This window comes from Pterocles gutturalis, unplaced genomic scaffold, assembly GCF_000699245.1.
Source record: "Pterocles gutturalis isolate BGI_N339 unplaced genomic scaffold, ASM69924v1 scaffold7544, whole genome shotgun sequence".
NCBI classification, from domain to species: domain Eukaryota; kingdom Metazoa; phylum Chordata; class Aves; order Pterocliformes; family Pteroclidae; genus Pterocles; species Pterocles gutturalis.
Window position 1 is genome coordinate 33,114 of NW_010128244.1, and position 63,955 is coordinate 97,068.

The 63,955-nt window shown below is 41.2% G+C and overlaps 2 protein-coding genes across 2 annotated transcripts; both read left to right on the plus strand.

The window, feature by feature from the left end:
• Positions 1-4,272: 4,272 nt before the first annotated feature.
• PTPN5 (protein tyrosine phosphatase, non-receptor type 5 (striatum-enriched)) lies at positions 4,273-42,862 on the plus strand. Its single transcript, XM_010079538.1, has 13 exons — positions 4,273-4,453; positions 6,893-7,074; positions 8,010-8,129; positions 10,130-10,213; positions 15,685-15,923; positions 18,442-18,631; positions 21,600-21,684; positions 25,619-25,698; positions 26,189-26,326; positions 29,615-29,725; positions 34,237-34,397; positions 38,270-38,383; positions 42,494-42,862. The coding sequence occupies exons 2-13, from the start codon at positions 6,913-6,915 to the stop codon at positions 42,585-42,587; spliced, it is 1,578 nt and encodes a 525-aa protein (XP_010077840.1). The 5' UTR covers positions 4,273-4,453; positions 6,893-6,912; the 3' UTR covers positions 42,588-42,862.
• Positions 42,863-49,081: 6,219 nt separating this feature from the next.
• IGSF22 (immunoglobulin superfamily, member 22) lies at positions 49,082-54,938 on the plus strand. The gene is given in 6 exon segments (XM_010079540.1): positions 49,082-49,091; positions 50,465-50,749; positions 52,556-52,576; positions 52,579-52,679; positions 53,302-53,387; positions 54,650-54,938. Coding segments are annotated over 6 exon segments (792 nt in total).
• The last annotated feature ends 9,017 nt before the right edge of the window (positions 54,939-63,955 follow it).

Here is a 63,955-nt window from a genome sequence, read left to right on the forward strand (position 1 = left end):
GCAACTATTCTTCTCACACACTCTGGCATCGGGCTCCTGTTCCTTCAGAGGTGAGAATAGGCCATTTACAGATGGAGCTGTGCAGCCCACAAACAGGGAGAAGAGGCTGCATATTCTTTTCAGCAGAATTTTTTTCAAGTCGAGAGGAAAGTTTCTTCTCCAAGTTTGTTAAAAATGTTGCCAGTGAAAAAGGAGAAGTGTTGGACTAGAAATACGTAGACCTCAGTTCACTGCCTGGCTTGCTCACAGATTTTCTGCATGACTTTGCTCCTTGCTTTCTTTTTCTCTTGATGTGTCTTTCCGTTTTGGCAATCAGTATTTGGCTTAAGCAGCAGCCAGGCTCTGCCAGCTGAGCTGGGAAAGTGCAAGTCTCCAGTGCTTTTCTGGACTAGTGGATGACACCTGTTTCCCTCGCTGCACTGGTGTTTCAAGAACTCCACAGAGGACATTTGCCTTTCTCAGAACAAGGCTTCTGGCTTTAAGCATGCTAGCTGCCTCTCATGGACAAAGGAATATTGATTATATTTATGGGTTGTCCTCTGTCACACAAGGGTAAATTAACCTTTTTCTCACTCAGTAATAGGGAGGAGTCATTACAATGTATTTTTAAGCAGTTTTGTAATGATGAAGAAAGTTGTGGTATTTTATGATGACTGTTTCTTTCAGAAGGGAGGACTGAAACAGATTTTTCTCTAAAAACTAAAGACTAAGCAGCAGCAGGTAGATGCTCTATATCAGTGGTTGTACTTACTAAAAGCTCAGTTTTGAAGCTGTAGTGTGCATAGTTGTCACCAAATTTTCCAGACTTGTGTTCCAGAGTTTGATCTTTCAGATGAACTGTTTCCCTTTTGGCTGATGCAGATAACATGCAACAACCCCCCGCCCTGACAGCCCTGCTCTCCTCTGAAACCAAACCAAACCCCTACGTGGGGTGGTATTCTCTTGAATCTTCAGAGAGCCTGAAACAGTGTCACTGAGAGCTCTTGAGCAGCTGCATTCCTCTTGATGGGCATATCAGCCTAGGAATTGGAGTGAATTAAGTACCAATATTCCTGGCACTTCATTTTAGCAAAAACATCCAGCTTTCCCCAATAGAATCCCTGAATGTTATGAATTTCAGTTGTTCCCCACACAACTGTGAATGCCTGTAGCTTGGCCTAGCTAACTCTTGCAGTCTGGGATAGATACACTGAATGCAAACTGAAAGCATTAGGAATTGTAAGCTGAATTTCATCTTAGAACAGGTAACATAGGAGGCTGAGAACCAGGTTGCTGGTATGTAGACAGTCTTGCTGAAGAGTGTTCTGTTCCTCGGTAATGTGTCAGAGATGGTACTTACCGTTGCTTGGACCTCTTACTTGGATTAATGATATGTCAGGCTTATTTCTTGAAGTTTTGTTACACAGAGAAGAATGAAGTCTGCAGTTAGAGTTTGCAGTTCTACAGAGAACCACTGGATGAATCTAACTGGCTTCCAGTTAGATACCAGGGTGATTTTAGAATACTTTGATGCCTTGCAGTGTTTAGTGGTAAGCTTAGTGGGATATGTGGATCTGTCCGGGTTGTTGCTAGTGTTTGGATTAAGCTGTCTGGCATCTCTGTGTGGTTTTGTATTACAAATGCAAGATCCACCAACCACAAGTACTTGGCAGCTAAAACTTGAACTTTTTCCAAGTGGAACTGGAAATATTGAGGCAATTACATTGTTGTAAATCCCTTCTATTTCCAGTCAGACAGTAGTAGGTAGCTGTAGGGTCCATTTGGGAATGTTTTTCTTTGCAGCTCTTAATCTGGATATTTTTAGGGACTAGATGCTCTCCTCCCTTTCAATGTTTTATTCAGCCATTAGGAAAAGGTAAATGTATTGAACTCTTGTAAACAGAAGATCAGGGATCAAGTGAACACTGGGAAGGTCAAAAAAACCAAAATAGTAATGGAGGAGCCAGAGAAAAAGAGATGCAGTCTTAGGATAACAGCAAGTGGAAATAGCATTCCCAGCTTTCAGTACAACTCGTTAGATCTTGAGTGTAATCTTTAACGTAACTTGTCAGATGAGAACTCATCTCCTGTTCTCTAATCAATAGCAGGTCTTCCTTTCCGTTAGATGGAAATGGGAGACAGGGATTTCAGTAGGCGGCTGCATTTTGATATCTGAAGATGTAGAGGTTATACATGGATTTAGGACTCTAGTGTGAAGTGTTGGAAATCTTGATGGATGTGAAGTGTTGCTGGCGTGTTCATGCTTTGCAATGCTTCCACACCGTGGTGCCTTCCTGTAGAGTAAATTCTTTCCGTGCACAGCCACCATGAAGATACAGACAGGTTCAGAGGGATGTGGATCTCCACACATGTAAAACAAATACGGGACAATACAGCTGAGCTGTTGTGGTGTGTTGGCTGCTGCAGTCTGAGAGTTGGCAGAACAGGTGAGGCCTGTTTTTCCTGCTGTCTTGTGTGTCTAGCATGTGGTTCCACAGAACTTGGGGATTACACCACAAATGAAGAAGCCACCTTTAACAAAATTTGTATTTCCCAGTGAAAAGGCAGTACCACCCAATCCTTAAGAAGTGTAATTCCCACAGGCACAGTGTGATGGGTAAGTCTAATAACTGTATGAGCACTATATTTTAATTGCTGGGGTACATTTTATTTCTATTATAAAAATCCTCTTGGTAAGGAACAAGTATTTTTTCATCCCAAAGATACATCCCTCCTGCCAAGAAAGCTTTGTCAATTCCTTCAGCATTAGCACCTGTGCATGAGAGAGGACACAAGTTCCTTTTAAAGTGCTGAGCTTTATCAATTCCTTCAGCATTAGCACCCGTGCATAAGAGAGGACACAAGTTCCTTTTAAAGTGCTAACTTCATTAGGAAATACAGCCAGGATACATGGTCCTGGGGGGTTATTTTATTTTTTGTTTTGTTTTTCTCTGGAGGCTCTAAGTGTGAATCAGTGAGTTACAGGGCTGCTGATGGCTTGCCCACAGCGGGATTCGATCACATCATGGGATGTTTGTTTCTGCAAAGCACTGTTGACTGACTTTCATTACTACAGGGCCTCTCAGAGTTTCAGTTAAGTCTGGTACTCTAAGCGCATGCTTTTCTGAGTGTATATAGAGGTATTCTTGTTTCATTCTTCTGCCTTTTATGTACCCACAGATGAAGTCAGAAAGAGGGAGGCACAGGGGTTTTAAAATGGGTCTTGTCTGAGTTACAGAAGCCAGCTGTTACCTTGTGAGTGGATAAAGATGTTTCTCTGTATAGATTATTTGACAGTAAAGTTGCACTGTTTTTTTTGACAGCTTGTACTGGTGGCTATGTTTAAGGAAAGAATGGATCACTTTTTTGATCCAGAAAGTTCCTTTCCCTGAACAGCAAGGTTGAGGTTAAGTTTATGGCGCTGTTTTGAAATTTCAGGTTGCTTTAAAAAGCCATATGGCTGCTGCAGATGTCAGACCTTTCAATTCTTCTGCCAAATGTGGTGGGTTTTTTTTTTCTAACAAGTATAGCCTTGCATTAAAGCAGAAGTACTTGTGGAACTTGAATCCTAATTTCCATGATGCAGGAATTCAGGAAGATATCACATGGATAGTTAGCTTTCACTGTCAGTCAAATCACTGGCAGAAGGGAGGCTTAATTCACTCCTCCTGGATGTGGTCATCCTTGTCAGCTGTCTCAAGACCTTTGCACTGATCTTAACACAAGAAAACTTTATTGATGTTTCATTAATTAATCTGTGCACTGAAAGAAACCAGGGCCCCTTAGGGCAAATAAGACAGGAATATAGGATTGCAAGATGAAGTGTGAACGGTAGCTGAAGTATTGTTTAAAACTGGCATAGTTAAATCAATACAGAACCCTACATGGACATCACTGTGTTTGTTAAAATCTAATGTTTTGTGATGTGGACTTCAGTTAATTCAAGGCACTTTCTTTGTATACCCAAGACATCAATCTTTATCTATATGTTTTATACGTATGAAATCAGACAGTTTTCCATTATTTTAGTTCTTGACCTGATGCCCCCATTGTCTTTTTCTATATGAGTGAAAATACCTGTTGATAACAGCTGAACTGTATCAATTCAGCAGAGCTGAAATCATGGGCTCCTGGTCCTGTAGACCAGATCTGTAGCTTATGCAGTAAAAATAATGGCAAATAGAAGTAGGCTATTGTCCTTCATCTATGGCAGTCATAAGAAGGAGAATGTGACTTCTACAGTTGTACAGCTGTTGCTAGACAACACTGGAATACTGGGAATCGGGCTTCTGGGCTGTGGAGCGGCATAGATCCCCATGGTTACAGACACAGAGCAGTCCCCTAACTTTGACGTCTTTGTTCCAGAAGGCGTGTGGTTAAGTGGCCTTCACATTGTCATATTAGTCAGGGTTCTGTTTCCAACCTAGACAGAAGTGACCTTGTAAAATCTCAGGCTGTTGCAGAAATTAAACAAGTTCTGTTTACCTGCTGCATAAGGCAGGTGAATGAGCTTTTGGTCAGTTAAAAAAAGGTCTTCTGAAATATGAAATATTGTAGCTTATTAAAAATAGCTGAAAGCTGAGCTTGAAATCTGCATTCCCTGGCTACTTGTTCTGGTTGTCTTCCCAAAGATATTTTAGTTCTGCTCTGTGTGTATTTTACCTTGAGCTTTGGGGAGGGGTATCCAAGAAAGGAAGTCATTAGGATTTGTAAAAACAGTAAGTAGGTTCATTAGCCGTTCTTAGGGACAGAGGTGCATTATTTAATGCAGATAAAGTAAAAGTAGGACTTAAAACATGCTTGGTGAAAATGGAAGGTTAGAGACTTTAGGATGATGTCATAACAAACTGTGTGAATAGATATTTTTGGAGGTTTGTATCTTGGGCACTGGTGCATGTGTTTTTGCATGGATGGCAAAAATAATTTCTGACATCAAGATTGTGTCCCTGATAAATTTCAAATTCCTGTTTGAAAACATAGCGCATAAACATCCTGCAAAAATATCAGAAAAAAAATTAACAAACATTAACAAGGGTTTTCCCCTCAGTTCTTGTCTAAATCCGGTGAGACATAAAGCATTGAAAGTATTTAGGCAGCCTTAACTGTGGCTGCTTAATGTAGCCATGGGGTTGTCTTCCTGGAGAACTTGGGGTCCAGCTCTGTGTAGCATGGTATCAGAAGTCAGGTGTTAAGCATATGGTCAGTGTCCCTGGACACCAAGGACTGTGTCTGGGCTCTCTGTTTCCTGAGAGGGTTTGTTGTGGACTGTAGATAACTTGCTGGGATCTCTTGAGCTATATTCCAAAAACTGTCTGCTTTTCTTTGAAAAGTGCTATTTTCACGTGGTTGTCTTCTAGCATTAAAGACACACAGAAGAAAGCGAAGGAAGTTTTACCACTGGGAGAAATACAGGCTGGGATTGTTGATGCTTCTGGTTTTACCTTTTTAGTTCCATATTTTTCCGTGTTTTATTGACCTGTATTTAATATGAATTTTTGACAGTGTTTATGCAAATTACTGTACTAAATCCTTCCTGGCAAATAGTCAGTTAATTCTAGCACATACCGATGGTATGACATATGTGGGTGTATTTCTGTCTAGATGCACATTCTCTACGCGGGTATTTCTCAGGAAGCATAAAGACAGTGGAAATAGCTACATATAACCAGTTATACCCAGCATACCCTGCTGAGGCCACTACCCGTCATAAACTGGCTGGAGATGCTTTGAAACCTTGTAGAGGAAGCCACCAGCATTTGCCAAGCACCTTGTTCTCTTGCGCAAGGATGGGTGTCCTCAGGTCCGTTTCGGTGTAGGGAGGGAGAACAATCATGGAGTGGGAATAAGCATCTCAGTGTTCCTGTCCACTCTCACATTTTTGTATTTTAGAAATCAGGAAGGGGTATTTTCGTGACTCCTTAATGTGCCAATGGCCACTATGTTTTCTTTGCCTAATTAGAGCTGTGGCTGGTTTATGGATGCTTATCTGACTTAGAGTTAATATCATAAGACATTTAGAGAGATGTCCGAGAGGAATATTTTGTAGAAACTTGACCTCAACAAACTGCGGAAGGGCCGACAATGTGTCCTTTCCCTGAGGCACAGGTGGCTGGCTTAGGCTTAAGGCTCTGGTGTTGTACATAGGGCAGCCTGGGGGCTTTCCTCATGTAGGATGATGTAAATCAGTAGTACTTGCATCAGATGGGTCTGATCTTTCACTCCTTTTAGCTTGTAATTTATATCTACACAGATGGTGTTGAAAGTACAGTTACTGAGGGAGTAGCACTCCAGTGCATATTTTCACTGAACGGAATAGCATTGCAACACTATTAAATAGCTCTTGAGTATGAATTCATCCAAGAAGTTGGTTATTAGAATAAAGTCTATTTTATTAGTGCCTTAGGACACTCGGCCAAAATCCAGAGCCCTTGGGCACTATTCAGGCACGTAACATGAAACAATCTCTACCTCAGAAATTTATAATCAAATTAGACAAAGCAGACAAATAAGGGGACATAGAGAAATTGAGGCAGGGAGGGACAAAATGGGTTCTCTGCCACTGTGTATCTGGGAAGTGTGGAGCTAGGAAATAGCACAGATGTTTCCTTTTAAGAAGTAAAAATGAAAAGGTGCAGTGATGTAGATGCGAATTTGTTAACAACAAAGCCCAGAATCTGCACCTCTGGAAAGAAAGAGAAAATAATTTATCCGCCCACACTCACTTTTTTCTGACGAAGGCAGGTGAATACAGCTGCACTAATACTGTGTGACGCTCACAATCCTGAACCGCGCTTACTGATGCAGAAGTGAGAGGTAACCATCCTCTCGAGGAAAACAATAGCCCTTCCAGACCCCGCGGTGCCTGCAGGGTTACATACTGTTCATTGCCTGCACGTGTCGTTTTCACGTGAAGGTCTTTCCAATCCAGCTGTTATGGAGTCAATGGATGAAGCTGAAGGACGACAGGGACAACTGAACAGGAAGGAGCAGTCCCTGAAGACCTCCCAGAAAACAGCACTGCTTGGCTGGGCTGCCCAATGGAATGGATTAATGCCTGGAGCCAGCATGTACCTGTTTGTCCTCTCGCAGATACTGGTAAGGCAGCTTGTCATAGCTTTAAAATGCTGGGACCCTGCTTTTAAGCTTTGTCTGCTTGGGAGGTTTCTTTCTCATTCATTGTAGATGAAGCAATGGACATAGCTGCAGTCCTCTCATTTCTGCAGCCACCTTACAGCCTTGCTTTGCAAAGCCCCTACCTTTTGATGTCCCAGACTCCCGTCCCATTCCCTGCCCCTTTGTAAATGCCTCCTTGGCCAAACGACCCATCTCCCCGTAAATCCATCTTCTGTAGCTGATATGTATGGGAGTAAGTAACAGTTTTGTTCAAAAGTGGATTGGGAGGTGTATCCTCTAAAGTTGCAGTGTGCCTTTCATGGTTGGGGGCGAGGATATACCACTCTGCCAGGGTGTTAAATATAGCTTCATTACTTTTGTAGTTTTGTGTGAACTGTGGTGTGTGCAGCAACCTTCAGTGGTTTAAATGAAATGTGTCAATGTGTATGTTTGTGGGTATGTGTCTGTTTATAGAGAAACCTATGTGAATATAGCTATTTGTGAGAGCTTTGCGTAGTAATGAGGTAGGCCTTAGAAGTCTTAATAATGTACAAAGTTCATTGAATTGCCAGTTTTGATCTAGAAGTAATGATGCTGAAAATTCAGAAGTCAGAGGAATCTGTTGCTCTTTCGATGTACAGGCTACCGTGGGCAGTCCTTTTGCTCGCGAAGATCACAGGAAGCATGCTTAATTCAGTGATATGCATCTTGTTAATGGTAGCTGAGCATTTAGCCGTCAGTCTTTTTATTCTTCTTAAGCTACAGCCTTACAGTTAAATACCTGACTTCTTAAAGCAAAATGATGATCAACATGAAATCAATGAGAGCTAAATTAGTTAATTATGCAGTCTTGAAATGAAAATGAATGTTTGTATAATGAGAGATGCTCATTATGTATTTTCTGATTGATTGCACAGCTCTTCTGCGTGATGCTGTGGTACAGCACTTACGGGACCATCCCAGCAGCTCAGAATGCCTTTGACCTCCTGGCTTACTTGCTCACCCCATTTAAACAGTTCTTGTCAGATCAAGGGGAGGTAAGTCCCTGTACTCCTCTCAGATTGGCTAGTTGGTGTCAGTAGCCTTGAGTGGTGCTTCTAATACCCCTTCTGATTAAAAGTATAATACATATGTACTTCCTTTAACATAGTGACTGCTGCGTTGTGTGTGTCCTGAAACAGTGAAAAGAGTGTCTGAAACAGATCCGTATTTTATCTTTAAGACACAGGGCTGAATTTTTGGCTATGGTGATAGATCAGTACAGCAGATTTTTCATAATGTGCAAATGATTGCAAATGAAACAAAGCAATAAAAAATCAGCACACTAAGGTTTAGCCCACAGTAAAGGGAGAGCTGGAACTTAATTTATTAGCATGGATAGAAGCTTAAATCTGGAATAATGCATCAACCCACATAAAGGGTGCAAGTGACACGACACTCCATCACAAAATTCTATTTTTGTTGAGTGTTTAGAGCATATCTACGTGCAGTGAAAGTATTTCAGGTGTACTAGGTATACAGGTTCAATTATATCCACAAAGCTATGCCAGTAAAATTTCTTAGCTTCTCACCATGACATAATGACACGTATACCAGTATGATTCATCTGATAAATTACTGGGGTAATTATACCCAGTGCAGATTTCTCTAGTGTGCACAGAACCTTAATTAAATGGTGGGCAGCTACTTTCAAAAATCAGGCAAAGTATATTTGCTAGCAGAACATTTAGATTCATTGTACATAATCTTTGTAGCAGAGGCTATGCAGTACAAATAGGAAATGTGACTCTGTGCCCCTTGTGGCTGAAGTACAGTGGAGACTGTTCTGTGTTTGCTTAATAATGTTCAAGCTCTTTTGTTTATTAAAAGCACTTTTTCTTTGGCCTTTCTCAGTTGGATTTATTATGCACAATCAGAGCTCTTTGTAGAGCATTGCCTGTATCTTGTTTGCAGTAGGTCAATCACTAACAAATTGTTCCTTACAGAGAATCCCAGATTTATGGGATTTTGACTTTAAGTGTTCAGTGTGGAGGAAACCGATTCTTAGAATGCATCACAACAAAACCCCAAGTATGACTCTCTGCAGATTATATTAATGTTTCTTTGAGGACTGTTTATTATAGCACTATTTACAGTGCTAACTTTAGACTTGTAAACAATAAAGGCAAAGAAATCATCTGACATTAAAATAAGCAATCTGCAGATGATATTAATGTGTTTCTTTGAGGACTGTTTATTATAGCACTATTTACGGTGCTAACTTTAGACTTGTAAACAATAAAGGCAAAGAAATCATCTGACATTAAAATAAGCAAATGAAAGCTCCTAACTCTGAATTTCTCTTTAGCTGTACTAGTCAGAAACAGAGTAAAATTCCTTGCCCACTGAAGCCCATTAGAATTGTATTTTGCACCTACTACTGAGAATATGCCAAACTCTAAACTACTTAAATACAACTAACGTATCGGAGTGAATTTCACTGCCAGTGCTGTGAATGAGCTTGATAGTATTTTGCAGAATGTGTAGAAAATATGTAAAAGCCTTCTGTGGCTGGGTTTTGTGTAAAAACATGGCAACAGTACTGTACTTTCTTCAAAGCCCTTTGCCACAGTATAAAATTACACTGACTGGCAATGAAAATTCGGTCCAGGCTGCAAAATTGCATTGTAGATCCAGATCTCAGTTTTGGCAATGCATCAGGGTAGGAAGTAGATTTCCTTTTTGCCTTCAAGGTGAAATCTGATTTTTAGACCTTCTGAGATCTTGGGGCTTAGAGGTAGTTTCAATTTCAATCTTCTCCAAAGCCTGGCATTTTTATTTTCGTTGTGGTGGATTTTCCATGGACGAGGGTGTGGTATGACTAAATCTAGATGGGAAATACAAGAATGAATACGCAGTTTGCCAAGAAGATGCGTGCAGACCCTATACCGTGCCTCTCAGTACTTCGTGAATCATTGTCAATTCTGTTGTTTCATGCAGACCCTATACCGTGCCTCTCAGTTGTTCGTGAATCATTGTCAATTCTGTTGTTTCACAGGACCTGACAAGAATCGGGAGTGTTGTGGTATCATACATCCTGCTGTCTTTAGCTTCTCTAGGACTGTTGGTTGTAGGATCTCTGGTAAGTTATGATACTGTGCTGACTGTATTCATGCACTTTTTCAGTGAGTTTTTGTAAGATGTCTAATTTACCCAAAGTTGCTGATGTTCAGCTTAAGTTGATCGTAAAGCAATGTCTTTGGGGCTATTTCTGTTTAATTATCTGCTCACTTTACATAGCAGAATCATGGCTACACTTATTCTTCCTCAATTTCTTGATGAATTGGGGATTATACTGGTAGGTCAGTGTACTTACGAATGCAATGCCCTTGTAGGTGTAGGCCAAGGCCCCAGCTGCAGAACAATATTGATGGAATGACTACAACTAATCTAGTTAGCTGCCAGCTGTTTGGAAGCAGGAGTGTATTGTGTTTCTCTATTGATTGTGTAACTGGCACTAAGGTGTGTGCTAGATGGGAAAGCCGGGGAGAATTCTTTCTTTTTAGGGAGTGCTAACTGAGCGTGGCTTTTCATACCCCCGTATACCGTTCCTTTAGCGTGGGAATGCAATTACTGAAAATGCAGGTGGCACATCACCTCCTGTCCTTACAGCAGCGCGCCTTCAGGCAGCTGAGGAAGCTGAAGCTGTACTATGTACGTGTCATTTGAGTGACACACAGTATAATGAAGCACATCATAGAGTCACGGGACTGTTGGTGAGAAGGGACCTCTGGAGGTTGCTAGTCTAACATCCTGCTTGAAACAGGGCTGTTACCAGCACTTGGTAAGGACAGCCAGGCATTTTTCTACACAGGTTTTGAAAATCTCCAGGGAAGGAGATGTACCATCTCTCTAGGTACCTGTGCCGTGGCTGCATGGCACTGTTGGGGAAGAATTCTTTCCTAGTGTCTGATCTGAATTTCCCAAAGCTGAATGTCTGAGCTGAATTTCTGCAGCTTGTGGCCATTGTCTCTTGTATCAGCTGACGCTACCAAGCAGGGGCTGGCTGCATCATCTCTGGAGCTGCCCTTCTAGTAGTTGTAGGCTGCTGTTAGATCACCCCAGCCTCCTCTTTGCCAGGCTGAACAAGCACAATTCCTTCCACCTTTTTCAAAAGTCATGTGCTCCAGACCCCTGACCTCCTTTGTTGCCCTCCACTGGGCCCACTACAGTTTGTCCTTAAACTAAAGGGCCTAAAGTTGGACATGGTATTCAAGGTGCAGCTGCACGAGTGCCAAGGAGAGGGGAATAATAACTCCTTTGGTTTTCTGGACATGCTCCCTAGTAGGAAATTTGTCATATTAAATACCATGGTTAAGTTCACTCAGAAGCAGCACGGTGGCAAAATCTTCTGTTTAATATGTCATGTGAATGTGTTTTTTAAAACCATTCACGAGGCAACGTAATTAGCGTTAATGCCTCCATTATTGTGATCATTGATGTAGGCAAGGAAGTTAGCCAGGCTTATGCAATTTTCTGCTTTTTTGATGCTGCTATTTCTTATCCAGATGAATTTGTCCTCAAAAGGTAAACTTCTGGTGATTTTTGTAATTGCAAATATTAAAGAACAAAAATGAGACATCTGAGAATGGTGTCGAACTGTGTGAATTCCAGGTAATTTTGCAGCAAAACATTCTGAGCTGGAAATGAAAATAGCGGGGGTGTGATTTCTCCTCATATCCACCTAGTTGTTGCTGGATGGAAACATTTTGCTGCTAACCCATTCTTAGCACAGAAAGTAACTTTAGATGGAAGCCCCCTGTGTCCAAAAGTTCTGATCTCAGTTTGAACTGCTTTGTATATGTAGTAACTTCTTGCAAGTGAACACTTACACCAGTGTAGATGAGAGTGCATTTGGCCCATTTTTAAATGTTGTTAAAAGTTTTGAACAGAGAACAGGTTTATAAGTTTCCATGTTAAGGTTGATCTGTTTTGTGTTCCTGTGGTCTAACAATCTCCTAGATAGAGTGGAGGCATGAATGTCTCTGTGACAGCCTGTTCTCTGAACAAGTCGTAGAGAACCAGAACATAAGAAATGTCCTGTGAGGTCAGACCAGTGGGGTCCATCTTGCCCGGTACGTTCTCTTTAACAGTGGCATTAGAAAGGACATGCTATTTAGAGAGAGTGTATAAGCCTTGTCCCTTCCTACCTATGTGTTACTTTGCTGTCTGACATAAAAATCATAGGATGGTTTGGCTTGGAAGGGACCTTTAAAGTCCATCTAGTCCAATGTCCATGTAATGAGCAGGGACATCTTCCACTAGATCAGGTTGCTCAGAGCCCTGTCGAACCTGACCTTGGATGTTTCCAGGGGTGGGGGATCTACAGCTTATCTGGGCAACCTGTTCCAGTGTTTCACCACCCTCAGTGTAAAAAATTTCTTCTTTGTATCTAGTCTGAACCTGCCCTCTTTTAGTGTAAAGCTGTTACACCTTGCCCTGTTGCTACTGACCCTATTAAAAAGTCTGTGCCCGTCTCTCATACAAGCCCCCTTTAAGTACTGAAAGACTGATATAAGGCCTTCACAGAGCCTTCTCTTCTCTGGGCTAAACAACCCCAACTCTCTCAGCTTTTCCTTATAGCAGAGGTGTTCAATCCCTCTGATCATTTTTGTGGCCTCCTCTGGACCTGCTCCAACAGGTCCATGTCTGCCTTGTACTGAGGACTCCAGAGCTGGATGCAGCACTTCAGGTGGGGTCTCACCAGAGTGGAGTAGAGGGCAAGAATTATCTCCTTCAGCTTGCTGGCCACACTTCTTTTGATGCAGCCCAGGTCAATGCTGCTTTGCAATTTGAAAACATCTGCTTCTATCAGTATTCAGGGAATAAGGTATAAAATAGACATTAGCAGAACATTGAAAATGTTTAATGATGGAGCTAAGCAGGGTTGCTAGAATCCCAGCCTGGATAGTTGCATGAAGACTGTTTTCTTAATTTTCCCTCTTTCTCAGCTGAGTGATACATCTTCTTTTTCTTTTGTCTTTCATGGGTTTTAAGCAATGTGCCGCCTATAAGGGACCTTGAAGAAGCCTTTTATATTAAGGCGTGCCTATATGGTGAATTCTTTCCCAAATGTGCCCTTCTGTCTCTGTAGATGGACCGGATAGATCAGTCCCACACTGGTGTATATGCTAGATGGCATTACCAGTGAAAAACAGCTTTTGCATTTTTCTATTCAGCAACTGTGGTAACCTAAAGTAATGCTTTAATAGTTCCCTGGGGAAGAGAGAAAAATCTGCGTTTTTATACAGGTACTTCATTGTTTAATGTAGAGCAATAACTGGTGGGCCACCTAACGAGGCTGGAAAATGGTGGTCAAGCAGATTCTCAGAAGTGATACCAAGAGAAGAGAGACCCTGTCTGGTCTGTGCACTTGCTGAAGTCCAGCTCATTCCTGTATTGGGGAGTTTGACTGTAATACACATAGAGGAAAATTTTTGGGAGAGCAGACCTCAGCTAAGGTTTGAGTCACTTTTCTGAGAATACCCAGGTACCAGAATGTGTTGGGAGGTTAGCAATCACAGTGAAAATAAAAGGCTGGATAGAACGCTTGAGGCTTGTGTTAGTGATGCTGTCTGTTTTCTCCCTCCTATAATGGTGTTTTAAGACACAGGCAGCTGCAGACAAACAGCATAGAACTGTCTAGCCCTCCTGAACAGCTTTTCAGAGCTGACTGTTTTTTCCATTATTTAGCTTAACCCCCTCACTTTTAAGTATAACTTAATTTCTTCCAGTGTCTTGGGCAGCTCTTTATTTACCACACACTTCTTTCAATCTGAAGAAAAGCTGCTGGTTTTCTAGGGTGAACTTTCTGTTCCTTTGGATTCACAGTGTGTTAAATCATCAGTAAAATCAATCCAGTGTCACCGTACCAGCTCTAGACTCTGTAATACATAATTGGTACCTAGACCTTCAGCTGGGCCCTCGGCACAAGTGTTGATTTTAGTAACAGCAGCACTCTCCAGCAGTGCAAAGTTATTGAGCAGATACTTTGCCCTGTGGACTGCTCAGCTAGTGCAGTCTTGCAGCAGGTGAAAGAACCATGGCTAGTATTGTGGGACTGCCGAGCTCCTGGAGTCATCTTGGGGAATGAAAATAGAATCAGATCTTCAAGCTTCTTGCTTGTCATCAAACAGCCCAAGCATGTAGGACAGATTTGGTTCAGATTTGGCCCCAAATTTGTGTAAAATAAAAGTCTAGTAATCATGTTCCTATGTTTGCTTTTGTAATTACTGTTTACTCTGATTAACTGAAACAAAAAACCCACGTTTTGTGTGAAGTAACTGTCAAATGAATACTGCTGCTTTGTGAGAGTCTAACATTCGCTAAAACTGACTATAGACAGAAATTAAAACTTTCTTTACTTCCTTTCATTGTTTCTCAGAAAAATTAGAATACATGAAGACACACAAGCACAAAAAAAATGTGTAAAATCCTGTACAAGCTAATGTGCTTCAGTAGCCTAGGAGGAGAAATTTGACCTTTTTTGATGGCACACTTTCTAAATCCAACTGCCCGTGTAAAAGCCATGTAAGAAAAGGATGGAAGAGGCTTTTACTTTGGAAAATAAGACCTGTTCTTCGCAGTCTCAAAAGGATGCATGGCAGTACAGTATAGTTTGTATAACATTTAGCCTGAGTGATACTGCTTCTAGTTCAATGCTAGAGGCATGAAGTTGGCCTGAGGTTCCAGATCCTGCAATTCAGAGGTGGGCTTGAAACTTTTACCTGAGACCTGTGTGTAGGTTTAACAGTCTACTGCTAGAATCTCCATCTAGTCTAACACAGCTTCCATGCAAACCAATATGATAGTGATTTTTTTTAGATTCATGCCATTTCAAACCCTTCATAAGTTTATGATATAAACTTCAATATTACATTTATGTCCTAGAACCTTACAAGATTTATTATTTCATGTCTATACCATGTTTAAATCAGATAATTAGATTACAAAACAGTCTTTGCTACTGGCCAGAAACTGCTTGGGGCATTCTGAGCCTCAAAACCAGGTGCATCAACATCAAGGCCTCTCTAAAAAATGATTGGTTTATACATAAATTCAGAGTACAGTGCCAGTTATCAAAGATGTGCAGTTCAGGTAAATTATGTTTACTCTTATTAACCCAGCTGTATCTAAATTGTAGATGGAAAACCATTAAGTCAGGAGAGGTATGATTTGTACAATAGTATAGTAGATTTTTATTTTGTGAACAAGCCTAGGAAGGGTAAGAAACTGAACAATAGGACAGTGATATCACGTTGGCTTGCATATGATGGTCATAAGCACATTCTGATTTGACTGTGTCTCTGAGTTAAGCCTGGCCAGCTCTGTGGAAACATCTGTGGCTGAAAGCAGGTTTGAATGGGTAGATGTGAATCCTTGTAACATTCACCACAAAGCTACTCCTGCATGGAACATTCCTGTCCTCTTCAGTACTCTCCAATTCTAACACATTATAGTGAGCTGGGATGCTGCCCTAAAGACCCATCCTGTAGGCTGTATGGAAGGGCTGGCAACAAGCAGAAAGCTTTTTTAAATGTTTGTTTCCTCCAGTTTTGGCATCTACTCAGAGCCCGTCCAGACCTTCCCTTTCCACTACAAGAGGACAGACGCCAATCTGTGAGCCGGCAGCCTTCATTCACATACTCAGAGTGGACAGAGGATAAAAATGAGGATGACTTCCTAGATTTGGATCCTGTACCGGAGACTCCAGTCTTTGACTGCGTAATGGACATTAAAGCGGAAACAGATCCAACTACTCTAACTGTTAAATCCGTGGGCTTGCAAGAAAGGTAGGGTAGATGTGATTAATAGGGGAAAGTCTTGTCCCAGATTTTGTGGATTTAGGAATACTGTTCCTAGTCGGGAGCTTTATTGCCTTGGTGAATGTCACTTTAAAGTGTGGTTTTAAAGCTGAGCACCTGCTTTATTTCCTGTCCTGTTTTCAGTCCAGTCATAAATATAAACACATTAGGCAAAAACCATGTAGTTTGTAGACAGCTGTCAACAAGTGTTACTGGGAAGTGTCATTTCATTCCTTTGAAATATCCGTTTGTGTTTGATCAGTCTCTTGCCATTCCCCAAGATGGCAACTGCATAACATGAAATCCACTACAGGGCAGTGAAAGCTTTTACCTTGGAAAGAGGTGGATCTTGTTAGATTTTTTTCTGTGACTCATGCTGGAGGATTAGTCCTTTCTCCAAAAGCAAACCATAGGAGAAGCGGTAATCTGCAGTAATTCTCACATAAATGGGTTAGTCCAAAAGTGTAAATTGATTCCTTTAAAATCAACCCAGCAATGAAACTTTGGGGTGAGGTAGTGTTCATGCCTTGAACCATGAGGGCAACGGAGCTTCTGTCTCTGAGAGATTCACAGCTGGGAAAAGGCAGTTTTAAGGTAAAAGGAAGATCTTCTGTTTTGTGTTCTTTCAGTTGTCGTAGTGAAATATAATAAAAATCTTGGTGATGGAAATCCTGTGAAGAAATTCTGCAAAGGGAATGATGTTATGAATAAGAGTGAGGTTACTGAAGGGCCCAACATAGCCAAGTATCACCTTTCTTTATTTCTAGATTTTCAAGCTTAATTGGAATGCTAACCATAGTTAATTCTCATATCTAAAACTTAGAACAAAATGCAGAAGTTAGCTATTAAAAAGTATGATGTTGAGTTTCCAAAGCTCCATATGACACAGTAAAAGGCAGTGTTCTAGAAGACACTTAATTTGCACTCAGTGAGATTAATGTTTTTTCTCACCTTATTCTTGGTTACAACATTTGTCCTGAAATACCCGACCTTTTATTTTTATATTCTACTGGAAATATGAGATTGCAGTAAACTCTGGGGCTTGTTCCTGAACCCACTGCTGTCAGTGAGTTTTGTTGTTTTTCATTATAGGCAAGATTGGGCTTGAAATGCATCAGTCATTTGCGCTTTTTGCTATCTCTGATTCAATTCCATGTCTCTCATTTTGAAAACATTTGTTCTGAAATACCCAACCTTTTATTGTTATATTCTACTGTAAATATGAGATTGCAGTAACCTCTGGGCTTGTTCCTGAACCTTCTGCTGTCAGTGAGTTCTGCCGTTGTTTTTCATTATGGGCAAGATTGGGCTTGAAATGTATCAGTCATTTGTGCTTTTTGCTATCCCTGATTCAATTCCATGTCTCTCATTTTGAAGATTCTGAAATACCCAACCTTTTATTGTTATATTCTACTGTAAATATGAGATTGCAGTAACCTCTGGGCTTGTTCCTGAACCTTCTGCTGTCAGTGAGTTCTGCCGTTGTTTTTCATTATGGGCAAGATTGGGCTTGAAATGTATCAGTCATTTGTGCTTTTTGCTATCCCTGATTCAATTCCATGTCTCTCATTTTGAAGATCAGGTGACCACTAACCTGTGGGACAGATACTGGCTGTTTCAAGAGAGTTGGGGAGTATCAGTTGGGGGCTATCAATTAATTCAAGTAATGATTACAGTTAAACTGTCAAAGTAGGGATGGGATTAAGAAAACAATTGCTTGAAGTTCTCACACTAGGTAGAATGTGTACACTTTAGATGCAAAGTAAACTTTTTTCAATATACACCTGTGCTTGAAGATAGACATCATTTCAGGTTTGAGCTGTGCTCTGACAGGTTTCATTTACATCAGGCATTGGTCACTGTTCCTTTGGTGTTGGACTGAATTATCTACCTATCCCTCTTTTGTGTCCATTCTGCTTCTCCATCTTACTTCCCTCTCATTCTTTAACCACCTATGCTATTAGAAGGGTAGTCACTAGCTAAATTCAAAGCACTGAATATTACTTTTAAGAAGAAACAATCTCATTTCCTCATGCTGAAAAACTATTAATACCTTTATGTATGTAGCCTCTTCTACCTTAAAAAGAACCAAAAGCATTTGTTATCAAATGCAGCTGTTTCTGGGGAGGAATGTAGTACCTATTTAACAGCATCAGGATGGTAGGGTCTAAACCTTTTGAAAGGTGTCACTAAATGTTCTGTGTCTACCACTAATGGTCATGTTTCATTCAAAATCATTTGCCCATGACTGTGAATCATAGCAGGAGGCTGGCTGTGCATTCCTTTGGGAAAACTCCTGGATCCAGAAAAGGGCTGTGATCCGAGTAACAACTTCTATCATATTCCCTGAGCTGGTCGTGCCTGCACATTTACATGGTACACAGAAGAATCAACTGGGTGTTTTTCTGAAGTAGCTATTTATCTGTCTTTGGGCCTGTGTCCGTTGCTGACAATGATGGGTCAGTCTGTTCTGTTGTAAGCAAACTTTGATTGCTCTGTTTTGCAGGAGAGGTTCAAATGTTTCACTCACACTGGATATGTGTACCCCAGGCTGTTCTGAGCAAGGTTTTGGCTATGTCATGTCTCCACGGGAACAGTCAGCCCAAGAGTACCTCCAGACAGCATCAAACATCCTTACTGAAGAGGAACTGCACAAGAAAGCACTGGATCCTTTCATACTCCAGGCGGAATTCTTTGTGAGTATCTGACCTCTCTTTTCTATGAGCATCAGAAAGATGGGATGTTGTCTCTCTTCTGTCAGCCTTGCCATTATTTTCTGCCAGTCTAAAATTAGTATGTACAAACTCCCCTTCCATCAGTGAAGCATTTAATGCAACTCAGAAGTTCATCATCCCTTGAAATGACAATGTCTGAAAGCTTTCAGTGATATTGTCACTTAAAAACTAGAGAATTGGTTCTTGGCAACAAAAAAAACCTCACCTTTGTTTTCACAAGTCTTTTTTTCTGTTGACATGCTGCTTTTTAACAAAGCTATTTTTTTTCTCTAGGGTACAGAACAAAAGCCAAGTTTGCTATAGGCATAGCTTGTTGAAATGTGTCTGGAGTTGCCCTAGAGATGAAGTCAGTCCAAGTGCACGCTCTTTGCTGTTGAATGCTTGTCATGGAGTTACTTTCCAAACCTGAATGTTCTCCAGATAACTGAAGCACAGGATGGCTATGTCACTCAGCAGGAGCCATAGAAAGCAGGACTTACTGGGGTTTTTTTGTGCACAAAAGTTATTTACTAGTTGTAAGCTCCTCTGGCAGTTGCTTTTAGGATTCACTCACTGTATCCGCTGTTGCTTTGGGAGGTAGAACTCTTTGCCTCATTTTGGGAAAAAAAATACGAACACAGATGAAGCAAGCAGTTGAAAATGGGTTTTCTAAGTAGTTTAGGATGAAGGCTAGATACATTTTGGTGTAGTACACTGGCTTTTTAGATCCTTGCATTCTGAGTCTCTTCCGTAACTGCTTGAGTGTTTGTGTGATAAGCATTGTTTTGTTTATTATACCTGGCAAACAAAAAAGCAAAATGCTGCAGTGGCTATGAGTATTAAGTCCACTAGGCAGGGTTGTAAATTCCTGCATGAGATGGGAGGTAATCAGGGCACAGTCTTTGCATGCTAGGGTATTTCAGAGCACATGATGGAGAGCTACTGAAGTTAATGCTGCCAAGTCAAATATTCTCTTAAGCATGGAATCTCAGCAGAGCAGGAGGAAGATGTTTTGCAACATAACAGCCTGTCCTCTATATGATCTGTGAGGGTCTGAAAGGGCAGGAGTAACACTTTGAGTATCACTTGCTGTCCTCCCTCCCTGTGCAATTTCAGAGGGTTTTTTGCACTTTACAAGCACAGAGGGAGATGGAATAGACTGGACTTCTATTTTAAAATGGACTGCCAGATATCTGTGGTCTTTAATTCACTTAGTGCTGTACAAGTTGAAGAAAAACAGCTTTTCTGTAGGCAAGCCCTGATCCTTTTAAAGTCAAACTTCTATTGCTGTTCTGGGGAGGAAATGTTAGCTTAGTGAGTGTCTGAACTGGCTGCTGAACAAGTCTACATACAGTTTGATCAGTCTGAGGTGTACTGTAGCTTTCAAGCAAAGAAAATTTTCAAAGTAGGAAAAATATGCTTCATTTCTCTGAGATAATTAGTTTTTCTGGTATTCAGAAAAATCTTTCAACAGTTAAACTATCACAAGTAATTTTCCTTCTTTAATGAAAATTGAAAAAGCATAGATAAAAATGTTTTGTAATCAACATGTTATTTCTGTAATTAAGGTTTGTAAACTAGTTTTTTTTAATGAAGTAGTTATCATCTAGCTCTGCATCACATATTTTCAGTCTGTCTAACCTGCTTGGTTTTCAAAGTCCAGATCCATGATGAAGCAAGCAGCTCTGTTTCATTTTGGAAAAGTCAGAGGAGATGTCACTTGCAGGGCTAAGTCCTGAAATTCTTGTCGGATTTAGAGTCTTTACTCACGCAGAAGTCCTGTCGACATCAAGAATTTGCTTGAGCAGTGAAAGACTAAGTCACAAAGACCATGGAGCTTGGCTCAAGACGAGTTTTGGGTGATTAAATACAAAGTAGCAATTGAGGAAAATATGAAGGCTTCATTCCCATGTTGTTCCCCAAATTGATAGGAAACTATATCAACAAAATGTTTTTATCATTAGTTGCTTCTGATTAAGCCCACTGGTATGCTTGGTGCTGTGTAAGAGACAGCATACACATAGTCTTTTAAAGCTCCAGAATTTAACATAGTCCGTAGCTCATCTTAATTTCTTTCCAAAGTGAGGCTTGTGTTACCAAACTCTGTACTGGCCTCTCAAATGCAGTGTGCAGCAGTTGGGATAACCAGCTCTGCTCCTGAGCTCCTATGAGCTCCCGTGAGTCCTTTCTCTGCTCAGCCTGGTTCACACATCTCACCCCATGCCTACTGACTCCAGTTGGTGGAAGGTTCCTGTTTGCTCCTGCCTGGCACTGGCTGCTTACTCGCAGGAGATGAGTAGTGGAGAATAAGAAGTTCCTCCATCTTTGTGTGTTCTTTGGGTCACTAGCGTAGAGAGCAGGTCATCTGTGACCCCCTGTTTGCTGTCCTTGACCATGGAGCTTTAAAGTATGGTGAGCAAAAAAGTGACACTCCCCCAGCTCCATAGAGTCAGGTCAGTACGCCAGCCTGTCATAACATGTGTCATAATTTATTGCTGATGAGAGTCACTAGCAAATTATTTCCTTCCACCCTCAGAGAGGAAGAAGGAGCGTGAGTCAGAAAGGATGGTGTCTGAGGTCCATCACTACTGGAGCAGAGTATCTTACGTACCACCTTTTGCTTAGTTCTGTGCCTACATTTGCAATCCAGTTCTAATAATATTAGTAGCTAACATAATGCTGTCGTGTGTATTACTCAATGAATTAGTCACTATGAGCATTTTCATATTAAAGATTTCAGAAAAGAAAGCCAGTGACAGTAAAAGGAAACATCAATTATATTTTGGTGGTAAATTGATAGAATTACTGTTCCATATGTCTCAGTTGACTTCGTCACTTTGCCTCCTTCACAGGCAGGATATAATGGCCTTGGGTTTTTTATTCCTCTTGTGAATCTAATAATACTATCGACTGTGTTTTGTGGTATTTTGCTGCTTTTTTTTTTAAACAGGAAATTCCAATGAACTTCGTGGATCCGAAGGAATATGATATTCCAGGCTTAGTGCGTAAGAATCGCTACAAAACAATTCTCCCAAGTAAGTTTCCTGCTTTTTTTGGTCACTGAGGCAGGGTGGTTTATTCTACATGCTGAAGGGCTTTGCACTTCCATTTCCAGAATGCATAAAATGTGCTGTCCCTACCATGTATTGTCCAAAGGCCATATTTATCAAGCAGGAACATGGCTTTAAAGCATAAATCAGATTTCAGAAGAGGTACAGAGCATGAAGAACCTCAGATTCACTGAACATCAGCAGCACTTAGGTATTTAAGTCATTAAATTGCATCATTTGATGCTGCTTAAAAATTCTACCCAAGAACTTGGTGTGTTTATTCAGATGTTTACTTAGTGGTTTCTTTTATTAAACTCTTTAGAAGGACTGAATTCTAGCAGTGTTATTTTCCCAACTGCTGTTTGCTCAGAATCAGGCCTCAGATGCAAACTGAGAATATTGGGAGCTGGCCTGATGGCATTAAGATTGTACAGAAATTAAGTCTTTCTGGTTTCTATTACAGTATTTTCATTTGTAGCCAGAGGTAGGAGTTTTCAGAAACATTTTGGTACAAATTTTTATAAGTATCATCATTTTCCCCTGTGTCATACTTAAAGTTACTTTGAAGAATGATACAATTAGATGTTATGCCTCTTTTGTCCTTTAAGCCATTGTTGGAAGATGCCACACTAGCCATGGTAGTTCTATTTGCAAAGCCCAAAAGGTTCAGTGTCAGGTTAGCAAAAGTGAGTGTGAAGTGCAAAGAAGTCAAAAATGTCCTCAGCTACACTTATCATTTTAGTCAATGAACCTGGATTTGGAAATTATTCCAGAAGAGATTTTTTTATCTAGACTTAACAACTCCAGCAGCTGCAGCCAATGATCCACTGTGCACAACAGTTCTGATGACTTTGTACTCTACTGGAACAAAACACCAGAAAACATCAGAATTGCTGCTATTTTGAACACCCTGCTCTGGAGCTGTAAACAGATGCCCACTGGCTCACTGCCAGATATTTTTAAGAATGATTACTCAATGAGTTAATTATTTGCTGGGAACTTAATCTCAGCCTTATAGATATCTGTTAGCACCCATTGTTGTTGCTTTGACCTCTCTAGATCAGCTATCTAGTTTCTACCCTGTCATGCAAACCAAGTTGGGAGGAGTGTTGATGTGCTGGAGGGTAGAAAGGTTCTACAGAGGGATTGGGCAGGCTGGATGGATGGGCTGAGGTGTGAGATTCAACAAGGCTGAGTGCTGGGTCCTGCTGGAGAAAGCACTAATGGCAGGAACACCCAAAATCTGAATTTAAAAAATAACTAAAATTCACTTATGAGCTGCATCACCAGAAGCAATCTAGGCAGCTATTGTTAGAAGGTAAGCAGTCACTTAAAGTAATGATCGGTTACTTGAAATCCTAGAGTTGATTGTAGCAAGTGAGAAACATGATAATCGTCTGTTAACTCTTCTTATTTATATTTTCCTTGTAGTAAATTATTTTTGCAGATTCTTCAATTTTGCTGTTGGTAGTAAAGTGGCTTAGAAGGTGGCTTTTTGATGGCAGAAGAGTGTTTTTAGGAAAATGCCAAGCTAAGGATGTTGATTTAGATATTTTGTAACTCAGTTTGTTTGCAGACAGTCCTCTTCTGGGGATGAGTCCTGAGGCATTTCCTAGAAAGCGATAACTTTTCTCTAAGACATTTGGAGGCATTTTCTGAATATATAGGAAAAGATCTTCTCATTACATAATTCCAGAGGTGGCAAAAACTTACTGGAGCACGTTGTATATCGATCGCATTGAATCCTTTTCTCAAGAGTAATGTCTAGACAGACTTAAATTTCTACATAGCTCTATTGCTTTTACACCATTTTAAGTTATGCAAAACATTTCAGTTAAATTTACAGAGTTCCTCTAAAATGTCAGACATAGTATTAACACAAAATGACCATAAAAGAGACAGCGGAAAAAAACAACTGACATATCATTTGGTTTCTTAGAGTTACAGACTACTACTGCTTTTTCAAGGTCATGGTGTCTTCATGAGCCTGGCCTGTGCCCGGTTTTGTCCTGAGAGAAATGTTTTTGTTAAGAGTAAGATTTGATTTTGCTTAAATGCTTCATTGAAAATTTTAAATTAATACTGCAAACTCTAAAGTCTTGCTATGATTTTTATTTTTAAAGAAGGAATTATTCTGGTTTATATATTTCTAAGAGATACAATTCAGCTTCAGTTAGACTTTCTGCAAAACAGTGCATGTTCTTGTGTCGACAGTGCGTTAATAGGCCTCTTAGATGAAATAAGGTTGAAACTGTTCACTAACAATACTGCCTTAACAGATGTAAATACTATGGTAACAGAAAAATCACAAGCGAAGTATTATGATTTAGAGTAAAAGCATATTCTGAATTATGTTTTTATATTTGCGGATACAGCAATTTAAAAAGTCCACAGTGAAAAGTAACTCAAATTGTACTGCAGCTGATGAATACTAAAAGAAACCTGTGATTAAAAGTCAGTGGCACATACTGATTTCTTCAGATCTGTTTTAGTTCTCACTAAAGACCCACCATGAGATGGACAACATAGTATTGTTGCTACTATTAGTAAGGAAAAATCATGTAATCATTATTTAAACTTTATCAGACTCCATGGATGACTGCATAAAATCCAAGCAAAGGGATTGCCCTTCATGCAAGGGCTCTAACTACCAAGTTCAGTGACATTTGAATAAAAATCTTACAACCAATGTCACCTTTTTAAAGGTGTGGCATGTTGCACACTATCAGAATTACTGATTAAAAAGCAAATTTTATCTCTTGTCTCAGATCTCCCCAGCACTAGAGATGTGAGCAAATCTGAGCAGGAGGGAACTGTGTTAAAGAGGACCTTGCTGTTTTCAGTACGTCTGTGCTATGAAACAGTGTCTTTTTTTAATATCTTTTCTTTGTGGATTGTGATGATATTTATCACATAATAGATGACATGAGTCTGTTCTGTCTGAGGAGAGCATTTTGTGCTGAATCTGTTCGTAGTACAGTAGAAATTATTGCGTCCTTAGTCTTTTGTGCTTTACCCAATATCACACTATTTTTGCATATTTATTTTTATTCTGGTTTCTAAGTAGGCTGGATTTTTTAATGAAGAAGTTGTCTGTGGTTTGTTAATATTCTCCTGGTGTATACGCTGTTTGCTGAGGTGTCTGCCAGGAGGATGTTTCTTGTCAGTGATAACCGTGTAGTACTGGTGAAAGTGGATGAACGTGGGCCTGTGTCACTTCGCATTAAAATCAGTGGAACAGTTCCCATTGACTTCAGTGGGAATTGGACTGAGCTTCTCAGGTGGAATCACGTTCTCGTTTGTTGTCTTATTAAAACAAGAATAGTGCCTCAAACAGCCTGAATGAGGGAGAGTCAAGTATTGAAGAGACTTATGCAAAGTGCAGGAGACTGTTAATATTTTTTAATTTCTTTTTAACCATTGTATTTATTAATAGCACATTTTGGAGTTTAGTTCACTGCAAGACAAAACAGGGAAAAGTACTGTCATCTGGCTTACCTGTCTGCAGGGAATGTGTGTTTATGGTTTGGGAGAAAAGCTGTTTACTTTTTTGCTTGTCATTTCACAAACAATATTCTAATGTCTAACAAGCCAGAATGAGCCTGTTGACCTAACAAATGGATAAATAATTTCCTGGAGCAGAAAACTGCTTTTCTAGAGTCACTCTGGGACACTGACTCTGCAACAGGAACAATTAAGCAGGCTTCAGAGAGTCAGTAAAACTATCAGAAGAAGCCAAATTACCTCAACTACCCTTTCCCTTTTTCTTTGGTAGCATTTTAACATGGGAGCTCTCCAAGGCGACTCACATCTGTTGTGATGGCCATGAATGCATGTAAATGCCTCACTGTACAAAGTAATCTTGCGTCTTTCCTCTTAGCAATTTATAAACTATTACCTATCTGTTTCCACCTTTCAGATCCTCACAGCAGAGTGTGCCTTACCTCAGCTGATCAGGACGACCCCCTTAGCTCTTACATCAATGCTAACTACATCAGGGTAAGAGCTCAATAGTCCGATGTGTCTGCCTAGCCTGTATCAGCCACTGTTAATGTCAACAGAATTGCAACATCCACTCACTTTTAAAGGCATCCTACCTGAACTGGTTGCTCTTCTCTCCTGCTTATATTAACTGAAAACCAAATGTCAAAAGTGCAGCTGTACAGGGTCAGACCAGACAAAAACACACTTCTGCACTTCTTGATGCAAGTTGCTTGTCAGCTGGCCTGACCAACACACTGGATAATAAGCCTGAATAAGACTCTTGACCAGAGTCACCTCAAGGCTGTTGGACACCTATTGCTGGAGTTACATGAGCCCATATTGTGCCTTTGCTCAATGGATGCATGTACAGGAGAGAGACGGGGGAGGAAGTGATGCTGTGGAGTCACTATTGCAGCCAGTGGTACCTCTCTGTTTTAAAGCCTGAACCTTCAAGGTTGTGGTGGTCATCCCTGTTAAAATTCATCTCTTCTTGTTTTCTTGGCAGGGCTATGGAGGAGAGGAAAAGGTATATATTGCTACTCAGGGACCAATAGTTAATACTGTCAGTGATTTCTGGAGAATGGTGTGGCAGGAGCGTTCTCCCATCATTGTAATGATTACCAATATAGAAGAGATGAATGAGGTAATGGTGTTTCATATAGTCTGTATTTTTATCTGTATTCTAGCAGAGATTTACAGCATAGATGCTAAGCCAGCAAACAGCCAGTGTGAAATTCTTTGGGCTCAGAAGATGTGGGCTTCTCTTTCAGTTCAGTTTACTGAACTTTACTGTTCAGTAAAGTTCAGTAAACAGACTTTACTGTCTGACTTAGCCTGCTGCTGGTTTTGCCATTTTTCCTTTCCCAGCTGACCTGAAACCTCTCCAAACCCAGCTCTATCTGGAGACACTCTTAGTTCTCTAGAAAGGAATCAAAAACAGTAGTATCCCATAACTACTAAGGTTGAATATCAACAGAGTAGAGTTGGTGCTGCTTTATCTTGCATTTATTATGATTCAGTGTCTAAATCCACATTTCATTGAGGCTGTGCCTGACTTATGGAAGATGCTAGTTACAATAATCAACAACTATGGCAGACTTGGATATGGAGGGCCTTTTCCTGAATGCATCTAGGAAATGCTTTTGAAATATTGAAATTAAGATGCTGAAATTTTCTATTCAGCACCTGTTTGAGCATTTAAACTGTCATGGGGTTTCATCCACCTGATAGGATGTTTATTAACAGTTTAAAATACTGCTGCCCTCCATCTGTTTATTACTTAGCTGCTGAAATATTTGCCCCATAGCAGACTTGCAAGAACCATGTTGCTGGGCTTCAGTTCGCAGATAGGTATCTGAGCTTAGGTCTGCCTTTATTGGCAGTATAAAATGTGAAAAAGTTGTCTAGGCATGTGTTGGGCTCTGCATCCCCCCCTCACCACTGGCAGCAAGGTATAGTGGGGAGATCCAAATGGTGTTTCTTAAGTTGCAGGAGCAGTATTTGTCAAAGCTTGTCCCTGAGAACCCATTACTAACTTAGGTGAGAGAGTTTCTTTTGGAGAAGAGGCTTTAGACACTTAGCAACCCAGGAGTGCGGGCATACCTCCATCATACACAGAGTTATAATGGCTTAACTGCTAGCTAGAAGCTTAGTGCCCACTATTATGCATGTACACAGACCTTTAGCTTTCCCCAGTTGCGAAGTGAATCAATTTAACCTTGGATTTTAGTGAAAAAAGACATGAACAAGACAGAAACAGAATTACCATGTTTTGCAAGTTAAAAATGGTCCATTATTACAGCTGGCTGATTGGACAATACCATCAAGGCATTGCTGATGCAAAGTGCACTATGTTGCTGATCTGAATGTTTTGTTACTAACATTTTAAACTCGCATCTGCCTCCATCTGAGAGGCAGCACTGAATAACTTGCTTGTTGATCAGAGTTGCCAGTTTATGGCAAATGAGATGTTAAAATGTTATGACACGGTGTACCAGAATCATTTAAGGACTTTGAGGTTTAAAGAAGATGATGCAGAGGAAATATTGGTCTTGAACGAGATATCTGGTGATAAGGTCTTTCATTGTAGCTTGCATGGCAATATTATATAAAAGTGAAGTAAACTTTATATCTGAATTTCCTCTTATCCACACTGACCAAGTATTTCACGCATCATATCAGTCTTGGGAAGCCATGCACTGCAGTGCTGAGGTACTGTATAACTGGGGCTTGCTGCAGCCTGTATGTCATAAGAGAGCTGATGAGTCTTTTCTGACACCTTTTGTGTCAGAAATTAAATGGTGTCAGGAATCTCAGCCATAAATATAGGCTAAGTCCTTTCAGGTGAATGCCTCCTACATTAATTCCCTTTCTTCTGTAATACATATATTAATATATGAATAACAGGACTCAGAAATATGTAGATTCAAAACCAAAACCTTTGTTCGGCAGTGATGCTAGTAACAGAGGCTTTGTATTCCTCCTTGGTGCAATGACTTTCTAATGTGAGTACTAAAAGCTCTGTATCTCAGCCCTCTGTCACACTGAATCTGAACTGACAGGCAGCCCACAGAAATGAGTGGGCAATCTTACTCCACTCCTTTAAGCACAGCAACGTCTGTGCTATTGATAGCTGCTACCGCTCTTGACAATTTTTACAATGGATTCTGTAGTTTAAGAGGAAAGGAAGAAAAAAAAGGCAATCTGCATAAATAATTGTACAGAGACACAGTGGGCCACATTCCCAGTGGGTTATTAACTGATGCGCTACGCAGATGGAACAACACTGGTTCTCCCACACAAAAATTTTGACTCAGTAACTTTGCAAGATACTTTTCTGTTGTTAGTCTTTCTCCTGAAGTTAAATTATTTTTGGTGGGGGAGAGCAAAACAATTTAACTTGCTTCTTTCAAGACTGTGTACAACTGTGTAAAACAGAAAGCTTACAAGCATCATCTTTAACTGGGTTTGTCCAATAGCAGATTCTTAATCTCCTGTGATAACAAGATTGCTTCTTCTGGTAGCACTGGGGGGGAGCCTTTTTCTGAGATCCTGCCTTGTTCATGTCGTTCCTTGTCCATGAACTAGTTCATGCATCACGTTGAAGTGCTTGTCTCTCCTTTTGCACGTTGATTAGTTTAAAGAGAAACCGCATACCAAAAACCACTGTCTTTTTCAGTCTTCCTTCTGGGGTAGGCGTGCTTACAAATTCTCACCTACTCATGTCTAGTGTAGCAGTACAACAATGCAGATTTGCAAGTGGACTATAGTTTCTCCTTCTCTGATTGTCAGGTTGTGCTGGCTGCATCTCTGACTGTTTCTTGGCAAAACCAAATGTAGTAGTCTAAGATCTCACAGCTGTTGCTTCCTTTTAGTTCCTTAGCTCTGAAAGATTCTCAGTGTCTATTTAAAGTGGATTTTAGTACATAGTCTGATTCCCAGAACATCCCCACTCATGTTCTTTTGTACAAAAACCTATGCAAATTATTATCTTATAAAGGGTCAATGCTCTCTGAATATAAAAAATAGAAAATAGTGTTTTGTGTTTCCTTATCAGTGTATGCATACCACAGAAATATTGGTAACCCATGTATATTATACTAATCATTATTATCTTAATCTAAAAACACAGGCATAGGGCCACTGGATTTTCTAATGAACCTTCAAAATGCACATTAGTGGCATAAAGATAAATAAGGATGTGTGTTTAGAGCCTTGGTTAGTCATTACTTGATTTGTGCATTTTTAATCATGCAATCAGGCTATTATGAATGCAGCAAAAATCACCTGAAATGTGGTCCCTGTTTAGAAAGTGAAAACTTGTACTTGTTCATTCATATTCATCATGCATGTGCTATATCCAATTTCAGAGGAGTAAAAATGAACCTCCCTTGATATCTGCTTAACTAGATTTATTTTATATTGCACACAGAAATGCACAGAATATTGGCCAGAGGAGCAGGTCACCTATGAAGGAATAGAAATCACAGTTAACAGAGTCATACAAGCAGACGATTACCGTTTAAGGCTCATCACACTAAAGGTAATTATTCCAATGTTCTTATGGTAATTTAGCTGTCTAAACACTAAAATGAAGATGTCCATGGAGAGTTGTGTAGAAATATTCTGCATAGTGTATTGCTGTACAAATACCACTTTTCATTACTGAAGTCACCATAGCTTTGCCCAGTTAGCCAACCTGCAAAAAACTCCAGTACAAGAAGCAGGCAGAGATTTAGACTGCATCTGTACAGTCTGAAAGCTACCAGGCCAACTGTAGTAGCATGGGATTTACTCAATGGAAGAAACCAGTGACTCATTCTGCACCCACGTCTTCTGTGTTGACTGGTCATTTAGAGTGACACGTTAGCTCACGGATGGCTTCTTACCAGCCTTTGCAGGTCAGACAGCAGTTGTGGAGTAACCCACTAAACTCCGATGTTCTGTAGAATTCAAAGGCTTGTTTATTCTTTGGGCTGTGGCCTTAGACAAAGGGTTACTGATTACTAACAGGGTACTCTTACTTGCATGGCATCTTACAGATTCTGTAGTATGGGGAGACCCCTAATAAATACTTAGGTTGTGCTTCTTGCCTTTTTATGATCATTATTAGAATGTTGTCAGGCTGCTGGCTACCCACCAGCTGTTTATACCTAAGATGACTTGTGCTGCTAACAAGAAGTAGGAGAGTTGAGAACTGAGCAAAAGGCTTTTTAATTTTGCTTACCTGTTTTCAGTGTGTCTCAGCAGTGGGACTACTGGTCTGTTTAGCACTTGTCAGTGGTGTGGTAGCACCACTTCTGTTCACCATGGCCAATCCCCTTTTAATAGGTACCATGCTAATTGATTCTTTGAGTGATTGGGTTGACTGAACTTTGAAGATGCTTTAAGCGCTCATTCCACTCCAAGACACTAAAACTGTTGATGACCTTTAAAGACATTTTCACCAGAGCATTCTCTGTGCTTACATTTCTAAGCATTTAGTATCTTTCTAGCTAACTGTATACGTAGTTTTACATACCAGTAACAGTTCTGTCATCTTGTGGATGGAGAGTTTAAACACAGGTTTAATTTTTCAAGTACTTAGATGCTACTTAGTCTAAAGTACCTGTGTCCTGTTTTACAACTGTTTTCATTGCTGGGTTCTAGAAGCTTGAGCTATGTGATTTAATGAGAACAGTCTATTTACATAAACTTTATACATCTTTCATCTACCAGATCTACCCCTGACCTCAGTATAACACCACAGTTTCTTTCCAAGCTGGAAAAAACTCTCCTTTTATCCAGCCAGTTTCAAGTTTCTTCAGCCATATGCTAATAGGCAGAAAGCCAGCATATGAAATCCCATGTCTGGATTGAGAGTGTGGAAAGTCTGTCACTCATGCTTTTGGCAAAAGCAGCAAGGAGAAAATCACACTCCCTGACAAGTGGGAAGTAAAGAATATTTACAAGTATGTTGCAGACTCACAGAGGTCTTAAATACAATTTATCCAAAACACTACAGCAGCAAGCGTAATATACAGATAATTTCTGATGGAATGCTGATATCTAATGGAACCGGTCACTTTTTAGTTAGAGACAAAAAAATCTCCTCAATAAAAAAGCTACACTCTCTGCCAGAAGAGTTTTTCATAACCGTTTTAAATTGTTAAATACAGCATCTTAATATTAGTGAATATTGCAAATTTTTTTTTCATCTTGACATTAACTTTAGAGACTTAAGTTGTATGTTCTTCCCCACCCCTATCCCAAAAAAAAAAAAAGCTCTTGCCCTCTGTATTTCTGGAAGGGAATGTTATTCTCACCCTGGGGAAAGGTCACTTAAATTCTTCTTAGGAAGGTAATAGCCAGTTGCATTTTCAGATGGTAATTGCAAGGGAATGGCTTTTAATACCAATATTGCAGTAGCATATCCAAAAACCAATCTCACTTTATCAGGTGTTGCACAAAACAAACAGTCCTGAAGAGCTTATATACAACAGTTCAGGCACAATAAGCCATACTCCCATCTCACAAGCATCTGTCATGCTAGTAAATACCCCTGTGCAATGTTTTCTTCCAACAGCAACCTCTCAGTGTTTTCCCAAATTCTCTTGTCCTTGCTCAGTTCTTCCTTAGGTGAAGCTCTCCATGTTGAGAGGGAGCTTCAGAATTTAGTCATATTAATATATCTTTTTCTGTACATATAACTCTGGCTCCCACGGGGGTAAAAATCCCTAATAACCAGCAAACTGAAAGCCAGGTTATTTGTCAGGGCTGGTGTATCCAGTATGTTCACTAACAGAAAAAAAAAAAATCATCTAGGGTAGCAGAGTACAGCAAAGCCATAAGGAAAGAAATTTGGGTACCACACATTTTTTTCAATCATAGCCAAAAAAGACAAGTGCTTTTGTATCACAAATTATATGAAAGCCTTTATGGGACATACACATCTCCAAGATGTGGTTCCTTCCCTACTCAGATGACTCGATAATTTTGATTATTTTCTTTAAGCTCCTCCCAGTTTGTTTTTCAATTGAGCAGTACTTTTGTTTTCAGTACTAGTGGGGCAGTCTCTCTCCCCAAACATCAGGAGGTGAACTGCTGAGTTCTAGAGCTGAAATAAAGATTCCATTTGTTAGGTTACCATTGCCAAGAGCTGTACGTTTATCATTTAATAGCAGTTGCAGAGCAGTGGCTCAAGGCCATATGTGTGTTAAACTAGAGACTCCTGTTTTCCCTTAAACTGGAGTGGTCAGACATGCGTGATACCACCACCAGCACGTGTGATTACTGCGTGTGTTACAGGAGGTCAGGGTTCTCTAAGCAGAAGCCTAAACCTGGTAACAATGTAGACAAAACTAGAGACATCCTGAGTTCGTCTTTAGAACTTTGGCTGTATTCTGTTTCTGTCAAATGTGTGACTTTATGTAGTGACTCATGTTTTTCTTCAGATGACTTATCTTTTACTTTTCTCTGGTATTATTGACAGTGTTTTTATTATAATTTTTCACAACCCACTTAAGAATTCAGTGTTCATACCTTCTGTGGCTCACACATAGTCACATGTTCAAAAGCAACTGTGTATGTTCATGTTTCAGAGCAGTGTTGAAATTTGAAGGGATTTACTGCATTGAGCTGAAGTAGTATTTGCAACAACTGTTTATGTTCTCTTAACCAGAATACCTTCTCACTAGGGTGAATAACCTAAGGCCAGGCTCCATGCTACAAGAGTAAGGCTCTCCCTTCCTAAGCTAAGCTAAACATACCTTTAAGGTTCCTAATAACTGTGCTTCATTTGAGCACTTTAAACCCAGTATAAGCTGGAACAGCAACTAAATAAAGCCCAGCCTCCCTTTGTCCAGCTCTCTTGTTCCTACCCTTGTGCCACCTCCCATGTGCCCACACGAGCCTTTTTGTGATTGTGTGGTAAGCTGAAGGGGGAAACTGATCGGTCTATCTGAAAATTAATCCAGCATGATAAAGAAAAAATATTTAACTACGTTACTTCCTCAGTCTAGTTCACTATGAAGCTATGCAAAAGCTTTTCAACTGAAGACAAGGATGGGAAGTGTCACAACCACAGAGCCTTCTACCATCCAGCAACTGACAGTCATTGGAACTTAGGAGTATAGATGACAAAAATTATTTCCAGATTTTTGTACCTGGTTATTTAGAAAGAGACAAATGGTTCTGTTTTTCTTGCTGTTCTTGAACTCAGCCAGCCATGTGGTTAAGGGAAGGTTGTGGAAGCTAACACTTCTGTTCCTGGACCTTTTGAAGACATTAGCCCTATGCCAGCTGGCTTACGTAGTGGCTGAAAGGGTAAAGCTGGTTCCCCGAGCTCCATGTTACTATGCGTACCTTTAGAAATCAGACAGAAGGATGTCACTTGGAACACAAAATCAGAAGCACGCAGTGCTACTTGGCACTCAGAAAAGGTAACAGCACAGTTGCTATATTCATAGCCATGCTGAGACATAGAGAGGATTGGAATTCATGTCTCTCAAAAAGACATGGACTGCAGCTAGATACAATTCACACCTTCCGTGGCGTCTCTGAATTTCTCACCATGTCTAAGAGAAGAGTAGAATTGACAGGAAACTGATACGAGTCTGTCTGTCAGAAAAAACAGGAAAAAAACTCCCATCTCTCTCCCTCATCTATCTATCTATGTATCTATCTGTCTATCAGAGACAGAGATATGGCTCCTGGCTCTCTCTGTCAGATACATTATAAAAGCAATTATGTCACCAGCATAGCTCTGGCTTTGCTGAATGAATCTGTCAAGAGGGAACAGACTGCCTGGAGTGTTCTGCACACAGCTCTTGGCACTAAAAGAGCAGCGTACTTGGAGGAGGGGAGTGAGGGGGGATTATTTTCTTTAAGGCAGTTTACTGAAGTGCAGACGTGATATTTAAAATCCAGATTTTTGTGTTGTGTGGCTTGCCAATTGCATCTCCTGTTCCCTTTAATGTTGATTCACTCATTCTTAATGGGAGGGCCAGGTTTCAATATCAATTTACAGCCAGAAGTTCTTTTAAAAGTGTGGTGTTTGTCTTAAATGGATTGCAGAAAGGAGAAGAAGTCAGAAACCTGAAACATTACTGGTACACGTCTTGGCCAGACCAGAAGACACCAGATCAAGCCCCACCTCTGTTACAGCTAGTACTGGAGGTGGAAGAGGCAATGCAGAGTGCAGAAGAGAAGAATGCCCCAGTGATTGTTCACTGCAGGTAAATACATGTTGTATCAGACTTCTAAGGGCTTCTTCACATACAGTGACAAAGTGCAGACACTGTCATACTGGCCATTGGTCAGAACATAGGGGAGATCTTGTTCAACTGCTTCTGAAATATGCTTGGAACTTCTAAAATTTAATGACAATAATTTTCTATTACTAAATGTTGCATCCAGATACAGAGCTGAACACCGAATCTGGTACTGGCTCAAAGTAAGAAAATTTTCATTTTATTTGCCTAACCAGTAATATGTGCCTTTAATGAACTTGAAAGGGTCAGGTTACCAAAGATTAATGCACTGTGAGTGAAATTGAGTAGGAAGAAGTGTGCAAGCAGAAAAACAAGAACATTCAACTTTAAGCCTCAAAACCCCCTGTAGATTCCTTCTTTGGTTTTAAGAAATCCTTATTAGGCCAAATACAGTAATTTAAGTGCAATACATAAAACAAATTAAACAGCAGTAAAGCTGATTGCAGCAAGTAGTAATCAACAGACAGGAAATGTATGCAATTGATAGTAAAAGTGAAATATCTGAAAAACCCCTGTCAAAGATTAAAACTTCTTATATGGAAGAAGCAAAATCTTACAGTGGTTTGAAGGCTGATAATATTGTAATTATCAATCACAAAGCAGAAAAAATAGATGAAGATAGATACTTCTGTCTTCTGAAAGAAGTAGGGTGATGTGCTTACCACTTGGAGACATGATGCAGTATGCTCTTTTGCACTGCTAACTAGGGAATGTGTTAAGCAACAGCTACTAACAGTTATAAAATCAGCTATACTGGATGATTTTCACCCAGGAGTGTTTAAAAAAATTGGTCCACAGGCTCTCAAGCATTAAACTTTAGTATAGCTGAGTTCTAGTTCTTGGAAAATTGCAGAATTTCCAGAGGTCTATAAGCAAGCCCTGTTTTGACAGTGTTTAGAGAAGTTAAACGTGAAAACTACAAGTCAATTCTCGAAACAATTATTCCAGGTAAATAGCAGAAAGCCTCATAATGCAGTAATCTTGCCACAGTAATCTTCCATAATTTCAATAAAACACATTTTGCCAAATTGATCTTTGGGATTTTTGTAAGGAATTTTACCTGGTTTTGCATAACAGCTTCTAGGAAACGGTGAATGGTTGCAATCCAGAAGCGGTAGTAAATGGGGTATACAATGGGAATGTTTTTAAAGAGACTCTTGGCAGGAATGGTTGGTAGCCTTGTGTCATCAAAGATCTATAAGCTAATACAGAGTAATCGCTAGTAAAAAATTGTATTATGCCCCATGTCCAGTTTTTCTGCCTGTGTCTTCAAACAGATTTTAACAAATTGGGGACAGTTCAGAGAAAAATAACAAATGGTTTGTAAGAAGGTCCCCTTTGGCCTTGGAAACCTGTGGCTCTCTAAGAGCTTCTTGAAGTATTATGGTATTTGCTGTAGGTAAACCTTCTGGTCATCTTGTCACTCTTGCTTTGCGTACTTGTTTTGTCCTCTTGTATAGTGTCATCCCCATGACATGGTAATACTTGGGGGGAAATGGGGCATTTTTATTTGAAATAGCTACTAAGGGCATGGTGGTAGGATTATGAAGTATTTTATGTGATAACTGTGGACCAGAACCCTTTCAAGTTATTCTCAGTTGCAATCATTGTATCTGAAGAAGGAGTTTAATATATTGTCTCTATTTGAGAGTGGTGTATGCAGCAAGCTGTTTGCCCAGGCCTTTGTTACATTGAGTCCTTTGGCTTTTGTGGGAGATGCTCAGTAGAACATGATCACTGTGGTTTTGGCCTTCAGTGATGTAAAATAGCACATCTTTAAGCAAAAATAGAATCAAGCCTAATCATGAAGCTATTAGAATCACAGAATCGTTTGGGTTGGAAGGGACCCTTAAACTTCTAGTCCAACCCTCCTGCAGTGAGCGGGGACATCTTCCACTAGATCAGGTTGCTCAGAGCTCTGTCCAACCTGACCTTGAATATTTCCAGGATGGGCCATCTGCCACCTTTCGGCAACCTGTTCCGGTGTTCACTACTCTCATCATAAAACATTTCTTCCTTATATCCACTTCGAATCTCTCTTTTAGTTTAAAACCATTACCCCTTCTGAATCTCAGTTTAAAACCATTACCCCTTGTCTTATTGCAATAGGCCCTACTGAAACATCTGTCCCCATCTTTCTTACAAGCCCCCTTTTAAGTATAGAAAGGCCACAATAAGGTCTCCCTGGAGCCTTCTCTTCTCCAGACTAAACAACCCCAGCTCTCTCAGCCTGTCCTCATAGCAGAGGTGTTCCATCCCTCTGATCATTTTTGTGGCCTTGTTCTTAAACGCAGCTTCATGATAAAGGCAGGCTAGCAGTCCTGTTAAGTTCCTGTGGATAAGGCACCACTCTTGAGCAGTCTTGGAGAGATTATGACTTTGTCTCAGCCACTAAGACCTGCACCTTGTCCTGGAACAAGTGCTTTCTCAGTGCTGTTTGCTTTAACTAAAAATGGGCATTCTTGTTCCCTCCGTTTGCAAAACACTGAGGTCTCTGCATGGGAAACAGTATACAAGAGCTCTGTACTGTGGCCTGTTTGGTTATGGCATAAATCGGAAGACAAAGGGGCTTTTTTTTTTTTTAAAGCATTGGTGCACATCCATATGCAGCAAAAAGTCCTCTGAAACCCTGAAATATTTGGAGTATTGATGAAGAAGCTAGATATAGTAAAGAAAACAAAAGTTAGGGCATGAGGTACAGAGAGTTTCAGGGACAAAAAATTTAAGTCAGGGAGGTACTTCCATCACAATTATTTGAAGACTGAGATGAGTTCTTAGTAAGATCATCCCCCAGACTTCCATTGAACTGCCTTGATCATTCTGTAATAGAAGTTAAAACAGTTCCGATGTAGCTGTTTCCCTAATGAGCTTAAATGCAGAGTGGAAAACCTGGCTATACAGTCAAAGAAACAGTATTGGGATTTTGCAAGGAGCAGCTAACTGCAGACTCCATTGTTGTTTGTACCTTTGTTGCCACTGGTTTTGTATTATGAATTTAGCACAATTTAAATGGAAGCAGGATTTCTTGCAGTTGTGTCAAGTAATTATTCTTGAGGATGCTCACTTAATTATTTAACACACAAGAAGGGCTGTAAGCTTTTGCTGCTCGCTTTCTATTAGGTGATAAGAAGAATTCACAGCTTTGGTAGCACTGTGCCTTTGAGAATAAAATCAATTGTGGTCATTAAGCAAGAACTCAATCGGATACAAAGGTGTTCAGGGAAGACAAAGAAATTTCTTTAGCAGTGAATTTGTTGTATCCTACACTAATTCAGAGAATTAAGTAGATTGCAGACCTGATCAGCAAATGGCATCACACTTACCATATTGCTGTTAGCTCTAATTATTTAAGCAAGGGGTTTGGTTTTTTGTTTTGTTTTGTTTTGTTTTTTTTTTACTGTAGCTGTGAATGAAAATGGCTTTCAAAGAAGCTGTTAGGATTAAGAATCTCAAAGCAAAGCTTGCCTTCAGAGCAAGGGTTGCCCTCAAACCATGTCTAGCTAAGAAATACCGTTTAACTGCTTATTTTCATTGGTTCAGTGGCAGCAGTTTCAATGACATATCAGGTCAAATGGTACCCCGCAGTCCATTTTAGCACTGTATGTGCAATGTTCATCCTTTTGCTGCGAGTAGCTCATGGTTAATTGTGTTGTCCTGTTGAAGTTAGTATCTTTTCCTAGTTATGCCTTTATATTCACAAGTGTTCACCTGGCAAAGGTTGGAGGAAGGAAAGGGATAATGGGGTTTGATTTCTGGTTTAATGGTGCCATTTAACATGAAAGTTCCAAAGCCATTCTAACGTCTCTGCTGCCTCTCTCTGCTTTTCCCTCCCTTAGTGCAGGCATCGGGAGGACTGGCTGCTTTATTGCAACTAGTGTCTGTTGTAAACAGCTGAAGAGCGAGGGCATAGTTGACATATTGCGAACAGCCTGCCAGTTACGGTTAGACAGGTAAGAAAGCCTGTTTCCTTTCCAGAAAAATAAATAGTAGTGGTAATCTTTCCCTTTACTTAAGGAGAAACAAATGGGAAGAGGGGAGAAACAAAGGCAAATGGAGGGTGAAAGAGAACATTCCTGGAAGGGAGTTGTCTTGTTCTAAACAGCTCTAACTCACAATTTTTGTCTATCTTATGAGCAGTGAACCTTAATGAACAGCCCTAGAACTGAGCTAGATTCACAGCTGGCATCAAAACCTGCCCAGCTGTGCAGCTGCACAGCTCAGTGTAGCAAGGGATGGCCTTCCACCAGCTGAGGAGCTGGCCCAATGTTCTTACAGAAGCAAAGGCTCAAAGGTCTCTGTACTCCAGTTCAGTCACAGATCAGCACTTTGCTCCCAGGAGGAGTAAAGAAAACTGGCCTTGCATAGTTGGAGCTGTGAGCACTGTTGGGAGGGCATGGCTGCTTGGGACTTCGCAGGAGGCGGGGAGAGTATGTACAGTCTGGAATGTTTGCAGACATATGAAAGGAGTTGTGAAAATCTCCAGAAATTCAATGGTTTCCAGTTAAGCGTTTCTTAACACACCACCTTGAGTTTGATTATGAAGTAAACAGACTTGAATTTTGCACCAGAGATGTTATTTTTCCTCTCCCACTGGTTTCAAGTGCCATCAAAACATGTCTCATTGCTCTCTCTAATGATAATGATAAATGTAGTCGGGGGAAGAGATGTCACGAAAAACATACCAAAGATTTTTCTGAGGAAAAAAAAGAATCTCAACCGCACGCTGAACTTTATTTCAGAGGAGAAATTATGCTCTGTGGGAGGCAGAAAATGAAATGCTTGCTGCCCTGCTGAGGCTCTGATAGACAGGGACCTGCAGGGGCTTGGAGGTTTGGCTATTTCAGTGGATTTCAGGCCAGAAAAGGAAAGGCTACTTGAGAAAACGAAAAACAGAATAAGAGTAGTGGGTACTGATTATCTGTGGCCCAGTGAAATATCTGGCTGGATCTGAAATACCTTGTCTCTGTTACTAATGATACACAGGGAAATAGCCATACAAGTGAAAGCTGAAGACACTTGCTTACACCTGTGCTTATAGAAGCACAGAATGGTTTGGGTTGATGTGCTTATAGAATCACAGAATGGTTTGGGTTGGAAAGGACCTTAGAGATCATCTAGTTTCAACCCCCCTGCCATGGGCAGGGACACCTCCCACTAGCCCAGGTTGCTCAAAGCCTCATCCAGCCTGGCCTTGAACCCCTCCAGGGATGGGGCAGCCACAGCTTCTCTGGGCAACCTGGGCCACTGCCTCACCACCCTCACAGTAAAGAATTTCTTCCTAATATCATGCCATGGAGGAGAGCAAAGCATCTCACCCTCCCATTCCTATGTAAAGCAGCATGCCACAAATACAGACACATACCCATACACTAAATTAAAAATCTGTTTTAGAAAGGCCAGTTAAAAATGCTAGCTTTGCAGGGAGAGGGGAACTGGTAGGCATTTGCAGAGACTGGAGAAGGGAGATCACACCTAAAGGATGCCATGGAGGAAGAGGAAACCTGCAGGGACCTCTGTAGCTGCCGTGCACCTCTCAGGGGTGGGATGGGATAAGAAAAGGCCATTTGAATGTTGTGGGAGAAAATGTTAAAGATGGAAAGCAGTCAAATTGCCATCCGTGCTACTGAAGAGCATGGTTTCTTCAAGGAGTGAAAAGTGGGGCGCGTAGTCGCTTGGAAGTCATGCTGCCATCCACTGTTATTGTCACTAAACCCCCCAAAAAGCTCCATGTGGCTTCAGAAGCAGTATGAGAAAGATGGGACAGTGCCCGTGCAACTATAGGAAGGAAGGCCCTCTCTGTCTTCTCCTGTTTGGTGGTTACTGGCTAGAGAAAACAGGGTGGATGGGAAGGGGGTCACCGGGGCCTTAGGGAAGGAGGGTTGGATGCAGGCCAGAACAGACACATAAAAGGAACGCACCCCACTGCTTCAGAGCAGTAGAGGATTGATGTTAGCCCTGAGAAGCACCTTTGAGGTTGGCGTGGGGTGATGGGGACAAATATTTCTTTCCCTTAATTCCCTTACGGGTCACTTGGAAAAATCCTGTGTACTGGGCTTTGCACTAGTGGCCAACAGTTGGTCCTAAAATAACATAAAGAGAGGAAGTGATCATCGCTGCATCCTTCCCACAGTCCTGAGAGACGTTTGCTGTCCTTTCACCCGCTGTAACTCAGATTTGAAAGGTTTCTGTGGCAAATAAGGGTGAAAATATGATTTCTCAATTCTGTGCCAAAGCCTGGCTGGCAAGCACGTGCCACAGTGTGCATGTGTGTGGTGAGGGGAGGAAGCCACCACATAGCAGGGAACTAGATAAAAAGGAAGATAATTTCCTGTGGTCTGAAATTCGATGGCCACCCCAGTGCTTCTGTTGCTACAGCTTCAGGGTGCAGCCTCACTGTTAATGGAATTGTATGGGAAGTAATTGCCATGATTATGATTGCCATGCAATGACTAACATTCCTCATGTGTCATGGACTGACACCAATATATTTCAATGCTGTGTGCAGCACCAAAGGACTTAACCACATCAGCCATGATCTTGTATTAAATAGAGCAGATGGGGAGGAGATGCTCAGATAGGAAATAGTTTGTTTAGAAACACAATCTGTGTTTCCCACCTTTGCTTATGGATAAGAGGTTGGGACATGCTTCCCTGCCCTTCCCTGCTCATTGTTAAGTGTGATTTCAAGCAGCTCCTTAACAAAATAACTGCAAGAGGCTGAAGGAAGAAGTTGTCTTGGCCACTCATCTACCCTTAACTGGTATGGTGGCTGTGTAACCCACAGTTGTTAAGCTGGACCGCAGAGAAAAGGGCAGTCCCCAGGAGGGTGCTAGCTGTCTGCTATCTGTTTGGCTTAGAGGGAGCGACTTTTCATTCATTTCCTCTGGTGAATGTTTCTGAGGGAATGCACCACAGATGCCCATCCTCATACTGACACAGTCTGGTTGGCTCTGGCCACTGGTGGGTTCCCATGTTTCTCAACACTACTTGACATTTCAGCCTCCTTTTGGCACTGCGTTCCCAGGATCTGTGCACCAGCACCAATGCTGGCACAATTCTGCCTACAGCTCCTGTGAATTTGAGCCGTGGGGTTTCAGTATTTTCATAATGGATTATCAAGAGATCATATCACTGTTGATGAAGTACTCCTAGCAGAATTTTAAGTGTTAGTAAAATCTGCTTAAAATGGACAGCTTTATCCTTGTTTTTGTTCATTTCTGTCTCCTGCTGTAGTACTCATGTGTTCATTAATATGCTACTTGCAGAAATACCCAGGCTAATGATACATGGAAAAGCAAACTATTTCTGCGCCTGTTTGCATTCCCTCTCAGGTTTGCAGTTTTAAAGAGAACAGCAAAAGCTGAACCAAAACAGATTTATGTGCTGGGAGTCTTTTACCGATCAAGGTGTGCATGGCAGTAAATTCCATTACAAATCTAAGTTGTCTTTTAAGTTCCATTGTCTGTTCCAGAGTCCTGCTGGCCATCCCCTAGTTCCCTGGTGACCTTGCCAAAAGCACAGCATGGGATGGCGTGGAGGAAAGAACCCTCGTTCCAGAGTAGGAAAGTAATGTGCTACATCAGTTCTCTGGGCTGGCCTGGCCCTCTGTAGTTCTGAAGTCAGTCTCTAGTGCAGCTGTGAAGTCTTGGAAAAGCTACTTCCCCTCTTTATTCCCCCTGCTCCCATCTATGAATCTAGAGCTTTGGGGTGGGGCTTGCTTTTCATGGTGTTTGAAATGGTGTCTAAATTGGAGTATGGGTGCTCTGGTAATATGAATGTAAATGATGATGGTGTTGCCTTACTGGGTGAGGGCCTTTGCCAAGAAAAATGAAGATAAAGCCCATTCCTGTTCTGACTGCTTTCTGTTCCTTGGTTAGCAGAGACCGAAAATGGAGCTCAAGGTCAAACCGCGAGCTGATTGCAATCAATGGGCACTTTGCACTTATTTCAGGAAGTTTTGGGATAGACCTGTTGTGTGTAACACAAGCTTCATGTTAGCTGTGGCATTTCCTCATATGTTTGCGTGTAATAAGCCTGCTCTTTCCATCTTTCCTTTTCAGGGGAGGAATGATCCAGACTTGCGAACAGTATCAATTTGTCCATCACGTCATGAGCTTGTATGGAAAACAGCTTTCTAGAGCAGCAGAAGAATAAGTGTTCGTGGTATTCCTAAAGGCTAAAACCAAGAGAACTTTTGACTTCATTCAGATATATTCCAGATGTGATAAGAGACACATGGTAACCTGGCTGTCTTAGCTGGAGGGAAAGATCTATTATTTTACTTTGATATTGCTTTTATGTTCTGGTTTGCATTGACATTTAAGAGCTGAGGTACACCTTGTCTTAAACATGTGTGACAGGACATAATCTTCACCAAAAAAGGCTTATTTATACTGTAAATAAGAATACTAGCTTCATTTGTTACAAAACTAAGAAGAAAAAAAAGAAAAAAATCCACTGTCTTCAGTTTGCTATTTTTAAAAGATCATTGCTAATATATCCAAATACAGTGTGAAACTTTTTGAATTGTCATGCTGAAATGTGCTGTATGTTGACTAAGCTTGAAAGTAACTTTTTGCCTCTTTCTGGTTGTTTTTACATATAAAATTACCGAATACTGTGTATATCGTAAACCTTCTGAGCCTCTGCATTGAAAGATTCAAGTAGATTCACATTGAAATGATGTTTCACACATCATGTTTCCACGTTTATTTTTTCTAAAGCAGTCCACCACCAGTGTTACCAGAATTAAAGGGAAAAAAATTTCATTGAGCGCGTCAAATTCTTACCTCCAATTCTTGCCAGCAACATCTTGCGGTATCATGACAGCTGGATGAATCTGAGGTGAATAGTAGAAGTTAATCTAAACAAATATTCTTCATGCTTTACCTTTTCTTTGTCAATATTTTGGCATCTCAGTCTGCAACCAGATTTGGTTTTTGCAAGTAGTTTCTCTTTTTACACAGTCAGACCACAATCCAAATACAATTTCCCCTGAAATTTGAGGTTTGAAATCAGGTGAGTAACTTTTTGACTTGAATTAATCTTTATTAAAAATGTAATAATAAAATCACTTGTTTTCTATTAATATAAACTTATTTCAAAGCTTTGACAGTGACTGGGTGCCCAGTGCTCATTAAAATTAATGCAAGTCCTATAGGCAGCTTTAAAAAAAAAAAAATCAGTTTAAATGTGTTGGCTGCTTTTTGGTAAATTTTCCCTCAAACCAAATTTACATAATGATTAGCCAATTCGGATCACTAGTTGGGGCAGCAGTGTTTCCTTTTCAGTAATACAGACTGCTGCCCATGCTTTTCTTTTTAGACCTCAGCCAGGCGGTGAAGACTAGTTTGTGTTTAATACTTAGAGGAAAGCACATGTTTAAGTGCTTTATTGAGCAGAGAAAAAGGGAGGTACACAGAACCCTTAACATGAAAGATGAGTGTTTTGTGAATAGAAGCTGTAATGATCTACTGAAAACATTTTTGCTTCTCTTTATTTATAACAATAACCAAAGCCCACTGCTTTTATTAGTGCAGGAGATTCTGAGAATTTACTGCACTTCCAAATCAGGAGAAGGTAAAGCAGCTCTCAGAACAATAAGGGCTGATCCTGCTCCCACTGAGGTTTTGCCATTGACGTCAGTAGGTGCAGGGTGTAGGGCCTGAAATGTTATGCCTACAACTTCATCACTGTGGGGAAAGTTTCCCAGTATTTCAGTACACATCCTTTGTGTTCATTCTGTGTCCATGAACCTGTAAAAATCCTGTCAGCAGGGTTTGCATGAATGTGAGGACAAAATGTTATCTTAAACCACTTGATTTTATTGCTGTATTTAAAATATTTCCTTCAGTGAGAAGCTAGCAGGAAGGACTGGCATTCTTTTTAAAAATACTGGTGGTAGTCATTAAATAGAGCAATAAACTTAAGCTTTTGAGCATAACATGACTGTTAGTTTTATGTAAACCTTGCTAGCTATATTTTCCCTATTGCTACTGATTTTTTCAAAGGGGTAACACTATTCCATCTAAGGACTCCTTAGAAATAACAAAAGCACCACTGATGTTCTGAATAACATTGTAAGTGGAACTCCCTATAAATGATGTTCTAAACTGTTCAATGCCCTTCAGTGTCAAAACTGACTCAGTGAATAAAATTACTTGTTCTGTCATCAGCTTCCTGTGCATCTGCTGGAGAATATTTGTTGGTGATTGATAGGAGTGTGCATTTAGGAGCGAAGTTCAATGTATAAGTTGGCTCCTGTACAAGTGGACTTTATATAGAGGACAATTGCTTTATGACAAATAAGGTATAGAGAGCTCTAAGATACTGACTTTGAGGTCCATGTGCCAATCCTCAGCAGGTATTAGTTGGCAGTGCTTCACTGACTTGAGTAGAAGTGAATGATTTATACTGATGAAGGAGATCTAGCCTGCTGTCCACTCCCATTCTGCATATGTGGAATGTCCTGAGAGAGTGGTCACTGATAAAATCAGGCTGCTTTGCATCAGTGCACTAGTACAAAGCAAATGTACTCTACTCTGCCCTGGTGAGACCGCATCTGGAATATTGTGTCCAGTTCTGGGCCCCTCAGTTCAAGAGGGACAGAGAACTGCTGGAGAGAGTCCAGCGCAGAGCCACAAAGATGATGAAGGGAATGGAGCATCTCCCTGCTGAGGAAAGGCTGAGGGAGCTGGGTCTCTTTAGCCTGGAAAAGAGGAGACTGAGGGGTGACCTAATTAATGTTTATAAATACGTGAAGGGTGAGTGTCAGGAGGATGGAGCCAGGCTCTTCTCTGTGACATCCAGTGACAGGACAAGGGGCAGTGGGTTCAAGCTGGAACATAGGAGGTTCCACTTGAATATGAGAAAAAACTTCTTCACGGTGAGGGTGACAGAGCACTGGAACAGGCTGCCCAGAGAGGGTGTGGAGTCTCCTTCTCTGGAGACATTCAAAGCCCGCCTGGATGCGTTCCTGTGTGATCTGATCTGGGTGTTCCTGCTCCAGCAGGGGGATTGGACTAGATGATCTTTCGAGGTCCCTTCCAATCTCTAACATTCTGTGAAATGTCAGCCCAGTTGCACAGTCTGGTAGCGAGGGCTGCACTGCTGCTGTCTCGCACCAGGCAAGAGCATGCCACTTGGTCAAGATCAAAATATTCAAATGCCTCTTGAAATGTTATTTTGTCTAACAGATTTGGAGCCAATCCTCCTGTTTACTCTTGGGCCTTACTGTAATTAACATTTCTGTCTCTCTGAAGGACCTTGTGGCAGCGTTCTGATCTCTTCTGACAGCAGAGGTAGTCTTAAGAAGTGCTTAGGATTAGGAGAAAGGAGCTCTGGCCATGCAGATGCACTTGAGATGAGTGGGGCTGCTTCTTCTGTAATCAGTAGGTTTGAAACTGAGCTGACAATAGGAACTAAGATAAGCTATGTGTCTTACTAGACTTCTCTTTCTACTGGGCCATTGTTCTCTATTAAAACTCCTAGCACTTCATCCCCTCTCTCCAGCTTACAGCCCAGGCCTCTCTGTACCAGAGACTACAGCATTAATACCTACAACACAGTTGTTTCCCAGAGGACTGAATTCCTCTCTCCAGGTAGGTTAGCATATAACAAATTTGAGATTATTTTATTTAGAACCAGCTGTGGTGTCTTCTGTTTCATAAACTCTTCCACATTTTTTGAACAGGGCAGAGTCTAGCTCAATGCCTGACTTGTTTGCTGGTTGTTTTGTCTTTAGCCATCACACTTAAGCAGAGTTATCCTGTTTATGTTTCTGTAATGGTAATAGACTAATGACACACTGTCCTTTTGGTAGGTACTGAGATCAGCAGATATACAGGGCTATGTGAAAACAAAAACTAAGATTGCATTTGAGAGCAAGAGCTGTCACCAGGTAAAGCAAATGTCAGCTACCTAGCAGTCATGTATGGTAGAGTGTCGCATTTACTTGTTAGCTACTTTTGAAAGTCCTGCAATTCTGGACCTTTCCTCTGTAATTAGTCTACTTTGGAAAATCTTATCCTTAACCTGTGAATTTGCAGTTGCAAGAAATCTTGAGACTGAAGAGATCAGTAAATGGGACCTTGGTTCCTGTCTCTCCCCTGCTGTCTCTGCAGTGGAGGAACTATGCAGCTTGCGCACAGGTGGTCTTAGAAAGGGTATGTCTGTTGATTGTTGAGTTGGCAAGCTTTAGAAACGGACCTGTACTATTATTTTTGTTGTGTTCTTTCCTGAAACCATATTAAACAAAGAGAAAATGGTAAATTTACAATCTGTTAAAACACTTTTTCTGAGATATGTTGGAGATAACCTTGTTTCTTCTGCCAAGTCTGTAGATGCATATTTGCTGATGTCTGCAAGAGTGATTATCAATTCAGGATAATGTAGGGCAGCTCAGGAGCCCTGCAAGAGAAAAAAAAAATACTCCATTCAAAAGCACAGAAGAAATACATGAATGAAAGCAGCCTTTGCAGCTTTGTGTGTAAGGGACAGGCAGTCAAAGAACTTCATGCTCTGGACAACACAAGCATTGATTTCTAATGTCAAAAAGTGAATTTCACATATTCACGAAGAGCTGAATTCCTTCTATTACATGCAAGGAAAGAGAAGAGTCTACTCTCCTCTGAGTACTGGTACATATCAGGCTCTAGTACCCGAATACAACAGATGTCACATTCTCATGGCATGGTGTGAAAGTCACAGAAGGGGGTACAATTAACTTCGATGTAGACGACCTCCCCAAGCTTGTGCACCATGTAATCCTCAGCAGGGCAGCAGTGTCAGGTTTATTCAGTTGATAGCAAAGATGAATGCAGAGAAAGGCTAAATTATTTACTCAGAATTAAAAGCCATGTTGGCACCAGAACTGGCAATATGGCTCAGAGCATTTAAGAAGATAAAGCTTAAACAGTCTGGCAGAGAACTTGGGTATTGCGGTTCCTGGGCTGTTCTCTGTACTCGACCATGCTACTCAACTTCTGTGTTCCCTCTTGCTTCTTTATCTCTTATCTGCCTGTTGCTGCTTAGGTTTAAAATAGAGTTAAATAAGTCACTGTATTGCACTAGTTTTAATCCAATATGTTGGTAGCCAGTGTTTTCCAGGGATCATCTCTTTACTTGGAGAGAGCCTGGCTTGCCAGACACTCTTCAGAGGACTCAGCGTCTTCTGCCTACCTTTTGATCTCAATACATCTGAGAATCTGGCAGTACTGTGCATCTTACTAAAGGCATTTCTCCTTTGGTAAATGATAGTGTTTGTCTGAGTCAAAGTTTTCTTACTATGTCTGACCTTAACTCCCCTAGTCCCAGTAAGCAGCTGCAAGATGTCTGCTTTTTGCTGAAAAGGCAAAGGCAACACTTCCCTCCAGGGATCAGAAGGTTTTCCCTCCCTGCATAGATACTTCGCTCTTTCTCCTTTGCCTGCTTAGCTTGTTTGCCTCTGAAGTGGACACAGGGAAGACTGTGAGGAATTAAGTCAAGACTAACAAGGCAGAACAGAAACCTCCTCTTGTAAATTAGCTTTGACTCCTTTTGTCTCAAAAGAAGGAAAACCAGATGCAATTGGTTTCACTACATCCCCTGTCATCTTTTGGTCTCCAGGCTGTTGTGAGGAGTATGGAGAGCAAACACTCAAGCATCACAAAGGTCAGGGTAATGAAGAGATCATTTGGAGTCACTCCTTCCCTTTCTGAGGCTTATGTCTGTCAGTGTGGCCAGGCTTAGTGATCCAGACTGAAAGATTTTCTCACTCATATTCATTGGTTCTCCTCCGCAGCAGTGTACATACATGTGTGTGCGTGCACACATGTCCACTCAACATGCCAAAGTAGCTGGTGTAAGAACAGAAGCATGAGGGAGGATTCACGAGGACTGGGAAATGAGCATGGAAAGGGACTGCCTGGTTTTTGAGTCAGTTTGGATGGGTGGGAGGAATTGGATTGGGTTGACGTTTTCTTTTTGTTGGGGAAAATGTGACTTCTAGCCCAGATACCAGGTTTTTCTGTGTCTAAGTTGGGCTCTTGTTTCTGAATTAGGCTATTGAAGAGGTATGTGAAGGTTGGTTCCTGGATAGATTTATTAGACAAGCAATAAATAACATCTTATTCACATTACAGCATGAACAATCCCATTTCCACGCACTTCTGATTTGATAAATGCATCTGTGTTAATAATAACATTAACTTCTAGAGAAGGAAGCACAGAGCCTCCTGTCGTGCTGGTATCCCTCTTTCACCTGTGCACTACAGCATGTGTTTATTTTTGCTGTCTGTATACTATATTTTTTGCTCACTGGAAAAGTTGACAATGTTTCAGCCTCTGCACTTTTTTTTTGTTGATTTTTATTAACTTTTTTACCTTCCTTTTTCTTTCCTAAACTACCAGAAATCATAAGAAATCATCAGGAAAGCTGGTATATTCCCTAGGGGTTTTGCTGTTGCTTTTTCTGGAGTTTACCCCTAGAATTGTTCCTGTTAGCCTCTGGAAGTTGCCTACATTTTGATATCCTTTAGTGTTCTGTTTTTTTATGTTCCTGTGTTTTGCAAAGCATAACCCAGGTGCCTCCTGCATAGACACTCCCTTTTTGTTTGAATTTAACATAAATAGAAAATGGATAACAGCAGTTTGTTCCAAACAGAAATCAAATGCGATCAGGTAAGAGAAGCAGTTTATTGCTGCTAGTTCAGCCTTTGTTGCAAGCAAGATATGTAGTTTGTGTCCTTCAGAATGGATAGACCCGTATACACATAAAGCAGCCTCTTGTACCTGCACTGTTTCAGCACTGCTGCTGTTAACACAAGTAAAGTGAAAGAGAGCTAAATACACGGGCTGAGATCTGTAATTCATTCTCCTCTTGAGAAGCACCTCACTTATTGGGAATGAAGGCATCCTCTGTATGAAGAAGGGTGACAATCTCAGGCTTATTAAGGACTAGAAGAGAACTGATTAAAGAATGCCCTCTGTAATGTAACATCATGAATGATTTTCCAAAGAGCCTATTCCCTGCTTGAACCGAGTGAACGGGCTGGACTTGGAAATGGTGGAAACTTCTCCCTGTATAACTTAAACATCAACAAAGCCAAAGCCTGGCTGTTTCACTGAGGTGTGAAAGGAGCACTGGGGACTGACTCAAACACCAATATTTGTTGAATGTTTAACTGTTTGAAAACTAGACCCACATATTTTGTCTTTAACACAAAAAACCAAGACTGCTGGTAAATTGTTTAATAGAATCATAAAGGTTGGAAAAGACCTCAAGGATCATCAAGTCCAACTGTCAACCCAACACCACCCAACTCACTAACCCATGTCCCGAAGCACCACATCTACATGTTTCTTGAACCCCTCCAGCGATGGTGACTCCACCACTTCCCTGGGCAGCCTGATCACTCTTTCAGTGAAGAAATTTTTTTCTAATGTGTAGCCTAAACCTCTCCTGGCACAACTTGAGGCAGTTTCCTCTTGTCCTGTCACTTGTTACCTGGGAGAAGAGGCCAGCGCCCACCTCACTACACCCTCCTTTCAGGCAGCTGTAGAGAGTGATGAGGTCTACTCTCAGCCTCCCCCCCAGCCCCCTCAGCCGCTCCTCGTCAGCCCTGTGCTCCAGACCCTTCCCCAGCTTCGTTGCCCTTCTCTGGACCTGCTCCAGCACCTCCATGTCCTTCTTGTGGTGAGGGGCCCAAAACTGAACACAGTGTTCAAGGTGCTCCATTCTTCATTGCTCATAAGTAATGCAAAGTAAACATCTTTGGGCAGTGGGTTTGAGCTGCAAAATCCATAACCCTAAAACACAAAGCTGCAGAGCCTGGGCTGAAAAAACTGGAAGCCACAGTCTCCTAAAGCCAGTCTGGGGACAGGCAAGCAGAGGAACATCAAGACCTCATTTTCACACTGGAAGTGAAGTCCCAAGCCTAGCATCTTTCCTGCACAGGAGCCCATGCTATATCCTGTAAAGCCACCTGTTTTGATTTATAAGGTGCTTGCTGGTATGTGCCATTTTTTCCTACTACCCCCTTCCCCTTTCCCAGGGGTTCCAATTCAGTTGGTCAGCAATCTCAAGAACACTCAAGTGAAAAAGAAGGGAAAAGCCAGCCTGGAGTGTGTGCTGGCTTCTGAAGATGTCACCCTGAAGGGGATGAAGAATGGACAAGTGATGGGGAGGTTTCCTAAGTACACCAGGAAGGATGAAGGGAGGAGAGCAGAGCTTATCATTAGTGCTGCTGAGCGGAGTGACTCGGGAGATTGCCCAGCGATCGCTATGCAGGACAGTGATCCTAAGGAGCAGTACAGCAGTGCCCGTGTGACTGTGGAGGGTAAGTGTGAATGGCTCAAGAGAGAAAGAGGAGGAGGAATAGTAGTCTTTACGCTGTCCTTCAGTGAACTCTGCAGAGGAGCAGCGCTGCTTTGCTGTTAACAGCTAGGAAACTGATGCAAAGTAACACTGCTCTGCAGCCTGTTTATTGTTTAAGGTGGAATAAGCTGTTAGTCTCTGCCCCCTCTTGGTAGCATGAAGGTAATAATTAAGGACTTCTCTTTGCTGTATGAAGTGGTAGAAGCATAAAGCAGTAAATCTGCCATTGTAAGTCCTTGTACCACCTAAACCTAGTAAAGTGTACTTTTTTTTTAATTTTAATCAGAGTTGTCCTAATGAATTCTTATCCTGATTCTTTAAAGTGACCCACGGGACATTTGACTGTAGTCTGCTGAGGACCAGCAGCACAACGTGAGGCTGGTAAATAATTGATGTCACATTTGTTTTGTGAATTAATTTTGCAGTAGCATTATTGATGCTGTAAACCTAAGTCTATGATCTTTGTAGGAAGACACAAGGCTCTTGACAGCAGGGGAAAAAAAAAGGTTAGAAAGCTTAGCTTCACGTTCTCAGCATAGGCTGGAGAAGAATTTCAAAGTTGGGGTGTAGATTTTGGTGACTGTTAATATTTGAGGTTACTTCTGTTAGATGGGGACCAGCTTTGAACTATGCGCAGGTGCTTTATAGGCTGGAGAAGAATTTCAAAGCTGGAGTGTAGATTTTGGTGACTGTTAGTATTTGAGGTTACTTCTGTTAGATGTGGACCAGCTTTGAACTATGCGCAGGTGCTTTCCATGAAAAGTGCAGCAGTCTAAGACTATTTTAAAATGAACTGCACAGGAGGATAAAATTACATTAGTGTATCCTTCACAGGTTCAGGAACAAGACTATTCATTTGGTAGGATGGTATGAAGGGAACTTCAGAGGCCAAAAGAAACGCAGCTGTGAGATCAGGCAGATTTTCTCACATGAAGACTGATCTGCCCTAGCGCCCATCCCTGACAGATGTGAGGCTGGTCTCTTCCTAATAGTCTGCGTTTTTTGTGCTGGATTATACCCCACAGATCCTGTTCAGGTGTGTGGACTTGGGTGGAGGTCACTCTCTTATTTGCATTTTGGACATATATTTCTCAGTTTTCCCAAAACAGACCAGAAGGGAGCAGTTTCCCGATGGCATCCCCAGCCCTGGGCTTTCCAGCTGTATGCCTGGCAAGTCCGTGGCTGGCAGTGGGCAAGGAAGCCCTGGCTCCTGGAGGGTGGGTGGTATGTGAGAGTCCTCTGTGGGCCATGGCCAGGGTGGCCTGGAGAGACAGTGTGGGGCAGGAGCCTTCTGTGCCCACTCCTCTGGGACAGACACCACTTCTGTGGCACAGGTAACCTGGAAAGGTGAGGCTGAGCTGCCTCTGACTCCTGTGCAAACTGGAATTGTAGTCTGGTGCCTTAGTTACAGATTCATCTTTCCCCATGAGGAGTTGAGGCTCAGGTGTGGTATAGGAAGTGTTCAGCTGGTTTGACAGTTCCTCCGGACTAGCTAAGGGTCTGGAGCAGTGCCAAGAGGCTGTGTTCTGCTTCAGTTTTGGGTTCCTATAGCTGCGTTCCCTCCTGCTGCTTAAAAACAGCCTTTCTCCATCCCTCTTTTTTTCCCCATGATGTCCAATTCACTAAACTGCTTTTGTCCTGAGAGCCTGTCCATTTTGTTATGAGGTCTCGCTTGCTGTTAAATACCTCTTTGGAGTTTGAAGTGTTCAGTTGACAATCATTCTGCACTGCTTTTCTGTTCACGTGCTTCTACTGGGATTTCTTCCAGAGACATCTGCAACTATGAAGAGTATGTATGTGATGTTCATGCTCTAACTGGGGATCCTGCCAAGCTCTGTGTTGTCCTGAATGATGCAAAAGTGGAAGGAATATGGCTCAAGGATGGCAAATAGGTAAAACATCCGTGTTATTGTCAATGTAATGAAAGGCTGCAAAACCCTAGTGGGAAGTTTTCTCCAAATAGCTACTGTGGGACTTGGCCTGGTTTTGATAAAGGGCTTTTGACTAAAGACAGACAATGATTGGACAGATCAGACAAGAACGAATCTAATCTTTCCTAGCCTACTGCAGCCTCAGTATTATTAAATTTTGGCTTTGAATCTTGGCTTTTTCAAAATCTTCCTTCCCAGTCTCCTATAAAGATGGTTTCCCATTTGCTAACCTATTTTCTCAGCCTGTAGACTCACATTCTTTCCCACGAGGTTGTCTTCCCACCACCCACTCTTCTCTCTCTCCCAGTCTCTGATTTTCAGAGTAATCTGTAAATGTATCCGTTACATGCTAATGCATACCCTTCAATGCATGCTATGTGGCTCCTCTATGCAGATGCACAGATCACTCTGTCCACCTAACACTGAATTTATTTTGTCCATAGATCACAGAGCATCTTTAGCAGCGTAAGAGCTAGAAATCCTGACCGCTTAGTCATCTTCGAGCAGGAAACTAATCAGAGGATCCAGGGACAGCATCAGAGGTGGTGTTTGTTGCAATGTGCTGCCTTATTCTTGTTGTCAGATTACGGCCATGAAAGGGATCCAGACAGTGAAGCAGGGAGACATCCATTAACTCATCATTGAGAAAATAGAGGAGCATGAAGGGACGTAAATATTCAGAGCCAAGGAAGCAGACTGGAGAGACAGTTGCCACTGGAGGTAGCCACCCCATCTCCGTACTGCTCTTTAGCACATGTACGCAGATGCTTGCAGAATCACTGCTTCACCAGTTTTCCTCACCTGGACGATTTTACAGGCAGGAGCAAAACCTCTTCTTTCTGCGTCTTTGTTCCCCGAAGGGAGAAAATTGAACAGTCATACTGATTGATTTTAAGTGACTAAGCATAGGTTTCTGTGTTTATAAATCAGTGATCAGGAATGTTGGCTAGAGCCTTTACTTCAAACATTGTTGTCATGAGCAACAAGAAACACACCTTTTCTGAAATCATATATATAGAAATATATAAATATGTGTATTACGAAGCTCTTGGCAACCAGATGGCGCCAGATGGATGTTCGGCCTCATCTGCAGCAGGCAATAAGCCTTTCTGTCTGCTGAAGCTGGATAGATCCCGCTGCCCAGACAGTGGGGCAAATGCAGCAGTAAGGATGCTGTGGCTGCAGCACAGAATATTTCTCATAACCTGTGTTGCAATGAAAACCCATCCACAGCAAAGCTTTGGTATAGGGAGGGTTGATTTTCCTGCAGTCAAAAATATTTCTGAATGCCTTTTTATGACTTTCAGCAAAACTGGTAATTTCTAAACATACACACGTTGTGACAAATATAAAAGGAAAACCAAATGTGTTTAGGAACCTGGCAATTTTATTGTGTGCAGGACTCTCTAACAAATAAGGAAGCATTTTCTTTACAAGCAGTACCTTAAGTTTGATTCCGCTATCTTCATCACGATCATAGATATCCCAGTGTGGCCTTGGGGAACGACACCACAAAGGATGGCTTCTTGTGCCTTGCAAAACTTAGAAGCTGCCTGGAATCAAATCTCCAGGCTCTAGGGAAGTGAGGAGCTTTGGGCCTTGCTGTTTCCCAGAGGTCCCTCTTTTTCTGCTGAGCTGAAAAACTAAAAGATGTCAGCTGGCTCCCAGTACAAGAAATTGAACTAAATTAACTGAATTAAAACACACTAAAGATTTTGAGTGTCTCTGAAGACTTTCACAAAATACAGGATTCTTTTATTAAAACCATGGAGTGTATGAAGGGCCCAGATTTGGGCCAACTTCTCTGGGAACTCACAGGCACAGGAAAAATGTCAAGCTATATTTGCAGCTGCAACTTTCAGATGTCTTCTGTTCTTTCTAGATTCTCCCGTTATTGAAGAATGAGTCCTCGAGCTTTTTGCTGCACACAGCGTTACCGCGAAGACTAAGCGTATGGCAAGCATTAAGCGTACGGCAAGCATCAAGGTGCCTTTCAAGGCAAAGCCAGTGCCCAAAGTCAGGTGCTTCAACGATGATACTGAGGTGACAGAGGAAGAGAAAGTGGTGATGGAGAAAGCCAGCGACTACATTACAATCAAAACCTGTGCAAGAGAAGACACCGGAGACATTGTACTGAATCTGAAAAACGACTCTGGCTCGGCTTCTGACAATATTCTTAGCTCAACCTTGTTAGTAGGTCCTAAATTAATCATTTTATAGCAGGACAATCACTGGTAGATAAGTTGGGTTACAGACACTGTAATTCAGACTTTCTTTTTAGAAATCATGCAGTGGAGCAGATTCTTGAGTTATCAAATCAAGTGATTAAAGCCAGTTTAGTTCTGCTGTGAGCTACAGAGATTTACACTGTGACAGAGTGTGACCCTCCAAATAATAGCCCTCCATGTCACTGTGGTCAGCTGCTCGCATGGCAGACAAACTGAAACCCCACAGGGGAAAGTAGAGTTCCTGGAACATATGGGAAAGATGTCAAATGAGATGGAAAGCACCCAAAGGCATTGGAGGAAAGCAGGTCACTCACTTCCTCATTGAGAGAAGGATGGCTGGAGAAAAAAGTGTAGATCAAAGTAGGGGTGGTGGAGAACAACTACACCACATTTGCTACAGAGATAGTGGAAGAAGGGAAAGCCTACTAATTCAGAATACATGTTATAAACTCTGAGTGCCTTATCAAGCCCCTGGAAACAGAGGAAAGTTTTGCTCAAGAACCTATTAGTGGTTTCACAGTCCCACTTCCCATAATTTTTGTCCTCTTGCTCCTTGCCAGTCCCCAAAAGAACACCATCCCCTGTGCTTCAGGGGACAAATTCCAGGGACAGATCTTACTTAGAAGCTTCTTTGTGCTTAGGCTGATAGCCAGGATCAAACAAATACCCAGGTCCTTTCACTGCAAGTGGTTTTGGATTCAGGAACTCCTTGATGTGGACTGGCCACGAGAGAGGACTGGCTAACACTGTTCTAGTGTCAGTTGCATAAGTTCAGTGGGATACGGCAGAAATGAAAAGTGGCTTTCTGTGGAAAATAATGTGGGGGAGGAGGGAAGATAATTTAAAAGGGAATGCTTAAAAACATGTTGTTTTGCAGCCAAAAAAGAAAATATGTCAGCCAGAAACTAACTTGGTTAGAAAACGGTGCTAGACTGTCTTCTGGGAGTTATAGTTTGAGTACGTCTTGTTCCCATTTTTCCTTTGCGGACTGGGATCTCCAATGAAAAAGGATTTGCAGTCCCCTTTCCCCAAGACCAGAGTGTATCAACAGAAAATACAGTGCAAAAAGTGAGTCTAGCCTATTGAAACATTTCAGAAAGAAAATCACTAAATTGTATCAGTTCTCATCTAACACTTCTAATTTTTATCCAAACTTTCTATAGATCAGGGGAGGCATTTCTGAGTGGCTTTGTAATGCATTGCAGAAAGAACTAATTTTCAGAATAAATGCAAGAATTTAAATGTTTCAAGATCTGAAATGACAAAGGGAAGTAGGTGGTAAAGAAAGAGTCTTTAGAAAAAGGTTGTGGCCATGAATAAACCTTTACATACAAGTTACCCTTCTTGACTTCTTGCTGTAAATACATACATATATATTTATACATACACACATAACACATATATACAACTTGCAGACAACTAATTCTGATTGTACTGTGCTAATTTGATTTTCTTCTGTGTAGACCCTCCAAGACAGGTGTCTCAGCCTCAAGTTGTAGATGTCAGGAAGGAAGATGTCACCATCACCTAGAACTTCCCAGCCCAGGATGGAGGCTCCCCCGTACAAGGATTGCTGCCTTTCTTCCTTTTTTTCTGTGATGTAACCTTGTGTCCCAGTCATCAAGGAGCCAGTCCAAGGTCAGACCAAGATTATTATCTGTTTTATGTAGGCAGAAGAAAAGTTAGATAAGCTTTGAATGCAAAGCCGAGTATTGATTAATCAAGGAAAATGTCATCATGGCATCTAACAAGATACACATTTTGACATATGCTGTTCAAAGCCCTCAAATAGAAATGGCTTGATACCCACAAGCAATGATGAGAGGGCAGAACACTCGGCACCTGTGAAAGTCACACCTATGGATTTGGGTGCCCAGTTTCATTAATCTCTATTTTACATTTCCCCCTACCTAAATTTGACTGCTTTTCCCTGACTGAGACCAGAAGTGAATTAAACAAGTGACTGATTTTGTTGTATCCATCAGATAGCGACCATATGATCCATGCTTAGCACAGCTTGGATAACACATGGGAGTGCTCTATCAGCAGCAGCATCTGACTAACGAGACTTTTGCTTTTCCTTTTGTGTTAATATTTTGGTTCTTTCTTGGATTCTTTTCTCTGTCTCATTCAAAATGTTGGACTTACATATTAATTAAGTTACAATTGATCACACTATCAAAAAATATTCTCCTTAAAGCACCAACACTACTCATGGTAAATAATAGAAGCACTTTTTAAGGCAAATTATTCACCTACTGAGGGGTTTTTTTCAAAATTGAATGGAGGATTAACCTTTGCCTGAAGCCTAGATTGTGAAAGTGTTGGCCACTCAATAGTTTGTGTGGAGCAAGACATGAAGATACTTTTCCCCAGCATCTATGATTATACCAGGCTACAGACCATAATCTAGTGGAAAGCAAATTATGCATTTTTCCTCATATTACATGCATCAAAATTTCATCTCCTCCTTAGGGAGAGAGATATGAAAGTTAGCAGACCAGTGGAGAAGTGAAGGCTAGACCTGGGTAAAGGGCTCCCTGAACCCCTGAAATTTATATTGTACTCCAGCATTCTGTGAGCTGAAATTTCTTTTTGGTTTATCTTAATCCATAAGAAATTTTTAAAAAATCAGTTACCACTGGGAAAACCTTTATGGGTGGTTAGAGAGTTGTGTAATTGCAACATGTGTGTCTCTAGGTACTGGATTCAAAGTGGATGGTTTTCTGGAGGATACAGAATGAGTTCTGTGTGATAGCTGCGAACCGCGCAGGCCCTGGACTTCTCAACATGCCCTCAGCCTCTTGTTGCAGAGGATCCTGTCGGTATGTTTCTTTCACTGTTTAATGTCTAGTTTTCCTAAACACGTATGTGATTATCAGATCTGTGCATTTATTAAGTTTGAGGGCAAATTCCAGCTCGGCTCAATGTCATGGACTGCATTGTGTTTACAGCATAACTAAAGGTTAAGGAAGGCTTTCATATTGTTGGCTATACGTGTAATTATATTATAAGTGCCTGAAAGTGTGATTATTCACTGAAAATGTGTAACTATTAAGATAAGGACACAGTAAGAGATTCCCATTTGGGGGGAATTGAGTATACGCAAACAGCAGAGATCACCATTAGAAAGGCGCTCTAAGGCGTAGACACCTTTAGTGCTTAATGTTCATGTATAGGCTGCCAAGGGCCATAATGTATGGCAAAGAAAAGCATTTCTCATACATATTACTATGCTCCTTTCATCAGTCCGCCATCAACCCTTTTAAAAGAAGAGAAAACTCTTGCGGAATTCACATTCTTTTATTTTAAGACTAGATTTTTAGTAGTAAAGAATCCATGCGTAATTCTGGACTAATCAAAATGGCAAACTCCAAAGGATTACAGTAGCCTCAGAAACACTGAAATGGGGAGATTTTATTTTGTGCCAGTTACAGAGAATTGTTACTCTATATGACCATATAACTAAAGCATTTTAGAAACAAAAAGCTGTCAGAAGCCATCAATAAATAGCTTAAACTATTGATGGAATTTTTAATAGATACAGGAGTGTGCCTCCGTAGCTGCACATAATGTAGAAAAAGCCTGGCCAAGTGTAGAAGCCAGTATAGCTAAAAAATTAGAGAATTCTACGTAGTAGATGAGAACCTTGAGGTTAAATAGTTACTCAGGTGGGAAAGCATTCAGGTTCCTTAACATCAGAAGACAACACAAAAACAATTCAAAGCCTGAAGCTATGATTCTTCTCCTACTTGAAGACTCATGTTATTCCACATTAGGCCTAGGCAATATGTACTGTCCATATGCAGCATATCTCTTATGACCCTGTGTGCTCTTATGAGTGTTCTCTATAAAAGCCATTAGCATCAAGTTTGTCATGGCATGCTGCACTGGTTGACTTTTTGGTTTGGGGCGAGGAATGGGTCATTGCATTTTAACTGAGACTTTTGGGTCAGAACATGGATTCGCATACACAACTCTCTCTTCATTTTATTAAAAACATACAGATATTTTTTAATATTCCATCTTTTGCTCTTCTTATGTATTATGGAGACCTAACTAGACTGCTGCAGGGTGGACTAAAGACCAAAAAGCAAGATCTGTATTTTCAAAAATGACTATTAATTAGGGGTACTGTAATCTTTGGCAAATAAACGTGAAGAACAATAACAAGATCTTGCAAGCCAGTGAGCAAATTCAGTAATCCAGGCAGGCCTGATAGCACCTGACCGCCTTACACAGAACTGTAAGAGGGATTTATTAAACAAGAAGAGACAAAAGGCACTCAAATCCATACAAGGAAATGTACTGCAGAGCTCACCAGTCAGTTAGGAAGAGACAGAAGCAAAGTTTTAAGGTGTAGACACCTCCCAAACACATGTGGAGAATGAATGGTGGTCAGTGCTCACAGAAGGTGCCCTTTCCAAGCTGAATTCAGATGGTCCCACGTCAAATGTTGTGAGGATTTTTCTTAAATGGCCAACCTTGGAACAGGGGCTACGTGTATGTGCTGTGCTGGGATCTGCATTGTTTTGTTGAACAGCATTTGCTCTGTGTTTATTAAGGCTCCTTTCATTCTAAAACCTTGCAGGTTTGGCATCTTGAAATAGGAGTATATGCCAGCACAGGCCTGCGGGGACAGTAGTGTGTCGCAGCTCTCCTGCTGTTGCCCACCTTCAGGACTACTGAAGTTGGTGGTTTTTTCCAACTCCACCATTTCTTTAGCCTGGCAGGAGCCAGACCAGGGAGATGTGCTGTCAGGATACATACTAGAGATGTGAGCTGAGGACACCAAGAAATGGACAAAATGCACCGAGGTCACTATCTCAGTACCACTTACACTGTGGGAGGCTTGCAGGAGAGACCTGTACTACTTCTGAACCCGAGCTGTGAATGCATTTGGTATGGGAGAAGCAGTGGAGTTACAGGAAGGAATTCTAACAATGCCACCTTCAGGTTAAGACCTGCAGTATTTGTCCAGCTGGAACTCCCATCTCTCAGCTGTTGCTTTCTTGGGTTTTTAAAATATACCTCATTTTTTAAAGGATTATCAAATTAATTTTGCACAAAAGGAACATTTAGCATCACAGCTCTTCTGCTTTTTGCTGAGTTTTCAGAGGTGCCAAGAAGAGATGGAGAACATTATATACTGTGCAGTCCTTGAGCCAAGTTAAAATCATTCTGCCATCCTTCTTGCTGAACTGTCCCCTGAAAGGTTATATCGGGTGTAATGGCAGTTGTTTCTTCCACCATCTGACCTCATATCACATCTCCTGTGTGATTACAGAGGTCACTGTCTCTGGTTCCTGTCACAGATCCTGTAGTCTGAGTATGGATTAGGAGGGTAGTTACTACAGCAAATAAACCATCAGGTTTGAAATGCCCATTTGTTGTAAATACAGCGGTACTGAGACAGGATTATAACTCTACCTGCCTCACCTGAAATTGTCTTGAATAGGTGCTCATTGCTAAGCTGTTGACTGCTGAGGCATTAATGGTCCTCTTCTGGTGATACAGGTATTAGGAAAAGAACTGGCTTACGCTAACTGCCTTCTGCTTAAACAGTTTGAAGATTTCTTCTTCTAGACTCAGTCATTCACTTCTCCAGGCATGACTCAACAGACTGAAGAATGGCTTTACTGTGCAATCTCTTACTCTTATTTTTGAAATTTCTCTCTCTCTCTGTGTTTTCCTTTTATCCCCCCTATAGGTTTGATCTGACTGTGAGGCTGAAGAGCCACATGGTGGTTCGTGCTGGGACAGCACCATGTGTTCATACATCTTTCCCTGTGAGATTGTGTTGTGTCCTGTCAGAGGAGAAATGCTGCTTTTAGAGTTTTCTTGGGCATCTGGTGAAAAACAGCCGCAGGGCTATGGAGGCTGTAGTTGTCCTGTGGCCTTTATCACATGAGCTGTCATTTTGGTTTAAAAGAAGTTGACTGTTGGAGAAAACTCATTCAGTGCTTTAGGTTCACAAAATCCTGCATAACTGCTCACTATTTTATGGCTAGTCTTTTCATACACCTCTCTGTGGTGGTTAGGGCAGAGGGACTTCTGTGCATGCAGGTTTGTCAGCTGCACGATCCAGCCCTCTGCAGCTGAAGCATCAGTGTTCAGCAAGCCATAAAACATTGGAGAACCTCTGATTCATCATGAGAAGCAGACTTTTTCAAGCATGCAACTACAGTTCATGCTAACTGAAGTGAAATCGTTCTTGATTAAAGCTTGAGTGACCTAGGGGAGTGATCAGGTTGTAAAGACAATGCTTGAGGTCCCAACACTGTCCTTTCTGAGGTGCAATGTCTATTAATGTGAATGTTGAGCTCATTTCTGTAGAGGCTAAGGGCAATTTCTGTGCTTTCCCATTTTTTTTTAAGCCTAGACAACTGCACGAGCTGAGGCTCTACAGTACCTTGCAGAATCAGCCCCACTGTATTAATGTATCTCTCAGTCTAAATTGTACAAGCTTATCTGTATCATACCAGCTATTTTCCCTCAGCTTTCAAGGTGATCAAACTAATGAACCGTAGCATAACGTTTATGTGGCATCTCCCAAGCCAAGCCAGCTCTATGCACAAAGCCTGTCATTGCCTTTACAGCTTGAAGAAATCTCTAGCATTGTTGTCCTTGATCAGCCTGATAGAAAAATGTTTCATGTACAAGTGGCTCCTGTAGACACAGGTTTTGCACTCAAAACTATGGTTTGTTTCTGTTGCCGACCAAGTCAGGAAGCAGAACATTATAGCTGCATGTTTGTCTTGGCCAGGGATCCCCACCACCACCAGTGATGTGGCAAAAAAAAGGCATATCAACAAGAGAGAGGACAAGAAGCATTCCCAGTTCTTATCCACAGCACCAAGCGATTTGATTCTGACCTGTGCCAGGTTGTCCTCAAGAACAGTTACAGAGAAGCACTTTGCGATGTTCAAATGCAAGTTGCAGGTACAGTACAGAGCAAACTTGAGCATCTCAGTCACCTCTGGGTATTGACAGGAGGTATTTCTCTGCTGATGGAAATTTCACACAATTTCTGCATCAATACTACAGTTGTGAAGGTTGTTTTTTTCTTGGGGGAAAAACAAATGTTCCAAATCATACACACTCTTTATCCAAAAAATGCCACAGGAGTGGTCCAAAAATCTAATGTTTCCATTCAAGGGAAGAAAGACTCACTGGTCAAAGGATTTTTCTACCTCTTGTCACTGTGTTTCCCAAGTCCCACCTTCAAGCTAGCTCAGAGCCAGTGAGCTGAGGAGCGCAGGGGAGCAGCACAGTTCAGAGCTGAGGGACAAGGAAAGTGGTGCTGGACTTGGCTCACTCTGTCCATTATGATGGAAAATGATGAAGCCCTTATTGCTCCAGACATCCCCAAATGCTGCTTTGTTTTTCATGCCGTTATTTGATCAGGCAAATCCCCATAACACAAGAGTGTCTGTCCCCTCAGCAGTCTCGTGGCACCTTTTCCATTGCAAGTGGGTCTATGACACCCAAATGGAGGCAGGCTGGCTTGCTCCTTACAGAGACTTCCATTACAATCTGCTGGGGGCTAGGGACCTTTGCAGTGTAATTTGTACTTGTCATCTCTTCAAAGAGTGCTTTTTAAAACTAAAAGCCTTATTTTTTCATCAGAAGGGAATTACACACACAGGGCAAATTGGTCCTCAGGTTGTTCAGAGTAGAAGTCAAGAAGTACTTTCCTAGACACACAGGGACTTTGGAAGGGAGGAAGTGAAGTGAAAAATTTTTGCCCCAGAAAAGAACAGAGGGAAGGTCCCAAACAGAAGAAACCAATATTTAAATATGCTCATTAATTCTTTTATTTCCCCTGACCAGCTACTAATCTGCAGCTGTTTGAAGAAGTCCCAAACACTGTGACCCTAAATCATAGCTCAGATGTAGAAGACAACTAGCAGCCTGACTGTGGTGTCCTGAAATGCGATGGCAGTACCACTGTGTGGTTCACAGCCGCAGAGAAGGTATACAGCAGTAAGTACACTGTCACTCCTTCCAGGGAGCAAATACTTCTTCTGAGCCTGCAATGACACTGGGGACGCTGACCCCTGAATTCATAGGAGTAGTGGTACATCTCCACAGACAGAGGTAAGCATGAAAGTTTATGTCAGTACTGGAGGAGGATGGGTGCTCTTGTACACATGACTGTGGACTAAGCTCAGGCCCCCTCTGTGGCCTTGGGTATGTCACTGACCTGTTCTGCACCTCAGGTCCCCACCTGGGGAACAGACACAACACCTTCTGTCCTATCCCATCCGTTTGGTGGCAGTCTCTTCAGGACCAGGTTTTACTACATGTGTGTGTAGCACGTTACATAGCAGTTCATATAGATGCTGTTTAAATTAAAATTCAAGACAGTAGGGGCCATCTGTGTGCAGGGAAGGTGGTATTATCATGTCTTGACATAACAGAAGATTGGTGTTACAAGTCATTTGTCTTGTAGCATATTTTCAGTCTGACTGGGATTTGTTTCCTAAATGAAAAGCAAACAAATCTGTCACATGTAGGAGACTGTGACAGTCTTTCTGGGCCAGAAGCCATAAGAAGTCCCTAAAAGCATATTAAATCAAACACTCGGAGGTCATCCTGTCAGGTAAACACCTTCTTTGTACATTTGCTCCCTGCTCAGGCCCACTCAGTAATAAGGATGTCTCTTTAGCAGTACTCCCAAACAAAACTGAAGATGCCCCAGCTCATCAAATCAACATGGTAAGTGATCCTTCTGCCCAGTCTGGGGCAAAGCAGAATGCAGGTAGGCTGAATAGTGAGATACAAGCCAATTTTTTTTTGTTTAGCTTATACCTGTTGTAATAAACAATATAGTAATATAAACTAAACTATATATTAGTATATATTACCAGACTATGCATTTATTTCTTCAGAAGCCTGTCCATATACTGCTTATGTCCCATTAAGAGTAATCAGCAATACGTTAAAATAACAGAATAAGTAGTACACTAAAGTGAGTAATCAGGTGTCAAATTTTGTATTTGTATT

Coding starts and splice junctions, on each gene's coding strand:
- PTPN5 (XM_010079538.1), top strand. CDS start 6,913: ATGGAGTCAATGGATGAAGCTGAAGGACGACAGGGACAACTGAACAGG. Junction 18,632..21,599: donor TACTCCAGGCGGAATTCTTT/GTGAGTATCTGA, acceptor TTTTTTAAACAG/GAAATTCCAATGAACTTCGT. Junction 38,384..42,493: donor TGCCAGTTACGGTTAGACAG/GTAAGAAAGCCT, acceptor TTTCCTTTTCAG/GGGAGGAATGATCCAGACTT.